The sequence below is a fragment of the Thunnus albacares genome, chromosome 15 (assembly GCF_914725855.1).
Source record: "Thunnus albacares chromosome 15, fThuAlb1.1, whole genome shotgun sequence".
Classification (NCBI taxonomy): domain Eukaryota; kingdom Metazoa; phylum Chordata; class Actinopteri; order Scombriformes; family Scombridae; genus Thunnus; species Thunnus albacares.
The window spans coordinates 19,534,380-19,606,468 of NC_058120.1; the positions used below are offsets into that span (position 1 = coordinate 19,534,380).

Consider the following 72,089-nt stretch of genomic DNA (forward strand, 5'->3'; position numbering starts at 1 on the left):
TAATATATATATATATTTATAAGTGACTTATTAACATTCATAATTGCAGATGACTTTCCAACTTTTTCTGATGTCTTATTAGAGAGTGAAAACTTAATAACGTCCCACATGCAGTGTTTACTGTTTAATGTATGTATCTATGGCCTTTCCCATTATTCTTGTTCAACTGTAACTGATTGTCGCTTCCTACCTCTTCTGCACAAGGATTTGTTCCCTTTGAATTCATGTGTAGCTGAGTATATTAAGGTAAAAGTGTGTTTTTATAATATATGGATATTCTTTTGTACAAATCAGATAAATTTTTTTCCTAAAAAACATGTATTTTTACATTTATTGATAAGTTATAAATATTTACAAATGCAGACTTGATGGTTCGTTAGAAATAGAGAAACTTGTTTATTAATGACTTGACTATCAATGACTCGCCAACCTGGCAACACAAAAGTTGCTCTTTTTAAAGGTTTATAACTTGTAATTTTTGCTGTTATTTGGTCATAAATTGGAGAAAAATATTGGACAAATTAAAAATTTGACCTGACGATTACACTAGAAAAGTGAAGAGATTACTAAAATTATTACAGTTCATCCTGAAGAAAACATGTATGAACTAAATTTCCTGGCAATCCATCCAATAGTTATTAAGAGATTTCACCCAAAGCTACAAATGTCAACCTCACAGTAGCACTTGAGTCAAAATTAGGGAATCCCAAAAAATCAATAGGATTCATCCTCTGTGGACCGTGAATGTCTGCACTAAATTTTAGGGCAATCCATCCAACAATTGTTGAGATATTTCTGTCTGGGACAAACTGGTGGGCTGTCTGACTAATAAACATTGCCATACATAGATAATGTAGCTAACTCTCACTTTGTAAAGAGAGGATGAACTTTCCAAAAACTTTTTTTTTTTTTTAAAACAAACCGTTAAACTAGTTTTAAAAAGCACAGAAGAAGCAGCTCATCCATACATCCTGTGCTGCTTTTGAGGAAAATTTGCTTTTCCTTATTGTCTGCCTGTGCAACAGGGAGCCATCAACACTTCTTTGGATCAGGAAGTCATAATTCAGCCTTCGGGGTATGTAACTTGTTTGACAAGTAGTATTGCCAGTAAATGAACTCAGCCTGCATTGTCAACAGTAACTGGTGGTCCCGCTATGAAAGGCTTTGTGACTTTGTCCCAGAGAGTTGTGCTCATGCTGTGTTCTACTGTCAGAAGCCATTCTGTCTCATTCGCTCTCTGTCTCCATCTCTTAGACTGAGTACATACTGTACACAAAGAGGAAATGTATCACAAATGCATGCAGACAAGCTCGCCCATGAATCAGAGAAGATTAGATTTGTTTAGCGCACACACACACACACACACATGCACGCGCACACGCATGCTCTCGACTTCACCCTGTGTAAACTTTCCACTGCTACACTCTGTGTCATTCTTGTTGTCATTCTAATTTCATCTGAGGAACCCTGCCAAGGCAATAATGAACTCAAGTCATGAGGCAGAGGCCATGCTGGGAGCTTGTGTGTCGTTGTGTGTGTGTACGTGTGTGAGTATGTGTGTTTGCGTGTACCTGAGAGAAGATGAAAGAGAAGGTAAATGGGGGGGAAAAGACGGTGTTAAAGAGAGGGGTTGGCCAGGTTTACGCTTGTTGTTTGTGTGCCTCGTGTGTGCATGTGTATAACATTGTGCTGGTTTTAAATTAATCAGTGCAGTGGGGTGTATCATCTAAGCTGCTGTAATGTGTCGACTCCTTTATTCAATTTGAGCAGTAATCTTAGAACTCCCCAATAGCCTGCCTTCATCAGCCCCCTGCTACAAAGCTAGCTTAACGTATCCAGAGACACACAGAGGCAGAGAAAGGCTAAAGAGATGAGCCATTTTTCTGGATCAAGATTATACTTAAACAAGTGTAGCCAGGCTAAATCTCCTCATTATATGGGTATTATAGTCAAGATGGACCTTGTTTGCTGAAGCGGTTTGAGATGGCTGGCTCCAGCTGGTTTAGGGAATTAGAAAGAGGAAGATATTGTAACAAAGATTTATGAAATGATCCTTTAGGTGCATGTGAAGTTTCATGTGAGGTAAAAAAAAAAAAAAAGAAAAGAAAAAAAAAAGATGATTACCCTTGTGTTTGCCCTTTTGTCATGGTGAACTTCAGCACCACGGACAGCACCTTGTGCTCACCCGAACTTTTACTGCTTGTCTACTTGTCTTGACAGCAGGAAGGGAGCTTGAAACATCTGAACAAACAATCTTGTTTTCTATGGGGTGCCACTTTCTCATAAAGTACCTTTAAAAATACTTTATAATTTATTAACACAATAATTAATGGCTTTATTAATGGTTAAATTCACTGATGCTTTAGTGAACATGCTAACACACTAAACTAAGATGGTGAATATGCTAAACTAAGATGGTGAATATGCTAACATATTAAACTAAGATGGTAAACATTAACACGCTAAATTAAAATGGTGAACATGCTAACACGCTAAACTAAGATAGTGAACATGCTAAACTAAGATGGTGAATATGCTAACATATTAAACTAAGATGGTAAACATTAACACGCTAAATTAAGATGGTGAACATGCTAACACACTATAAAATGGTGAACATGCTAAATTAAGATGGTGAAAATGGTAACATGCTAAACTAACATGGTGAACATGCTAAACATGCTAAACTAACATGGTGAACACGCTAAACTAAGATGGTGAACATGGTAAACATTATACCTGCGTGTTAGTATTGTCATTGTGTGCACTGTAGCATACTGACATTAGCATTTAGTACAGCTTCACCACTTGCATGGCTGTAGAGTCTTGGTCTTTTTTCTTTGTGAGATCAGGAAGGGCAATAATGTCAAGACCTTCTTACCAGAGCTAAAATTGAAGCGTTACTGTAGAAGTCCATATGTCTCACTGTAAGCTCAAGATAAACTACGGAAATATGAACTCCTTTATTGCCAGTGACAGGCAGAAATGGTCTGCTGAAGTACAGTGAGTTATGGCGACAAGGGGAATGAATACAGCTACAGTAAATCTTGTTATACCAGTAAAAACGCAAACTGATTTATTTCTCAATAAACTCCGTCTTCTACACGGTGCCTATACAGCAGGAGAACAAAACTAATGGGAACATCACATGAAAAAAGGTAAAGTAACTGTATTAACCAGAAAGTCAGGTAGCACCTACTTTAAAAGAGCTCTGCCTGTTCCAGAGGCCAAATAGTCTTCAGAAGTGTTTTCATAAACACCAAGATAAAGTCAAGTGCCTGTGGCCTCTGAGCTCACCAGATTGAAACATCACTAAAACTTTACGGTAAATCTTGGAGTGCAGAGAGTGAAAATAGATTTTCAAGTGCTTCAACCTTAAAAGAACCGCAGGCTTTTACCTCTTTAAGGATGTTCTTGGATTTTAATAGACACAGTTCAAGTGATGTATGACAGCAGTACAAGGACTGAAGGGTTCCTGAAGCTTACAACTGCCTCTATTAGTGTGTAGTACTTCATATTCACATAATTCCTTTTTCCTATCAGTGTCCAAGCTACATGTGGTTTGGTGTAATGTAGGACACGTAGCCTATCCTTAATATCCCGTATTCTCAACAGAGAAGATTAAAGCAGCTGATCAACTAGGGAGACACAGCTCAGATCACAACAAACTGAAAGCTAATTAGATCTGTTTGTCATGACAATGAATGTTATGTGGTGCTGTACAGTACAGCATGTTTCTACCATATACCCAAAACTTATCAGATGAATTCCACATTGTGTCATTAAGCAGTGTAGTAATAACACCATCTATCCCACAGGAATATTTTCACTTCTTTTTAGATGGCTTCCCTTTATTTTCTACTGTATTTCTATCAAAAGGCACACTGCTCTAGTCTATTCCTGCTCTTTTAAGTTTACTGTGCACTACAATTTTACTTTCCTATAGTATAAAGGAGTCATGATGATGAATTAAAAAATAATTTCCACTGACATTTAAGTTATTTCAAGATTTGATGTTTTGTAGCAGATGTCTTACCTGAAATGCAAATCAGTTTGTTTTGGGACTGCTCTTCATAGTTCCAATGGAGGCCACTATAATCAAATTTTTTATATTATAATGGAACACATATTGTACATGAAAGGGCTCAGATGCAGTGAATAGAGGAAGAGAAATGATTGACGCAGTTGCCCTCAGCTTTATACAATACAATGTAACATCTTTCAGCATATTGTTTGGTTTGGCCTAAACTTTACTGTTTTCATTTGTCCTTTTTGGCCACAACAGGCACTTTTCAGTGAGAAAGCTATAAAAATCAACTATACATCCAGTGGCAGACAAACAAAGTTTGCAACTAATTAACTAGCTACAATTATGCAGCATTTAAAAAGCTACCTAAAAGGCCAGATACTCTTCAGGAAGTTAGGGGAGACCACAAACAGAATTAAAATGAAAGTGAATAATGGAGTTCGTCAGATGGCCAGAAACACGACTCTAAAAGAATGTTAGCTAATGTTGCTCCATATCTTAATTAGGCAACTGTTATTTGCTAGCTAACAAGTTCATCATATTTTCTTAAATGGTGATGTCAGGAGTTGTGTTTCAAGCTTTTGCTGCCTCCAAGTGGCCAAAAACTTATTGCAGGTTTAAGAGATATATTCATACTCTACTGTGGTTTATTATGATATTTTAGACAATTGTGTTTTTAAAACCTTGCATCAATGGTTTGGGGGAGGCTCTTTGCTGTTTAAACAGCCCTTGTACAGAAAAAGGAATGTTTTCTGGTGTCTAAGAACTTGACAGGCTTGCACAGAGCCCTGACCTCAACTTTTTTCAACCCCTTTGGGATGGACTGGAACACAGACTCTGAGCCAAGCCTCATCACCCAACATCAATAACGTCATTGTGGCTAATTGGGAGAAAATCCCTGCAGCTAGGCTCCATGTTCTTGTCCTTTCTTTTTCCCAAAAGAGAGGACATTGTTATAGCAGTGTATTAATGGCCATGGTTTTGAATTAGGTGATGAACAATCACATACACGTGGATATTTGGGTGTACATACTTTTAGCCATACAGTGACCTTTCAATGCGGACAAAGCGTTTTGCCATCCATCTTTCAGGTAGTATCATTATACGATATGTGAGACTACTGCAGGTGAAGACTGCTACAGTATGAGACTTCCCTTTGGGCATATTAATTTTGTTAACACTGGTGTGCTGGGCTCTGGATTAATTTTTAATTACATTCAATAGTGCAGAGTGTCATCAGCCACAAGCCAGGCACAACACCTGAAGCAACAACCTTTTCCTTAGGGAGCAGGTAAGAGTCTGTGAGAATGATTTTCACATAAATGAAACCTGTGTAAATGAAACAGCTGACGCCATACTGAGTCACAAGCATGCAAACAATTTAAAGTGACCTCTCCGTTTGTCACTCGGTAGATCCAAGTAAATGTGTAGTTAAATGCTGTTGTATGGTTTGTATGTTAAGAAAATTGCAGGTGTGTCAGTTCAGACGGCATTTACAGAAAAGAAAAATAAACAAAATGTCAAAAATTATGTCATTGTAAATTCCTTCCACCTTCAGTATGAGCTGGTAGAGAAAATGCACTAAAATATGAGCAAAAATAAAACTGAATTTCAGTCTGAATATTTGAGTTTGAGTGTACTTTTTACTGTGAAGACAACTGAAGAGATTCATGTATGTTTTCTGTAGTCAGTACAGTACATTTTCCATACATTCACTCACCACTCATTGATTTATTTCTTCACCACAGCATGATCCAGGTCAAGCTAACAGCAGCAGCACACACCAGAGCTTGAAATCCAGCACACGATTACTCAAATTCACACATCTGGGGTTCAAAGGACTTGGCATTTCTGCAATCTCTGCACTTTTCACAGTTGATTAGTATTTTCAAATGGCATTAAATTCAGTCTGAGCTCTAACACAAACAGTGGGAAAGACAAGTATTCATGCTTGTATTAGCAGCAGAGCTCGGAGAACCAAATAAATGAGAATTTGATTCAAAGATTTTCAGTCAGTGTGGGATAGAGAAATAGATAGAGCGCTCCCACACTCTCGGTGTTTGAGGATATAAAATAATTGAGTGTGAGAAAGCAGAATAGATGATCACTTAGCTAAAAAAGACTCTATCATCACTTCCAGGCTTTTTGCTTATGCACACTGTGTTGGTAAAATCTAAAGCTGAGCCCCAGAAAAGAGAATCCAGTCCAGAGAGTAGCTGAAGCTGTTTCAACCTTCATTCACCTCCACGTATTAAGTGCCTGCACCTCTAATGAGGCAGAGTCCCCAAATGCGGCTCTGTAAGAGGCAAAGCACAACCATCTGTCTGTCTCACAGTCTGGGCAAGAGTTTATTCAAGTATCTTGTGGTAGGGGAAGAGGGGCAAGCCTTCAATGAAAGCAGGAATGTCCATGATAGCTACGGCAGCAGTCATCTTGGGGGAGGCTGGAAGGAAGGTGAGTTTTGACACCTCGCCATAGGTAGAGCCACTTAAATCGTCCTGTCTGCCCTCTTCTCCTTCTTGTTTTTTACTACCACCCTCCTCATCATTCTCTTCAGGACCAAATCCCACCACCTTAGGTAGACAGAGAGAGTTTTATTTAAATGCAGTGTTTACAGGTGCACAGAAAAGTAAAATAAAAAAGCTGCATATCCCTCTCTTGCTCTACTGAACATCCACAGGCATACAAACATGAAAGCATTGCTTACGTGCACGCTGAGTTTGCGGCTGTTCTGTCCTTGATGTTCGTGGAACCAGGAGACCAGCTCATCCCTGGTTATCTGCTTCAGAGCCTCGATCTGAACACACAGAGACACAAATGGTGTCATCAAATAAAAATGTAACACTCTGTGGTTTAAACTGTAGTTTCAAAGCAAACACTGATTCTGTTTTAAGAAAAATTAGAAACAAAGATTGTTCAACTTACACAATCTAAGAAGTTTGAATGTTGAATAGATTAGTGAAACTTCTTTAATAGTAAATGTTAACATTTGTAATGATAAATTGCTTTAATCTGAAGAGCAAAGATTAACAAGGGGACACTGTAAAATTAGGTCAAGTTTGAGCTGAGGCTCAGTACAAGTTACGTCCACCAGGACAGAGGTTTTACCTCTCTACAGAGCACACTGATAGGTATATGAGTTCCTTTATTACATCAGTTATATCCGTTTTAAACTAAGTGTAATATTCCTTTACCTGTTGTAAATGTGCATAAAATAACCTAAGTGGAAATAGCAAAAAAAAAAAGCAACGATGAAATGCTATGATGCATCAAGTTTAGTGGGGCGAGATCAATTATGTAAAATTATCTTGAGTATGATGGCATAAAGGTGTTACTGTGACAGTGGGCTGTCCCCTGGTTTACATGTATGTTGCTTTCTATAGGTTAATTTTGTGCATATTATATTATAATGTGTATCCATAAGCTGTTCTTCTTGACAACTCTACTAATCTACTCTAGTTGGCAGTATTAGGTTCAAGATTTTGACGTAAGCTGAAATAAGAGTTTATTTTATGTGAATTTGGTGTTCCATATTTGGCTAACCAAAGGTTGACAATAATTTGAGAATGTACTCCCATTGTAACAGAGATAGACTATCCCCATGTGGAAGTAAAAGAATGAATTGTGAGTCAAAACAAGCTTCCTGAGAGCATAAAGAGGAAATATGCATGTATGTATCCTCACCTCTCTATTAAGCCTGTCAAACACATACTGCTGTGTTACCACCTCGGCCCAGTTCCTGTCCACCTCCTCCCCGAGGTGTGTGTCCTCACACTCCTTCAGCTTCACTAAAGCAGTCACCTGTACAAAAACACACATACAGTACATTACAGTTTCTATACACTGCTGATTGTTTGATAAGTTGAAGTGTAACAGCAGATCTGAATGCGCACCTGGTTCTGATGTGTTATTAATCTATGTATATCAGTTATTATGACTTTTCTGTTTTTCTATATCTATGGGAAACTCACAAGCACACAAACGCACAAAATAATACACACAGACACAGACCTGAGTATTAAAGGCCTCCTCAGTAAGCTCATTGAGCGTCTCCCCGAAAGAAGTCAAGAACTCTTCAATCTTTAACTCCACCAGCTCGGTACTGAGAGAGAAAAGTTCAAGTGAGGTAAGAGATATTGTATATTATATATGGGCTATAGGCTGTGTTTGATTCTTTTCTTCATTTATCAGTTCTGCTGGCTTCTCTTTCTGGGGCCACATAGATAAATTGTAGCTTGGGTTTGGGTGAACAACAAGATAAATTATACTTTGGTTTTGGGAAAGCAGTTAAGATAAATCGTATCTTGCTTTTGAGCGAATGAAATGAAAGGTTACAATTGTATTGCAGACTCACTTGAACTTGGTGGCCTGTGTTTCCACGGTGACAGAGAAGCCAAGAATGCCTGAGGTGTTTCTGCAAGTGGGGTAGACATGGTACCTGCAGAAGAGACTTGATTTATTTACTGTGGATAAATGGAAAAACAATTTTCCAATGTAACTGGAGCGAGCTTATGAACATTACTAGCTTGCAAATTTTAGACATGCACAACAAAAATCCTCCAGTCTCCAAACAAGATCTGTTAGTTCTTCTGGAAAGCAAAAATAAAAATCCATATTAAAGACAGAGACATGTGGCGGAGACAGCAAGCACATTTACATAGATCTGTTTTTATACACATTCAAGTTTCAATTTTTGCATAAAATAACCGGAGTGGAATTCGCAAAACTAATTTAAATAAGTCAAACAAAGTCAAAAATAAGTGTTACAGAGTTGGAAAAGTTGGCATATTGGAAAGCAACAATGAAATGCCAGGATGTATCAGATTTAGTGGGACATGATCAGTTATGTAAACTTGATATAATACAAATAAATACAAAAAAGATGTAATACAATATGCTTCACAAAAGATGAATAACATTTACTGTAAATAAATAACAATTAATATTATAGGTGAGGTAAAATATAGTAAACATTTCTAGGTGAAAAGAAGTTTGAAAAGATGAGTTTTAAGGATTTTTCAAGTTTAATGGAAACATGATTCAAATTGTATTTTGCCAAACAAAAGTAAAAAAAAAGCAAACATAATTAGACACCCACCCCAGAGTCTCTTTGGTCCGGAGGAAGTCAAAACAAGGTTCCTCCATGTGCATCTGAAAGAAAATAACAGCTCAGTCAAAGATGGAGGGATAAACAAGTAGACAAACAGAACAAATGGAGAAAGGAGGTAAAACACTTCAGCACTCACCACCAACAGTTCCATCAGTGTGTGTTCCCTCAAGGCCTTGGGGCCAGACTAGATAAAAAAGTGTAGAGAAAGAAAAATAGGAGTGAAATAGCGTGCCTTTAAAAACAAAGGATGTTAAATTGGTAGATATTAAGATATTAAAGAAGTACTGTAGACGTGTTTTTGTGTATGTACCTGGTAGTAAACAGTGACCTCAGAGTTGGCGTCTCCCTTATTGAGTGATTTGACTTTACAAATGTGGTGCTTCAGAGGAAGCTCCACCACTCTGAACATCACCGGCACCTCCACTGGCAGCTTGGAAAACTGCAACTTGCTGCCGGAGGAGAAGAAAGGAGGAGAAAAGGGAGGATGGGAGAAGGGGTGAGAGAATGAAAGAAGTGAGGAGGGACAGAGGAAAGGAAGAAAAAAGAGAGATTAAAAAAAAAAAAACAACAGAGTGGAGCAAGTGAAAGGTGAATCATGGATTCAACAACTGAAGCTAATGCAAATTACTGTGTATGCCAGCTAACAAATCCATTTGATTGTATAGTATTGGTGTTCTCATTACGAAGTGCATTCAGAGTAATAGCTGACTTACTCTGTGACATATTGCAGGAACTCCACTGACTCCTGTGGAGGAAATATAATAAAGGATATTGAACAGGTACAACGTAAGAGAGAGAAAGAGAGAGGAGAAGAAGCGAGCAAAACATGAGGACAATGTCAAGTACACTCATAATCAATTGATGCAAGTACAGACATGAGCATTAACTAATTAGCTAATTTCATTTCATTGTTAATCAATCTACATGTCCATTTATTGACTGCCATCCACTCACAGCGCTGCTGAAATTGCCCTGCACCAGTCCTTCAGCGTACAGCTTAGCCCTGAAGCTCCGGATGAACTCCATCAGCTCATCGCTGGTCAGACCAGCTGTCAGAGCCTGATACTTCTCCACCATGGACCAGCGAGAGTGCTCCAAGATCAACAAACGCACGTCCCTGAGAGAGAGGGGAAAGGATGAGAGGAAGAGGAGGAGGAGGAGGAGTGAAAGAGAGAGAGAGAGAGAGAGAGAGAGAGAGAGAGAGAGAGAGAGAGAGAGAGAGAGAGAGAGAGAGAGAGGAAAAGAGGATAACAAGAGTAGGAGGTTTTTCTATTTAGGGCTGTCACACATTTCACCACTAGAAGGCATCATAGACTTGGAGATGACTTAAGCGGCAGGATGATATTATCTGGGGAAAATAAAGAGATAGAAGGTAAACAACTGACTTGCCGAGTTTCTCAGGTTTAATGAGGATGTTGAAATAGGTTTTCTTGAGCTGCTCCGCGAACATGCTGAAGACATCAGGCGAGACAGAAAAATCAGCCAGGTGATCAATGATGAGGTGGAACAGCAGCTACAGAGAGAAATGAGAGAGAAAGAAAAGCAGAAGAGATGGAAAATCATCATTATTATGTCTCCAAAATAAAAAACAAACCCCAACATACGTGTGTGTGTGTGTGTGTGTGTGTGATGTTTATGTGACAATGCATATACAGTATATGAGTAATTTTACTCAGATTAGCTGTTAAAGTTTCTATGTGTGGAATTTTTATGTGCATCATTCTAATTGATCTAAAGGTTTTTGTTTATAGAAAAAGAAATTTCTTGTGAAAATCCACTAAGTCTTGTAATAATAATTTTACCACTGGATGACTTTAAATATTCTTTAAACATTAAATACTATAAGAATATACTGTATATATCAATGGAGGCTTGTCCATAGACGCAGAGGAGGTTGATCCTCCTCTATTTTTTGAGAGGCAAAAGGGAGATCAAAATATAAAAAAGAATATTTGGTTGAAATAAACCATTACAAATCTCAGTGTTATTTATAAAAGTATTTTTTCTCTCTTCTTTAGAAAAAATCCATTACTGAAATTCTGTTTAAAATGCTTCAACAACGACACCTGCAGGGCGGGAGGATAAAGAGCAGTGTGTGTGAACGCAATTGGTGGAGGTGGAGTGGGGGACAGAGGAGGACGGGTGCCTGCTGTCCTCCGCATGGCGGGATCTCTTACATTGGACTCAATGTATTTCATTTTTTTTCATGCTAATCTGTGATTGGCCATGACACGTAAACCTCCAAAGGAGGCTGTCCTTCCTAACCAATCAACAACCAGAATGCAATATTGACATCGAGTTGGTCCAATGATAGTTTCCAGAATTCCGGTCTGGCTGTTTGCTTCTGACCGTTTCTTTAGTTTGTTTTTAAGCTGATCGTAGTTGATCTGTGATCTGTACGGATCGCTCCCCACTATATTTCTGTATACCAAGAAAATATATAGGAAACACATGTAAATCATGTGATATGTTGTCTGTTTTTGATGAGAACATAAATTTGTTGTCACAATAGAACAGTGCTATAAATTTGAATTTCACTTTGTTGGTAAAATGACACATTTGATCCACTCCATGGCTAAAATGAGCACTTCTTTGTTTAGATAAAATATGTATATGCTAAATGTATTTAAAGAAGCAGCCTTTTCACCACTCAAGCAAACTGTTTTATTGGCGTATAAAATTGCCCCCCACCCCTCCGATTTCATTAGGTGGGGGACAATGATATAGTTTGATGCGGTTTGTTGTAAGATTCCATGTTGGTTTTCCTCCTGTCCTCCCTAATTTTTTGAGTCACCAGTCGCCACTGATACATATATATAAATATAAATATAAATATATATATATATATATATATATATATATACCGTATATATATATAAATATATATAAATATATATAAATATATATAAATATATATATATATATATATATATATAAATATATAAATAAGATATAAATATAAATATATATATATATATATATATATATATATATATATAAATATAAATATAAATATATATATATATATATATATATATATATATATATATATATATATATATATATATATATATATATATATATATATATATATATATATATATATAAATTTAATAGTGGGAACTACTTTTTAATAAGGCATACTTATTAGAAACAAATTGTTTGTACGTTGTCTTGACTGGCTTTAATATTGATGAATGAATCTTGTACTGACCTATGTGACATTTAATAACTTGTCTTGTCTTGTCTTTTTATTACACTCCATTAAGAAATTATTTAGTACCCATTAACAAAGCTATTGGTAACAACTTATAGACTTTTTAAAAGTATTAATTTTTATAGAGCCATACCAAACAGTTATATACAACGTACAAAATGTGATCAATGGTTACTTAAAGAAATTATGACAATAAAGTGAAATGTAGTGTTATGGAGTAGATTTTAAGTAGGAAAGTAATTTAATAGCTTTTAATCAGTGTGAAAGGATTTTAAATTTGTCACTTTATTGCCTCAATTCTATTAAGTTCGGTCTACTCAATATCACGCCTCCTTGTTGGCTTGATATTTAAATATTGCAATTTTAATATAGCCAAGAGTCAAATTAAAGTCAGAGTGATGACAAGACAAAAACAAACTTTTACATACACTATGGACTTCTCTGATGCACATTTTGGATATGAAATGCCTTGAAATAACATTTACTACTTAGTGTGTGAGCCATATATTGTCAGAGAGATCCCGTATGTTGTTTGTGTGGATGTGTATGCTTATGTATCAATATCTGCATGTGTACCATCTTCCAGATGCATTTACTCACAGGTAGCTTGTGGTTAAAGCCTTTAACCTTGATGACCAAGCCATGCTCACCGGCCACTAGTTTATACTCCAGCTGGGCCACTTCAGCCTCATAGGCCGGCTCTGCCAGGTAGTGGCACAGGATATTGACCAGAAGGTCAAACAAGACCACACTGGGAGAGAGGGAAGAGAGGAGGAAGGATAAAGGGAGAGATAAAAGAGGTGGAAGAAAAGGAAAAAGGTGAGAAAGACGAGAAGGAAAACAGGAAGCAGGAAAGTGAACAAAGTGAAAGGATGGAGAGATGGAGGAAATGAGAGAGAGGGTGAAAGACATGAGGGAACAACAGAGAAAGACAAGAAACAAAGGAGAAAGCGATGAATAAGATAAAAAGTGAAGAGTAGAGGATGGAGGACGGATAGAGGAATGATGGCAAAAGAGGGAAAAAGGGAGGAAAATAGTGAAGAGGAGAAACCACACAAAAGGAAAAAGAGTGAGGGATGGCAGAAAAGCAAGAAATGTTAATGAATTTTAAAGCAGGAAAACAAACACTATTTTCTGAAGGTCATACTTGAGTCTGAACTCACTTCTTAGCAGATTGCTGGATTACAGGAGAGATTATGTGGAATCTGATGTAGGCTGCAACAGGAGAAAGGACAAACAGTGTCAACATCTCCCTGATGATATTTAATGTCCTTCTGGAAACATCTTGCATGCTCAATGATGCACACAGTAAAAGCAGTCACTGTCACACACACACACACACCTTTAGGGATTTTGAATTTGCTGTCCTTCTTGTACCACAGGCAGCCCATGTCGCTGTCGGCTATCCGGACAGGATAGTCTGTGTCCGGGCAGTCAGAGGGCTTCAGGGTGAAGTCAGTGGCTGAGCAAAATGCACATAAACAATAAAAAAATATCATTCCACTTGGTCCGATCTCATAAATAATGTGTGAGTTTCAAAAATTCAGTATGTCCAGTTTGGGAAAAACATACAACCACTTGTCAACACAGAGGAAGATGTCACCCGCTCCAAATAAATGATTCAGGAACTCTTGGGAAAATAAGTGAAGACGCATAGTTTCTCCACGTTTTTTCAAAATTGGCCATACCGTTCTGTCGCCTTCCAAAATGTATAGACGATCACGGTGCCAAAATGCATTAGCCCTGAAAGTTTGGTCAGAATTGCACCAGCATTGCAGAGATGTCTGAGATATGATTAAAAAATCCTCACATTTAATTGATGTAGCTCAATATACATTAAAATAGGTTTGGTTATACAAATGTAGACCAGCAAAGACAGAACCGTAATTACGTGAGGACCAGCGAGTTCACCAAAAAAAAAGTTGGTGAGTGCTGTAATCATTACTGTGGTGTTGGGAAGTGAAAAAATCACAGACATGTGTGCTCCTGATGGGATTAAAATCAGTGACCAGCGCAGTAATATAGAAATCACCCCACCTCCCCTTGAGAAATAAATCCCCTCTGAATGGGGCTTAAGATATAAAGGATAAGTTAACAATGAATAAGAACATCTCCATTAGATCAGTGACTTAACAATGAACTGCCAAATAGGCAACTGTTCCTCCGAGTTTGGTCGATATATCTGAGTACTGCATTTGTTGGACGGATGAATGGAGAGCAAAAGTACAAACTACTGGACCACGTCTTGTTCATGACCATTTCATTGGACACTTTTCAGATACTTGCAGCAGTTTTGGGCAACAACAACCAACTTTTTAAAAGTTTATTCACCCACCGATGAACTTGTTCTCAGCGGGAAGGTGGAGGTCACTGTTTAGCTCCACATTTCCTGTCCAACGCTCCATCCACTCCTGCTGGATGTCTGTGTGAAGGAGGAAAAAAACAGGACAGATACAATTAAATTTCCATTTAATTGTGAATATTTTAAGTTATATATTTTAAACCATGAGTAAAAGTCTAAAAGAGATTTGCGGTTTGCATTTATAATTTGAATGAGGAGCTTAAACCCTTCATTTTATTGAAAATGAAATATTTGTTTTGTAAATTTTTGCTTCAAATGCTGTTCCAACACTATTGTTTGCCATCTAAAAGACAGAGATAAATGCTGGCATTTATGCTGCTGGCTGCCTGCATTATATCAGGGTGAATATCACTGCACAAGGGGGGAAAAAAAAGACATTGTATTCACTGAATGCCTACATTGTGCGAAGGAGCTGTTACACTGAAAACAAGCACACACAGAAACACACCCTCCATGCTGTATTGTGTGCCAAACCACTTCTCCCTGAGGGGACACTGGCCCTCGTGTTCTGGTGACAACAGCATCAGGTTGGACTTCTCAGGGGTGAGGAGGGACAGAGCTGCACTGATCACCTACACACACACAAACACACAAACACACACGCACGCACATACATACAGGCAAATAAAGTCAACTTTTCAGCAAGTGAGGAGAGCAAATTTTGTTTTCTCAGTTGCTAAATTACTTGTTTATGTGAGAACGGTTTTAGCTGTCAATCACAGTAAGAGGCAGAAAATCTGAGCAGAAGATACTTTCATCACAGAAAATGCAAAGCCACAATTAGACTTAAATTTTTGATGCAAAGTAATATCCACCAATCAGAGACTATACCAACTCTAACAAATATATTTCTGACACCAAACTTCTACTAAGGTGTATAAATCATCAACATATCAGACAGGAAATACATCTATATTTTTCTTTTTTCAAGTGACCTAATTCATTAATACCCTTTTTCAATCTAAAAAAGGAAGTTTTAGAATAAAATCCTGAACTGGTTCACTCCCCTGAACCCTGAACGAATTAACTTACTTCTGGATTAAAGTCAAACATCAGCTGATCTCCTGTTAGGAAATCTTCTTTCGGGAACAGCTGCATGTTCTCACAAATGTCCTCCACGTACTCTATAGGGTCAATCTGAGAAAGAGGAAATCAAATATAGCTTTTAACCTCCCAGTTACACTTATAAAAACACAATATTGAATCACTTTTTTATCCAAAAAGCATCTAACACAGCAGCACATGAATATATAGATTCTTACCTGCTCCTGATAGTGAAACTCATTCGCTTCAATCTTCTGAATCTCTTCATATATTCTGAATGCATGACCAAACAGACAGAATAATTACCCTTATTCATCCAAGACAGAAGCTCATCAACGCTCAGATTAAGGAACACAACAAAAACATCAACAATAAAGCTATTAATATATAATTGAAGAAACAAATACCCATTAACCTATCAATAACCTGTGTAATGTCACAGTTATTACTTCCAATCTTACTGTGTACTAAAAAGCCACACAGACAGAATATAGAGGTTGTGTTTGATTATAAAAGCATTTTTTTTGTAGCTAATGTGCCTCTGTTGTGCCTTTTTATGAGACTGCGTGTGTGAGCGACAGCACCTTTGCTGTGGTCCGAGCGTCTGCAGCATCTTCAGGTACTGGAACACCAGGTGAGTCACCTGTGAAAAACCCACAGACGCACAGAGATTAGACAGTATGACATGAAAAAGCTTGAGCCTAAATGAGTCATTACCACATTCATTTGTTGGTAAAATCCCTCTTTGTTACTAGAAATGACAGAGTTTATGTGAAATGTATTGTTGATTTTGATAAACCATAACAATTACACTGATGTCAGAAAGAGGCAGCCAATCATGTTCACTAAGATTATTTGATTACAGTTATTACACTGAGCTATGACAATTCATTTGGAAAAGATGTTTTCATTAGAAAAACTGAAGAGACAGTAATGCGTGTCTTTATTCGCCCCCCGTTTAGAGATTCAAGCATGTAAATGAAAATGTCACCTCTGCTTTTGTGAATAAAGAGGAATAATCATTAACTGTGAACAAAGGAATCCTCAGTCCTGACCAATCTGTTTTTAAGAGAGAGAATACAGGCCAACACAGGCCTTTCATAATTGCTGTGCATGCAACAGAAAATAGGCAACTCTGAACAGTTCCCTGAGGTTATTCAACTCTAAAATGGTAAACCTTTGGTACTTTAGGGTACATTTAGTTGTTTTCTTATGGTTTTTTGTAATGATTAGTCATTTTTTATGTATTCTAATATGTTTAGGTTCTCTTGAATTGTAAACCTTTGGCAACTGGCTCTTTTGTATGCTGTGTTAAATGCTGTCCTTTCTGTCCTCTACTATGAGTGCACTTAAACAAGTTCCTAACAATGTTTGTTGTAACTGCAATTAAGTTAAGTAGCATTTTTCCGAGGTGCAAGTGCAGAGTTCTTTTGTTGTGTTTCCATCACCAGTTTCATATTGCAGAGACTTGCTGTGTGTCGAATGGGAGGAGATGACCGTCAATCTACCAGAACCTACTGGATTCTCTTTATAAGTGACATCATTTTATTCATAGGGTATATTTAAAAACACATTTTAACTGTATTAACTTATATATGACTTAATTGGAGCACTGTGTGCCACACTTGACTGCAGTTTGTGTCCTGCACTGTGTTTCAGAAAATTAGCACCCTGTGATCCAAACAACTCCAGGTTCATCCTCTCTGAGACGCAAGGGATGAAGTGCTCTAGATTACAAAAAACTATGTCCTCAAGGCCGCTGCGGCATTTATACAGTAGTTTTCAATTTGTTGACTGAAACATTTTCCATTAAAAACTTAAGATTAGAAAACAATCCTGTTGAATGATCACCAACTGCCTCCCTGGTTAACACAAGAGTTGTTATAGCAACTGATCACACAGATTGCTTTCTTGAAATTACCTGTTGTATTACTGAAAACAGAGACAAATAGGCCGGCTGGGTATATCTAAGTTACACTGCTACCAGGCTCTGCTGAACGAACAGTCAAGTATGTCAACATTCAACAACTGATGATATGAATGATATACCTATAAATCAGAGATGAATGTGTACACTGTTAAATATTTTTACATGTTTTTCTCTGCTTAGGCCTGAGTCTGTGTTTCACTATATCAAGAATACAATAAAAAAAAAAAGAAAAAGATACCTGATAGAAGTTTTGGAAACCTTCGTCAGTGAGGGTGATGGAGATGGAGAAGATGGAGTAGGTGGTGTTTTGGTCAAAGCCAGTTTCACTGTTGCCTCCAAACAAAGCCAGAGCCCAGCACCTACAATCACACACACACACACACACACACAAAAACACACAAACATAAATTAACATTGATTTAAAAACAGGACTGCTGGATGATTCACTTGCTGCAATAGGCTGGAAAAGAGAAAGCACATTAAGTGTTGAAATATGAGCAGGGCAGTAAGTAGAAAATGTGTCACTTCATGTTTCTAGATTGCAGACCATTTCACAAATGCTTTTGTGTTCCCGTTGGGACAGTCGGCTCAGCTTTAAAAACGCCAGAATGAATAAATAAGATGCGATTATTGTGTTCGTCCTGCCACGCAGCAGCCATCGCTTTTTATTCATTTAAAGAATGAAAAACAACTTGAAGACGTTTGAAACTTTCTTGAGTCGGGCAATCCATCACAGTGAACGTCGTATCTGCTTTTATCTGTATAAAGGCATGTTTCTGTTGTGTGTTGATGCCCTTTAAAACCTTTTCACTCAAGTAGAAATGATGTTCACTGTGATGGATCACATCAAGCAAGTTTTAAATATCTGAATGTTTTCATACTGGACTGAACTGAAAACCAGTAGTAGGAAAAGCATGACAAAAACAATGTATAGTATAATTTTTTTAAATGATATACAGATGTAGAGTATAATCTCTTGTATAGTAAATACACTGAAAAAACACCGATATGCTCCTTTAAACTTTGCGACAGCCAATTGGTGGCGTCCCAGACACATGTGCGGGCAGACCATTCCCAGATTTCAGTGATGGGGAAAATAATGGCCCAATTTGAAACCAGCCTCTCAGCCCCTGATGTTGAAATTGTCTGAACTCAATAAAAACAACCACTCTATTGCCTCAGCAGTTTGTTTCAAATGGGAATTGAGACTGAGTACACTCAAATCTCACTGTTGTCATTTATCAACACATGAAAATAGCAGACACAGTAAACAGGAATATTCTATCAAATGCTCAAAGTGGTGCTGATGGTAAAGGGACTGTTGGATGGGCTCTTGGTATTGTGGGACTATAGGGTTTGGTGAATCACTTTGCCACTTATCAACAAGAGGCTGAAATGCTCTTGTAAAACCACATCCAGGGATGAGAATGTATGAATCACATTGACAAGTGGGCTGGCAAAGTGTATAGTTTGAAGATTGGGCTCAAACACTCAGGGCTCCCTCTGAGCTTGAAAAAGCTCATGTATACCGAGCAAATTGAAGACCTTTTAATTGGGTTTTGGAGTACCCTCGAAACAGAAAAACAAACAGACAGAGGCAATAACACTCACTTCTTCCTGAGCACTGAGAGGATGCTTCCTGTGCCTTCATGGCCAATCAGCCACGAGATGTAGTGGAGAGGCTTCACTCTGAAAAGAGGAGGGATGAACATGAAAAGGAGAAACAAAAAAACATTGATGCAATCCCTCTACAATCATGCTATCTTTTGGCTTGTCTAATTCTATGTTTATATGAAGAGGCACCACTCTGGAGGAAGGAGACAGGGACATGGAAAAAAGAGAAAGAAACACATTTTATGCAATTTCTCTAAAGTCTGGTTCAGCCTGTTATGAACCATCTAAATCTGCCTGTATGTGCCTTGTGCCACGTGCTGTATATCTATTGCATTGTCATTAGCTCACCTGTAGTGTTTCTCCTGTGGGGGAAGAGCCCAGGTGATGTTCAAAGCGTGAACTTTCCTAACAGGAACGACTGCAAACACACAAACACAAAAGTTAGTGAGTGTTAGGATTCATACTGCTGCTGGATTCTATTTCCTCCTAACCTTTTTTTTTTTGCTTGTGATCCATTAAAACCAAGCTACATCTTATCAGTCTGCATATGTTTACAGATTGTGTGCATTTCAACCACAGGCTAACATTTCCTTCTCAGATTGTTTTATTTGAACACTTTTTAGAGCCCTGAGGGGACAAAATTATCCAGTAATTCATAAGAAAAAAAGCACAAATTAGATGAAAGCCTGAAAAAATAAACCTTTCTTTTCTGTTTTTACAATCCTTTAAACCATCATACAACCCCTATGATTTATTTTGTGACCCCCAGATTGGGAACCACTGTTCAGAGTACCCCAGATGTGTTCAATATTCAGAGATTCACAGTAAGATGGATACCTCTGTAGAGCTTGTTGAAAGCTGATGTATCAAAGGGATCCGGCATATCGGAGAAATCTGGCTTGGGGAGGCCACTGTAGACAAAAAAAAAACAGAATCATGAAAGGCAACAGTCATGATATTTTATTAATTAACACCAATTAAACAATAATATACCACAGAGAAAATAATATTTTTGTTGTAATTACACTGAAGGGATACATGAAAAGCTGCTAGCAGAAGTTTGCAGATGACTGTCTCCACTTATTGTTTACATTTCACAAAAACAGCATGTTGTTGCTGCTAGGTGTAACTCTAAAAATCTTGATTTTCACTTGATGAGAATAAATTAACTTAATCTAAAAGGAGCTGAAGGAGCCTGAGAAGATTTTATAAGCTCATAGATGGGAGAATTTTTTAATCAACCCATACAGGAGCGTGTAATCCTTTAATTGAAATCATTAAAACCTGGAGGTTAACTGTGATATGCATGTCGATGCTGTCGCAATGACTCATAACGCAAACAGAGGTGGATATCTGTAAGAAAACACGACTTCAGCTTGACTTTAGGGAGAAATGATCCCTTTCAGGTGTGCAGTGTTGAGAAAAAAAAAGGTTGAGATGAAGAGAGGTACAAAAAAAAAGCAGAAAAAGAAACAGAGGAAGGCTTGACATTTACATTTGAGCTCAATCTTGAAAGATATTCAGACTAAATCTATATCACAACGGCACCTCCTCTCAGTGAACGAGTGCCTCTTCTTCAATACTTACTTGTTAGGCACCTTGCTGAAGATCTCTCTCACCCACTCCTCCAGAGTGTCCAGTTTCTCTAAAGGACAGACCGAGTGAAGGAGGATAAATTAGAACTCAAGTGTGTCTCAATAATTCAAGCTGAAAACTCAGATTTACAGACTCCGAGGAGAATATTTGTTTCAGAGCACCTGTGGTGTTGAGTAAAACTTAAGTTTCGACTACAGTTTTACCCCTTGGAGGCCCAACTCATCAACTGTTTTAATATTATAGATTACAGTTGAATTCACATGTATGATTATGCAGTTAACATATAGCAGCACTTTCTTTCTAAACAAATGAACATGAATGTTGAAAATATACACCTGGTTTACTATTGTTTTCTCGTTACTAATGTAAACAAAACAATAAAAAAAAAAAAAACACTACAATGTCAATTAAGCTGTTGTATAGTGTGAGCCTGTGCATATATTTAAAAAAATGTTAGTCTACGTGGGTGTGATAGGAGGTTCCAGTTGTGTATTTACTTTGGTGATGCAGAAATCCTTTTTGTTTATTTGTATTTGCATAGATTTCTGGTACCATGTATGATTGGCATTTTGGCTCTACCAGCCATAGACGACAGCATTAAAACACGAGTCTTGCCGATAAAACATTAACTTATATATGACTCAAATGGGCTGTTATATCAGTTTAGCGTGGGGCAGCTGCTCCGCAGGTGTGCTTGATTTGACTGTAACTGCAGTAACCGGGCCGAGATGAGCCTCCTGAATTTGCACCCAAAATGCTATCAAAACTTTCATTTGCAGTTTCCACCACAGCGTCCATGGTCATCGACCGAGAAAGAGGCAGAAAAAAGGTGCATGCACAGCTAAAGCAACCCAAATAACAATCACTCTGACAAAACACTCAATGCAGAGTGAAAAACGAGAGACATCCGCAGATAGAAACAGATGAAAGAGCAGGAAGAATTAACAGATGTTTAGAAAACTTATAATTAGAATAAAAACAAGTTCTCTTTTAAATCAAACATAGAACAAACAAACAAAGATATGAGTGGAAAGTATTGTTATTGCAACTGTGTTTATAACCTTTTTTCTGACTCAAACGCACCATGTCATGTGATATGCTATTTCAGGACACTTTACCAGCAAATATTTCTGGGACCACTACAGAAAAATGCAGGTGAACATTTAATATCCAGGAATTCACATTATCGACACTATCACTGACTATAGCTATAACACAAACAAAAAAAACAACTTCACACATAGACCATACACAGTTTGTACAGCTTTATGCTAGGTTCTGACCCAGTCTTGTTTCTGCAATAAACATTCAGTAGTTCAGCATATTTACACTGTAATTCTATATAGTAGTTTAATTGTAAATGGTGGAGTCCTCCCTCCTCATGCAGGATTCAAATTACACACACACACACACACACACACACACACACACACAGAACTGCAACGATTAGTTGGTTAGTCCATTAGTCGATCGACAGAAAATTAGTCAGCAGTTTTGATAATCAAATAATCATTTAAGCAATGTTTTGTTGTTTTTTTTTAACAAATATTAACTGGTTCCAGCTTCCCAAATGTGGATATTATCTAATTTTCATACTCTTCTATGATAACAAACCTATTATCTTTACATCTTGAAGAGTAACCATGGGCTCTGGGAACTTGGGATGGACATTTTTCACAATTTACTGACATTTTATGAACCACACAAAGAATCAATTAATCAAGAAAATAATTGGTGGATTAATCGACAATGAAAATAATCGTTAGTTGCAGCCCGACACACAGGGGATTCACAGAAAATGCTGCATGCATGTTTTTCCACTCTTACTGTTCATCATTTTATCTCACTGATAAAAGCCTCTCTGTTTACTGAGCGCATACATTGATACTTATCAATACTATCAACACATAGTGGGCATCAATATGATCAGTAGCATCAACTGGATTGGCACAAAAAAATCTATGTATTACAGGATTCATCTCATGTCAGATCACACTTTGGAAACATAAACACTCCTCTTTGTGCTTGTATTCTTTGCCTGCGAAACTGTTCCTGATTCTGTCCTGCGTGCAGCGTGAGATCAGATCGTGTTTGCTCACAGCATGGTGGAAAAAGGCCAGTTATTGACTTTATTCTTTAACAAAACGTCACACAATGAATCCTCTCTGCAAGTTGTGTGGCTGTATTGTAACCAGATTCAGGAGTTTATTCTCTGCATTTCTGACAGAGTAGCTGGCTAAGGCGAGCGGTGGATACACATGTCATTTGGAGCAAAACTCTGGCATCTGGATTATTAAAAACATATACTGTTACTACCAGTAATGACAGCTTTAAAAGAATACAGTAAAACCTCCAGTCGGAAAACAAACATTGCTTTTATCAATATCGCTTTTAAAGCTTAAATGCCTCATTATTTTCCCACTAAAATGCGGGTTATATAAAATGTTTGTGTAAAATGTTAAACTTTCACAGTGGTTGATTTTCTAGGTGAAGACAGCGTTTATCAAAGGTGTCAACAGGAAGCAATTCAACTGTTTCATAAGGAGCTTTTTTTTTTCCTCAGCACAAATGTCAACACTAGTCATCATTTGACTTCTATGCAACAGTTAATTAGCTGTGTGATATTTTCTGTGAAACCTTGAAAAAACGTGTTACATAATTTGTATCTGGCTTTGTTTTGAGAAATATGGCAATTTGAGTTGATTCGTGAACGATTACAGCCGGCTGAGCATGGATGAAGTGAATCCTTATTAGAGCTGCGACTACTGATTGTTTTAATTGTTCATTAATCTACAGATTGCTTTTTCAATTAATCAATTCATTAGATGTATGAAATTAGTGAAATCAATTAAATTTCTGTCAATCTAGTTCTTGATATATAATAAATGGATATAGATTTTCCTGACCTTTTGACTGCACTGCCAGAGTCATATAGTGGGCAGAGTAGTGTTTCTTCCAGAAGGCACGCAGCCGCTTATAGACATTGATCTTCTTCTTCTTTGGCTCATGCTTCAGTGTCTCCGCATTCCCTGGTAATGTCACAATTCAACAGGAATATTAAACACTGCAGGTAATTTGTATACAAATGCCTGGATATCAGGAAGAAAGGAAACTTGCCGTCTGTCTCGGTGCTCCTGTTTACTATTGCTGAACATACCCCAAGGAGGCCCTATGTGTATTGTGTCCCAGCGGTTATGTTTACCAACTCACCCCAGCAGAACTTGCCCATAGGGTGTCCAGGTTTGGCCAGACTGCCAAACAGCATCTCTTTCCTGTGGGAGTCCGACGGCTTAGCCAGCTGGTACTCTGATAGACAGAAGGAGAGACAGAAAACCTTGAGACGATGAAAGAAAGACGGCGATCGATGATGTGCAAAAGGGATGCGTGAGGAGAACACAGCGATTGTGGCTGATGGAAAGTTTAACTCCGAGTACAATGGCTGAAATTTAACTTCACAGCACAGAGGCACCGAGACTCACCGCTGTCAACGGCCTCCACCTCCCTATCGATGGCGTCTCGGATCATCAGGGGGCAGATGAAGAACTGAGCCCACCTAAGAGGGGGACAAGAAAGAGAGGCCATAATCAGGGGCCACATACCAGCCAGAGAGAAAGAAAGAGAAAGGACACAGGTCAGACAGAAACAATCAGATGTAGACTGATACAGAACACAGACAAGAGCAGAATGGCAACTGATTGAGCGTGAAACGTTTGTCTGAGTCTCTCACACAACAGGAATCAGTTTCTCCAGTGGTTTGTTAGTTCAAACTTCATGGAAGTTATACTACAGCTTGTGATGCTACAGTGACTTCCTGTTTACATGGTTGACTGCTTTTGAGTGAACCACGCAACAGATTTTTCCCAGCAACCAATTTACACATTGCTTAACTAGCCGAGACATTTCTTAAGTTTTAATGGTACAAACCAATTTTGTTAATCACTAGTTTGATAACGAGCTAGTAGTTACTAAGAAAGACAATCTTGACCTTGTGTGTCAGTGACCAAAAGGGTAAAAGTTGAGGACATGAGTGTATTTCATCTGTACATAACACAATACCAGGACAAGGCTTTGTGTCCAAGTAGTTATCATCTCTCAGCTGGTATGTAATAACTGTTTTAATGTTTTATCACATTTATTTTCTCCTTTTCCCATTACTGTGTTTTTGTATTTATCTGTAAGTCATGATACTTTAGAAGTCCACTTCTTCAGAGCCGCTGCTCCGACAACAAAACCCTCTGATCCTTCCTCACCTGTCAAGAGCCTCTTTGAAGCTTTTCCTCTGGACGTCGAACTGGAAGACAGTTCTCTCGCAGTCGGTGGAGGCGTTGTCACTCCCCCCGTGCTTCTTGAGGAAAGCATCAAAGCCGTTTTCAGAGGGGTACTTCTCACTGCCCATAAACACCACTGGGACATTGCGAAAAAAAGAGTGGGGGAGTACAGAAAAGGAGGGGAGAGATTGTAAATCAAAATATAAAGATCCACAACTGCTACTTGGTGATGTACCTTGGCCAAACACAGATAGCATGGCAATATATTTCCAGCCAAGCAAGAATGGAATGGGATAGCTTTTTTTAGATATAGCCTTAAAGAAAAGCTCTAAATATCGTTGTAAAAATTTGGTGTCAGTTTTGATGACAGTCTGTAAAAATGAGCAAGTGCTTCTTTTCAGACCGGCTGTTCAGGAACTATGTTCCCACAATCACATCAGTAGAGGAGACGGATATAACAATTTCCCCACTGACAGTAGCATCAATAAAGCGGAATCCAATTCGGAAGATTTGTTGCATTTCAAGAGAAAGTCTTGCGTTTTTTTGGCTGGAGGAACCTCTTGCTGTCTTACACACACTGAATGCAACAAGTTCATGCCCATTCTCTGTTGCTTGGCGAAGGGTATTTTGTGGAAATGTCAGAAATTATTAAATGAAGTAGAAGTAGACAACACAGGCTAAAGAAAAGAGGGTACCCTCGATAATCAAAATAACAAAGTAACTACTGTAATATGTAAATTGGTTTGCTCGTCCTCAGGTTTCTCTCTTTTTTCCCCCACTTTAAAGAGTTTTTGTCTTGTTCAACTCAAGGGTCTGAGGATAGATGGAGGCTGTCATATGTTGACCAGATTATAAAGTCCTCTGAGACAATTTGTGATTTGGGGCTACATGAATCAAATGCACTTGACTTGACTGGTGATAGAAAACAATGTAAGTGAATCCAGGGGTTAATTAACCCTTGAACAAATAACGATGAGAAAAAATGACTTGAACCTCTTTGGTAAATTACTCACTGTGTTCCAGAAAGTGGGCGAGACCTGGGAGGTCACTGGGGTCACTGAAGCTGCCCACTCCAACACACAGGGCTGCTGCAGACTGGCACACACACAATAAAGTCACGTTCAAGTCTTGCAATGCACTCACAAGATTTTAGGTACAGTTTGTGTATTTTTAACTATGCTAGCAGCGTGGCGCTAGGGATGACAATGTTGGTCGATCTGTCCGTCCACCACCTCGGTTCAGACTGAAAATCTTAACAATCATTACATGGATTGCCATGACATTTACACAGACATTCATGGTCCCCAGAGCATTTAGTTCACACATTCATGTCCCCTTTAGGATGAATTATAACAAACTGATCATCCTGATTTTTCATTTAGTGCCATCATCAGGCCAGTTAGGATAGTGAACATGGTACACATGCTAGCATTGTCATTGTGAGCATGTTAGCATGCTGATGTGAGAGTTCAGCTCAAAGCGCTGCTGTCCCAAAGTACAGCCTCACAGAGCTGCTAGTATGGCTGTAGACTCTTAGTCTTGTCTAAAATATGTTTGGGTTATTTTTGCCTTTGATAATTTGACAGTATAGAGGAGACAGGACATAAAGGGATACAGGAGAGAGGACTTTTAACAAAAGTCCTCTCTCCTGAATCCCCTTACGGCAGGACTCGAATTGGGGATGTTGTAGTTACATGGTCAGCGTTTTTGCCAGCCGGACGCCCTGTGAAGTTTGTCTATTTAACAGTACAATAGTTTCCTGTTTAAATAGTGCTGTCAGTCCTAAATAAGTGTCATTTATTTCGACTGCCCAGATATTGGATTTCAGCTCATATTTCTTCAGTTTCAACATGACTTAACTTCTCTTCTTCCTCTCCTGTTACACTTAATAGACACAGGAGACCTCCACATTACACGTCACTGTGATACCTGTTTCTCTGCATTTCCCCTCTTCTTTTTCCCCTCCATGTCGTCGTCTTCATCATCATCATCACTGCCCTTCTCATCGTCGTCGTCCTCAGACTCGTCCTCCGATTCCTCTCCAGATTCATCTTCTTCCTCCTCTTCCTCTTCGCCTTCCTCCTCTGAGTCCTCATCATCTGATGCTGCTGCTGCTGGACCGCTGTAGTCTGAGATGAGCAGAGCTCGCAGCCCGTTGCCCAGCACGACGTACCTGAGGGGAGTCAAAGTCAAAGGTGAAACAGCACACGGAGGTTGAAGACACAGTGCTGCTCATTTCATTGTCTTATTTTGAACAAGCTGTTAACTCAAATGTCTCCTAGCAAACTGCATCTTATACCCTTTGAGACTTTCTTGTTTTGTGCTTCCTCGCAGCAATTTCTGTACGCCCCACAGAGGCCTGAGGCACTGGTGTGTGCTTATAGCATGAAATCGTCCCACCGAACTACAATACAGAACAATAATGTTGCACAGAGGTGGAACAGAGGCTCATTTTTGGATCTGGGTTAGTGGATCTGGGTCATTTCCTCAGCACTTTAATGCTCACAAATACAAGAAAAGAGTATCCTCAGATGTATTTCATTGCACATACAATCATATTAATAACAATGAGTGAGAATAACTGCAGAATAGAGGAAATTAATGATGTAACAGGAAAGCAATTCATAATTTAAATACTTGGGAGGATGGAAACATCTCAGGAATTGGAAAAGGATTTGTTTTCAAGTGTCTTAAAACATTAGTCAGGTGGCCATATGAACAGTGAAACAGTTTTACTTGCTGTAATCATTCTTCCAGATCATACTAATCCTACTAAATCATCCTTTTTGTGCTACCAAAGAGGAAATTATGTTCTAAAAAGACTGTAACTTAAGAAAGTGCCCTGTTTATATGCCTCATATCAACTTCAAATAAACTTTAAAATGTATTTTTGATACCTGTAGTTTTTGTCCCCTATCTCTTTTATTGGCAGTGATCTTTGTATGGACAGGAGGAATGATTACAGCAGGCAGAAATGTCAGTGCACATAAATGTATGTGAGTATTAATAAGACAGACTTGGAAAAAAAGTGAACCTCTCCTTTAACTTGGAAGTATGTTTTACCTGTATTGTTTGGGATCACTTGGTGACTTGATGATCTCGCTGTCTCCAGAATTGTCCTCTCCTCCTCCTGTGTCCCCTGCAGCCAGGCTCTCCTCCCGGCGCACCGGGTCTGGGTCCTCTGCTGAGGCCCCTGCTTGGACCGAGCCTAAAGAATCCGACGCCGGGGCGTTTCTGGATTTGTTCGTCTGCGGCATCCTTAGCAGAGATGATGAGACTTTGGCACTGCGGGCTGACAGCAAGGCGCGACCATAAACAACTGGACAGCTCGCTGTCACCGGTAATTTACTCCTCAGCACAGCAACACACCTTGTCAGCCTGCACACAGCTATGATGAAGACCCTAACTGACAGACGTGTATGGCAAAACTGAAAGCCCAAAAACCAGTAAAACCAACACGGATTTACCAAGACCTAGAGGCCTATAGGTTTGAACCTGAACTGTGACACACACCAGCCAGCGCCCACAATACAGCTATTCACACAGGCTGTCTGGTGGTTTCGCCCTATTCAGCTGGATGTCAGCTAAAATGTGACCCAGCCGGAGCACCACAACAAAACCTGAAGCTCTCGTCTACAAGCAAGACGACAACACATGAACCACAGAAGTCTATAAAAACAGCCAAGAAGAAATTAAACACTCTCCTTTACATACAGAGAAAGATAAACCCATATGAGTGCTACAGGCTACCAGAATTTTTTGTCAACATATTAAAATTATTCTTTAAAAAAAAAGCTTTAGCGGGTTCAGTTAGCTAATAGTTTCTTTCGAGGAAAAGCCAAAACGAAACTTTTACAAGTTGTTACTGAAGCCGGTGCATCAACAATGTATCCATACCTTCCTCCCTGCTGACAGCAGAAGGGGCCTCAGCATATGTGCATACGAGTGTCTGCCCAACAAACAGCGCTCTGATTCGCTGAGAAGTTTGGGCACTTCATTATAGCGCCCTCTGATTGGTTCCGGAGGCGAGGAGGCGTGGTTTGTGCTTTAACACGTGCGCTCTGTGCAGTCCAGTCAGGAGTGGTTACATTGTAATAAGCCGGAGGGACGAGACACCTGGATGCACCCAGCAGCTGCTGCCTGCCATCTGTTTATGATTATGACTGCTAGACTGAGAATGTTCAGCCGACCACTTGTCAAACTGGGTTTGTATCTCCTTAGCCAATAGGCCCACTAAATAACCGGTGTCAGCTCAAATGGATGTCAATTGTCTTGTCAGCTAGCCACATGACTGCCACTGCTCTCCGTGGAAGTTGAACCCCCACATCACTTAATGCACCTGTACACAAAGCTGCAAACTGGGATGATTGGTTTAGATGCCGCTAGGTGGCAGGCATAGGCCACGTGGGATGTAGGGCAAATTCTACACCTGATTTTTGAGACTTGTATAGCATGTAGATGCTCGATTAATACACCACCAATATTTGTTTTTCATTGAATTTCAAAGGCTTCCAAAAAAAAAACCCTGTAAAATCATTAATTCTCTCAACAGATTTACAAGCAGTCCACAGGGAAGAGAAAGCAAAGAAAAAAAATGTTTTTAAACAAGGAGAGCAAAGTAGAGCCAGAAATGGAAAAAAAAGAAGCAATTCAAAACATGAATTGAATAGACAAAGATTTTAAAGGACTAAAAACAGTGATATATTGTACTTTACACGTCTAATCACGGTCAAATGGTTAAAAACAGAATCTTATCATGAATAAGCCACATTGACATTTGTCCAGTGCCCTTCCTCAGCCTCCCCTCTGCAGCGTGTTGGCATTTCACCCCTCCGCTGTGCCAATATGTCCTCCCCCTCACTCACCAACTCTCTCTCTCTGTGTCTCTCTGTCTGAAGCCAATCTGATTTGCCCCTGGGCTTCTGTCGGCAGAAAGAGGTGATAAACACCGCAACCATGACAACCGGTGAGCCAGACACACGCCTGAGTTCCTGTATCCTAATGGCTTTACTTGGCATCCTCCTCCTCTCTTCCTTTAATTCATCAAGTCCAGCCTTCACCTGAGCTGATATTAAGACACTCAAGACTGATGAATGTGGCGCCGTTCCACTTATGGTTTGAGTTTCCCTCTCTGCGTCATTCAAGATGCTGATAGTACGTCTATCAGCGTGTGAGAGAAAGCATTGTTAACACTAAAACCTCCACATGGCTTAGAATAGCACTATATCAGCAACTGAATAAATGTTTCTCCGGTCTGATTAAAATTAATCTAAATGGCCAGCATATGGATGGTCTTGCTTAAAAGCAGTCAGACAGAAAGCGAAAGCCCTGAGCTGATTTTCACAAACATAGCCTATTGATCACTGTGAAAACACCATGAATGATGTTTTCAGAGTAAAGGTCTGTCACCAGGCATACAGTAGCAGTGCTGGTGTGAGCACAGAGCCATCGCTATGGGGCTGAAATTGCACAGCTGTGGTAATAGCGAGGATAAGCAGCCTATTAGAACTGTGCGAAAGTGCTTCTGCATGAGTCGCCATGTGAAAACTTTTGCCAGAAATGGCAGGCTTGCATTAGTGATCGATTGGATAGGCCTTTGCAAACCATGAGCCTTCCCCCTTTTATTGGCAACAGATATGGCCTTTTCCTGGTGAGATATGTTGTTTTAGCACAGCTGCAACGTGAGCCGTCATAATTTCACTTTTTTCCCACTTTTGTGGCCCTCTCTATGACTGAGCCCAAATTGATGTTCAGATCGGGCACCTAAGGCCTTCCCAGAAAAATGTGTCTGTGTGAAAACGCAATGTAGAACGCAGCCAGCTGAATCATTGTAGGTATTATGAATTTGTCCCCCTCAGTCAGCTTCCTGTAGAGTCATTGGAGGCAGCAGCAGCAGCAATGAGAGTCTTTACCTTAAGATTCCAAGGGGGCAAGGTTCCCATAGCAACTGATTTGAATCCTAATTAAAACAGGAGATTTGATTAATTAGTTCAACGATGTGTATGTGTGTGTGTGTGTGTGTGTGTGTGTGTTGGCTCTCTCTATGTGGCTGGCGTGTGTGTGTGGGAGTCGGCATGTTCTCGTGAGTCACGGTGTATCTAGTGTGTAGCTATGCTAAATGAGGAGGGGGTGTTATATGTCTATATGTGTGCATGGTTGTGTGTGTGTTCATGTGCCTGTGGGTAATCCTGTGAATCACTACTGTGTCTTCTGCATGTGTGCTTGTGTGTGTGTGTGTGTGTGTTTCATGTCTCCCGGGAGGCTTGTCCTTGCCTGCAGTACTACTGTGTGAATCAGAGGTGAGTCCTCTGGAGTTGCCCTCTGCTTTAATCTGGAGCTAATGACAGAAACACCTGCCTTCCTGGCCATCCTACCCTCCTCTCCTCGATCTATTCCTCTATCTGTTCACTTCTCTGCCTTCAAAACTCATCTCAGCCAACCCTCATGAACCCCCAAATTCCCACTGCTCATTGTCTCCCTTTCACTTTCTGCCACAACTGGCCTGTTTTTTTTTCTTTTGCTCCTTCCCACCCTCTCTTCTCTGCTCTCTTCCCCTCACTTTCTACTCCTTCCCACAGTGTGCAGGGCGCCCTTGCCTGCCTCTGAGTGCCTCATCCCACTGAGTAACAAGAGACTGGGGGCAGTGCAGGCCCCAAAGAGCCCAAACACGTGTTAAGGGACAGTGCAACGCTATGTGAACAACATGTAGCTGTGAGGAGATTTTCTGACCCGTGGACTGGCAGGGAGAGGACTTAACCATGCTCTTGTCAGTGTGTGTGCTTGTCTATGAGACTTGAGTGTGTGTGTGTGTGTGCATTCGTGCATGCAATGCCTGTCGACAAAAGCGTAATTGGAGAGAGAGCTATAAAATGGGATGACTACTTTCAGCTATATGTTCACAATAGAGGAGAAGAAATAGTGCGCAGGAAGACGAAAACAAAAGAGATGCAAACAAAGAAAGAGTGGCATGTAAACCAGTCTGAATTGACAAGTGCCCACAGGAGAATTAAAGTCAGAAAGTAAAGAGGGAAGACAGGGAAGGAAGAATGAATAGGACGTGAAATAGAGGGAATCTAAGTATTATCTGACAGAAATAATTCAGATGGGAGAAAGGAAAGGCTTTGGAGAAGGCGAAAGCGGAGGAGGAAGAAAGGAGAAGTGGCTGAAATGAAACAGCATGAGTCCCCATCCATTTCAGCACTGGACAGCTCCACAGACGGCACTAGGCCAGTATAAATAGATCCCCTACTTTAGAGGCCCCGTCAACGCTCCAAAAAAGTGCTTTATGCGCTCAGAGCGGCTTCTGCCCCTAGAGAACAGTCACGCAGGTATCTGATGGCGCCTGATAACCATCTTGTCTCAGTTCCTCTCCGTTTGTTTTCTTAATTTAGGGAGCCTCCACGGTTCAGCAACAACACTATAGTGAGGAAAGTGGATGTTTTTCCTCCCAGATTCTCCATCACGAACATTGTTACACTCTGAGGTAGATGATATAGCTTCAGGTCTGGGATCACATTACCCCTGCCACAGATCTGGCATCACCAAGCTGAAAATAATATCTCAACAAAAGCCTATATGCATTGTTGAAACTTATTTATACACATCAGCTGCAACACTGCATGTTAGAGGGGACTTTAATGTGTCTGTCTATGTGTGTGTGTGTGTGTGTGTGTGTGTGTGTGTGTGTGTAAGCAAGCAATCTCTTCAAATGCATGTGTTCATGTTGCTTCTGCATATATGCCAGCCTTTTTCCATTGCAAGCAGAGCGGTAAGTAGCCTTGTGGGGAAGCTGTAATACAGCCTAATGCACCTGAGAGCCCTGAAATCTATAACCATCATCTACATCTTCCTGATATTACTGGAACCGTCTCTGTTACTGTTTCTGATAGGAATCTCCAGGGAGAGCTCTCCTCTCCATTGCTGTAGGGAGAGGTACGGAGAGAGAGGAAGGAAAGAGACGTGCGAGGGAGAGATTCACCTCTCCATTTCCTCAAGGTGATTCACCTTAATGCACGCTGAAATCAATGTGAAATTGAACTGAAAATTGAACTTTCAGCTCAGTAATGTGGAAGACATGTTGTTATTAAATCTTTTCCTATAGCCATGAAACCGGCTGACTGATATTTGAATGCTTGTTTTCAACATCGTGGCACCGCGGTGTCCTTGGGGCCGTTGGTCCACCGGGGACCCAGGGCCTCACAAGGGGCCTATACCTGTTACTTAGAGGCATCATCGATGGAGCAGCCGCAACCTAGCAGACTGTACGGTGTTAGCCGGCGTGGGAAGCTAAATTCAGTGGTGGCGGTGGTGGTGGGGGCTTCATCGCGCTCAATCTTTGCGGCATCTGTTGCGCCCACCACCTCCATTTGGCAAGACAGGTGTTTTGATGTAGGCCATGCCAACTTCCAGGCCTCCCTGTAATCTCCGCTGTTCCCCTCAATAAAAGACACCCGAGTTTTCCCGACTGATGCTTGTGTGCGTGCTCGCGGGCGCGCGCGAGAGTGTGAATGTGCGCGACGAAGCCAGCTGGCACGAGTCGCCATGGTAACAACACACACCGTTTTCACGAAACCCGTCGGTGCTTAAGGGCAAGAGGAGAGATGAATAAACTAATGAGATTATAAATTATTGTCGGTATAGCTGAACAGTCGGGGTATTTTTACCAGACTGCAACGCGGGCAACGTGAGGAGAAAGTTTATGGGGCCCATTGTCTGTGACTCTGTTGTGTCTTCAGTAATCTGTTTATGATGAGGAACTGAATTGGCTTCTTTGGCGAGGAGAAACCCACCCTGCGCGCTTTATGCTTCATATACAAACTAACAGTTGCACGCCGCCTTATTGCATGATTAATTCCGGCGCCTCCGTTCCTCCTTTTTCTCCTCTATGAATTACTCAGTTGTGTTTGAGATGAAGAGAGGATTCTCCATCATTACGCAGGCTACAACTCCGCGCATTGCACGCCTGTCCAGCGGTCCAGTGCCGCAGCTCCCACGGGCTGCACTGTGGAGAAGCGGACCTGCATCCTAAAGCCAATCGGTTTTTTTTCCTCTTTCTCTCTCTCTCTTTCTCTCTCTCTCTCTCTCTCCCTCCGTTTTTTTTTATCCTCCACCTCATTGCAGTCTTATCACGTCCCCCCCCACCTCACCCCCCTCCCTTGCTCTGGTCCCCCCCTCCACCACCACCCCCCCACCACCCCCCTGCCTCCCTCCCCATCCGCCTCAGCCGCTACAGGAGAGGAGAGAGAGGGAGAAGAGTGCGGCTGAATGTGAACGACATGTCGACAGTCAGCCTCTAAAGTGTTTTCTCGGTCGTTCCCTAATTCTTTGGCGGCGGACTGAGTGAGTATTACCCGCATCCCTGCTCTGCTAAGCGTCGCTGTGTGGATCAGAGAGGCTGGTGGGGAGAGACAGACAATGGGGAATGCAATTGGATTGCGTTACTCTGCCAAGGATTTTCATACATAGCCTGGTAAATGTCTTAATAGGTTCTGTTAATGACTAGGCTGTTTAATTGGTCATGCTTTAATTCTGCTAACTATTACAATGTGTGTGCTGTAATGTTGGGGGCTAATTGATTTTCTTGGAGTGCTATGGGCTATCCAGGCTGATAGTCCCATACATTTGATCTGTGATGCTGCTGCTTGCCTGATAGTGCGGGTCTGTGCTGGGGAGCAGGGGCCCATGTAAAAGCCAGTGTGAAGCTTGGTGAGGCTCTCTGTAGTCTTGACGGACGGAGAGGACGGAGAGGTAGACACGGGAATTATGTGACATGAATAATATGGTGAAGAATAAGCAGTGACCGTCATCTCTAGTTTGCTTGCGTCAGTGTGCAGGTCTAGAGGAGAGAGAGGAGGGGGGGGGGGGGGAAACTTAGAGCCAGAAAGAATCAAGAAAGACAGGGAGGGAAGCCACACCTGTGTCAGGCCTGTTTTCAGATGGACTGGACGTGAAGAGAGATAGACAGATGGACAGATAGACAGATATATAGATAGATAGATAGTTAGATAGATGGATAGATAGATGGTCAGGCAGACAGAGTTTTAAATTCTGCTGTGCTGTCACCAGTCAACACATAAGTCCTTTCGTTTCTTGTTAACATAATGATGCAGAGCTATGCCGACTGCTGACTAGTCCACTCTGCTGATTGGAGGAAAGAGCTTGAGTGTTGACTGTGTTTCTTCTTATTAAGGAGAGATGGCCGTCCACCAAAGCAGAATCTAACAGGAGGGATCCCAGTGGTCTATCTGGACTCAGTATTGATCTCCTCTATACAGGGGGGCTTCGGGCCCAGTGATAAACAATGCATTTTCTTGGACGACTGCGTAACTCTCCACCAAAGACCTACTGGGACACTGAAAGGGTTGTATTCTGTATAGTATTCCAATTTGTCAAACACTATTGAGCATGCTGGCCTAGATTGTCCTGCGGGTTTTTATGTGAAGCATACATGCTCTGTAGAAAATCCAGTTGAATGGGTGAATTTTCCCCATCGTACGGGGGGAAAAAAACATGTTTTTTCACTTCTGTTCACGCTTTATAAGAATTGTAGGCTTGTCCAACAAGTGCTGCTGCATTACACTGGTTTGTTATGAAAGCACACACTCATCTACACGTGTCTAGCTACCTGTTTCTTTACTTGGCAGGCTATAAAAGCATTCTTTTTGGATATGGTTTGACCTTTCCTCACATTGTTTTCACGCATGTAACTTGGCTCCAGCGCTGTTTCTCTGCGAGGAAGGCGTACATTGTGTGCAGGGCGAGAGGAGGGCTTTGATGTAATCAATATCAGATTTCAGCTGTTTCACTGAGTGGCAGCCTTGACTGACTTCTTACCGCTTATGCAATCCCACTCCTCTCTCTCCCACCTCACCCGTTTCCTCTTCTTTTGTACCTACTCTCTGCCCATTACTCTTCCTTTATCTGTCTGTCGCTCCTTTACTCCATTCCTTCGCCTTGTTCCCATTTTCATCCTCCTCCTCCTCCTCCTCCTCCTCCTCCTCCTCCTCTCGTTTCCACCTCTCCCTTCATCTTCCCCGTCATAATCATCTCTGTGATTGCTCTTCCTCTCCCGGGCGGTGATGTTTTCACTTCTGCCTCCTTGTCTAACTCGCTGATGCTAGATTATTGCTGTATGATTACAGCTACCATACCATCATGATCATTATTGCATTTCGCATGGCAGTGTTCAACACTGTATGAGCAGATCGAGATGCTTTATCCAATTTAGATCTCATTAAGACTTGAGAGGAAATATCCCCATGCAAGACTCACATCTCAGCTGGTTTTTTTTTTATTTATTTTTTTGTTGGTTTTGTTTCCAGGACTACTGCAACTGTCAACGAACACCCTTCTCAATCTGTTGTTATTGCAGCGCCGTTCTCATCATCATCACCACCATCACTATCACCATCATTTCATGTTTCTGTCTGTCATTGCACTGCCTTCACATCAGCGCTTTTGAAAAATTTGAAGTTTTGATTTGCAGCGATGCTTTCACTCCACTGTCATTATCACAATAATGAGTATGACAGGACTCGATGGCTGTTGATAACCTCAGAATATTCTGCTGATTTATAATATGAGGTATTTCGTACTTCATCCTTCTGTTCTCTGATTGCCATTCATCTTATTAAATGGAGCAGTTCATTAGACAGAAGCATTATGAATCTGATTTGCATTTAGCCATATTCATATTGCATGCATTAAAACAACACATGCGTGACATTTCAGCTTCACCGGGCTTTTGAGAAAACAGATGAATATATTCATCAAAAGCCCCCCCCCCCCCCCTTTCACTATCCACTTGTCCAAAAAGCCACTCTGAAAATGATAAAATGTGATTCGCAGGTGAACTAGCCCCCCTGCTTACCTTTGTTTTGCATTTTCAATGTCAGTATTTGATTTTTTTTTTTTTAATTCAAAAGCAACATTGTAGCAGTTGAGAGATTATCCAGCTTGCTGTTTTTAAGTCAATATTTCAGGCTTTTGTAAACCCTGTAAATCCCAAGCTGTGTTTTCCTTTGCTGAGCACATCTTACATATGTTTACCATGATCCTAATCATATCACTGAATATTATAGCCTCCAGTTCCTAGCCTGTACATCATTATTCCGATATAATGTAATTCTGTCCCCATGGCACTCCAGTCTGTGTGATTTAACTTTTATTTTCTGTCTGTTTTAGTATGCTTGTGATGTATCATCAATCTGATTCATCCTGAACTTTTTCTGTTGCTTCCCTGGCTGTTTGCCCTCTTTTAACCGTGTGTGTGTCTGTGTGTGTGTGTGTGTGTGTGTGTGTGTGTGTGTGTGTGTGTGTGTGTGTGTGGCACACGTCTGTCTGAATGTATGCGTGCATGTGCTGTGTCTTTCCATGCAGTGCGGAGAAGGGCCAATGCTGGGCTGTAGCCCCAGGCTGCTGAGCTGAGAGGGAGAAGCAGGAGGATGCAGTGGGTCACTCTGGCAGTGGCCCTGGGGTGTGTGTGTCTGTCCCGGCCGTCGCACACCCCCACCCCTACCCCAACCTCCACACACACCCCTCTGGTGGACAACTCCGAGGAGGAAGTGGACGAGCCGTGCTTCGAGCCGTGCACGTGCGAGGTCAAAGAAGGCGTGCTGCACGTGCACTGCGATAGGCGGGGCTTCACTAATGTCAGCCAGGTATCATTCCTGTTCATTTATCTGGCTGTGCACGTGGAACTGCACTTTATTGCGCTGTCATGGCAGGTGATCTGTATCTCCAAGTCTAATATCCTGTCTCTAATGTGCCTTATGGGTGTTTCTAACTGTTAAATTCATGTAATTAATAAGATAACTAATCAGACCACTAATTAATCATTCAGGTGTCACAGTCGTGGGTCCGCCCTTTCAAACTCAACCTCCAGAGGAACTCTCTGAGGCGTCTCTATAGCAACGGGTTTCAGCACCTTGGCAACGCAGTGTCGATAAACCTTGGCAACAATGCACTCCAGGACATCCGAGTGGGAGCTTTCAACGGGCTGGCCAAACTGAGACGTCTGTACCTCCATGAGAACAAGCTGGAGGTCTTCAGAAATGATACCTTCACTGGCTTAGAGGCTCTGGAATACCTCCAGGTAGGATTAATCCATGCTGATTATCCCTGATTGACAGGATTATTGAGAAATTTGTTTAAGATTACAGTAGAAAGCTGTGACAAAAATAGTCAATGGCTAGCAGGCGGCCCCAGTGAGGGACCCTTCTCAAGATCTCTGTGTGTTTTCAAATGGAGTTGGCAAGTGCTGCAGTTTTCCTGCCGAGTTAAGTCTATTTTCCAATTGCAGCAATTATATGTTCATCAGATTTTCCCTTTCCTACCTGCAGGCTGACTACAATGTGATCAAACGAATAGACAGCGGTGCTCTGAGGTTCCTCTACAAGCTCCGAGTTCTCATCTTAAACGACAACCTGATCCCTGTCTTGCCTGCTCATCTGTTCAGGTTAGAATCTGATTATTGCACTGCAAAGCTTTTGAATTATGTTGGGGCTGATCTGCAGGAATATCAGTGTCAGACACAATTAACCAGTCTGAACTGTTGTCGAATTAATGTGTCTATGGCATACTATTTCATATCGTAAAAGACGGATTAATCATCAGATAAAAAAAAGCAGATTTCTCAGCAATGGAATGTGTGAAACTTTATTTTCGCTTACTATCACGTTGTCCTTCCATTTAACCTAGCTAACTATCTCCCCTTCTGTTTCTCCTGCTCCAGATCTGTTTCTCTGACTCATCTGGACCTGCGGGGAAACCGTCTGAAGAGCCTTGCATATGCTGGGACCCTGGAGTATGTTGGTCGCTCCCTGATGGAGCTACAGCTGGAGGAGAATCCCTGGAACTGTGGCTGCGAAGCAGTGCAGCTACAACAGTGGCTGGGTCAGATCCCCTACACCGCTGTAGTCGGGGATGTTACCTGTGAATATCCCTTCCACCTTCACGGCAAGGACCTGAGGGAAATCCCCCGCAAAGAGCTATGCGCTGACCTCCCAGATAAAGAGTTACAAGCAGAAGGAGGTGGCCCATCAGGGGGGTTACAGCCCCAACATTTGCCCCCTAACGCTAAACCCAATTCCCACCCTGGGCGTGTCAGGCCAACTAAACCCTCCTCCATGGTCCACGGCTCCCGCCAGAATACTCACACCTCCTCCACTTCATCCTCCTCTTCCTCTGCAGAGCGTAAAGACAGGGAGAGGCACCCGAGGCCGACAAAGAGACCTCGACCCTCCAGAACATCCCCCACATCTCGCAGTCTGATGCCCAACCAGAATCCCCCCGTGGCTGGTTACCAGACACGACCCCCCATTCCCATCATCTGTCCCCTGGGCTGCACTTGCAACCTGCACATCACAGACCTGGGCCTGACCGTCAACTGCAAGGAGAACGGCTTCTACAACGTGTCTCAGCTCACACCGCGGCCGCTCAATGGCCGTAAGCTGTACCTAAGTGGAAATTTAATCCAGAGGATCTACCGCACAGACTTCTGGAATTTCTCCAGCCTTGATCTGCTTCACCTGGGAAACAACCGCATCTCTTACCTGCAGGAGGGGGCTTTCTCCAGCCTGACAAGCCTGAGGAGCCTCTACCTGAACGGGAACAACCTGGAGAGGCTCAGCCCTGACATGTTCCTGGGGCTGCAGAATCTAAGGTAGAATATTTCGGATCATCTTGGATTTTTGGATCACTGACAGCATTTCAAGCACGTTGCTTTCGCTGCACTTCAAGCAAATTCATAAACTGAAACCACATGTCAGCTCGGGTATTTAGACATTCGTTTTTAAGTATGTGGAAATTAATTTCACCGTAATACTGGCGTAGCACAGAGCAGAACATTTTGATTACCATTTTGCTGGAGTTTGATTGAAATGAAAAGTGCCCATTCTCTTCCAGGAGTGTCATCTGTTAGTCACGCTGCCTGATGGCATGCTTCAGTTGAGGTGTGAGCCTGGTATGAGTGACAACGTGAAAATTAATGTTTTTTTGCATGTGCATACAGAGGTGTTGATAAGGCAGTGAGACATCTGCATGAAGCCAGAAATTTGCTTTTGGGCTTATTAAAGGCTTATTATGAAAAAAACAGTTGTCGCAATGATACATATGTATCATTGTCAGATTAAGCTTACACAGATAATTCTGCAAATAATGTATACAAATCTTAGCAAATATCTACAGTCAATAATTGTATTTATTCACTGAATTAAACATTGTGGTGTTTGATGAAGGCAGCGGCTCATCTTTCATGTTTCGCTGTATAGAGAATGAGAACAGAAAAGTGACAAAATCTGACACGTTGCCATCAAATTCAGAGTATAATTTTGCCCTTAGTTCTCAGGTCCACTGTCTGTATTTTGAGATAAGGCTCGGAAAATCCACAGACCCATTAATTTGACTATAAATCAATAATAAAGATTCTCTCAGGACATTCAAAAAAATCTTTCCTCTTAACCTCTCTTTAGCCTTTGTTAGTGACTCTAGGGCAAGTGAGTGTTAAGTAATTTAAACCAGACCTATTACTTATTTCAGCGATGGAAGCATATTGGATGACTTGGATGCAAGGAAAACTCTCGATTAATACTTTTCTTCCCTAAGTTCACACTGATTTCTATTATTGAAAAAAAAACCTTAAAAATTCAAAGCCTCTTAAATTTAACACGATGATCGGGCATGCCGTAGCAAGGGTAAGTAGTCATCTGAGTGAAATCACACAGTATCATCTGATACTGATCAACTAATCGGCTGTGAACAGCAAAAGTGCAGAGTAAATTAAATTTATGTCATGACGTCTTTACATATATATTAATTTATGTAATTATCGAGCTCGGATGCAGGAGAAATAAATTACCTACTTAATACTTCAAACTTAGTCATTTTTAAATGGGAAAATGCATGCTGGGTTCTAACCAAGAGGCAAGTCTTACTTATTTATACAAGATTAAAACAAAGACTGAATCGGCTTTTTTAATGTTGTATTTCATGTTTCTTTGCTGTCAAATGTCACGAAATACTAATAGTTTCCTTTAACACCTCTGTTTCCATAGCGCCCAATCAGTTTGCACGTGTACAAAGACACTGTAACACTGGCCTCTCCTCTCCTTTAGGTACCTTTACTTTGAATACAACGAGATCCGCGAGGTAGACCGTGGGACTTTTGACTCCATGCCGTCCCTCCAGCTGTTGTTCCTCAATGCCAATCTGCTGCGGAGCCTCCCTCTCGGTGTGTTTTCTGGAGTTAACCTGGCACGCCTCAATCTGAGAAACAACCACCTTCTGCATCTTCCTATGGAGGGCGTACTGGAGCACCTCACCGGACTGGTACAGGTCGGTGCAAACTGTGGACTGTATTCACTGAATGAATTGTGGTTGTTTCTATGCAGGTGGTGGATGCTCAAAAAAACTGTGATCTGATAACCTGCGTGTGTGTAAATGAGTCAGATACTTGGCAAGAAGCTTTTAGCAAATTTAGGCCAAATAACATGCATTTTGTTGAGTGACAGTGGCAGGGTGAAAAACAGGGATTATTGAATTGGATCACCCCCGTTGATTTACTAAACGAAAATGTGCATAATTACAGAGAATATATTTATTTCAAATGTCAGCCGAGGCTGAGATTAAAAGAACTAATAGATTGCCAAGACACATTATATTATCACAGCTTGATGAAATAAACAAAACAAGCCGAAATCTTGGATGAAACGATACCCGCAGTTAAAACTTCTGGCAGACCCTGATCTCCTGGCCTCTAGCACAGCTGCAGTTTTCCCCGTCATCTGCATCGTCTGTTGTTTTGAGAGCTCTGCTGTGGCATGTGGGACTATGGTTGCGCCTCAGGTATTCTAATTGGGAAATTGCAATTGACTCGATTTGCATAAGTGGTCTTAATAAATCAGGAGCTAAACTGGAGAAAGCTGAACCCCTCGAGTTTTTGGGCATGGTTGTAATCAGCAAACCGCTAGGTAAACAGACTGTATAAACTAAAGTATGTGTTGAATGCACAGTTAGCGTTAGACCTTACCTCACACATTTGACTGCAGCATTATGTGACTGGGTGCTGTACACAATGCACTGATACCCGAGGTATTACATTCCTCTATCCTGCCTCCTCTCACTTCAGCAAATTTAGAGTACCAGGCTTTTCTTAGACAGCCGGAGTAGAATGAGGTAAGGTGGGTGTGGATTAGCCCGAATGTCATTGTGAATTTCTGTTTTACTTTGCTCCATGGAAAATTCCTGATCCTAGGTAGTGTGGGTGAGGCTGGCAGTTCAGAGGCTGTTTCTAAATGTTTGCTCAGGGGGGAAGGACGACAGTGGTTTATGGAGCTGGAGGAACCATGTAGAAGTATATTATGTTTTTGTGCTGTTATACGCCTCTGATGTCCAAGAGCATTAAAGCATTCACCAAATGGAAGTACACTGTGGGCCATATTCATAAAGCCCAGCGGTATCACCATTGTAGTGCTCAAAATCTGTGGCACAGTAATTGAATTCATTCATTTACCAGGGCTGTTATTACTCTGACAAAGCCACATTAGTGCTGCCCATGGACTGCAGAAAATAATGTGACAATGATATCACCTGTTAACTTATTGCTGGCCTGTTTGAAGCCCAGGAAGTGTGATGTCTGGGCGCTGGCGTGTGTTTTCGGAGCCAGGGTTTGCACAGTAAAATCAAAGGGTAACACAGATGGAAGCAGGGTGAAGCTCGCAGCTGCTGTAAAAAGAAGTCCATTTTGATAATCATAAAGCAGCAGCATGTATAGCTTAGAGTCATTGTCACCATCAAGAACAGGATTATAGAGGTACACCCACTTACATGTACTGATACAGTATTTATGAAAAATAACTCCCTGTTATTTAAAAGGTAATAATTAGTGAGACATCAAACAAAAAAGTAAAATACTTATTGTCTCTATAATTTCTTAATAGCACCACAAGTACTAAAGAGTGGTCCAAATAAAAGCCACTGAAAAAAGAAATATTAAAGGGGACCTATTATGCTTTTTTTATATTTTCAGTCATATATATAATGTTATAATGTCGGATGTTCATATTAAACGTGACCAAAGTGTCAAATAATGAGGTTAATGTATGGAGACATAATCCCTGTGAGCAAAAAGCACTGGCATCAGACTGCTCTGAATGCTCGGTTTCCAACGTTTTTTTCTACTTTAAGCTAGGGATGCCACAGTGAGGAAATTTTCCCACTGGCTAAAAAACTTGTGACAACACTGGTGTTAGCGGTTACACTGGACATTTTACAAGTCAGTGACGCTGAATATCTGTAGAGCGCTTACTTTGATCTTTAACGTTAGATTTTTAGTCTAGATCTTCCCCTTACTTAAAAATTAGTGACAGTGGGCTTCAGGCTGCTGCCAGCGGGTTGTCCTCTCCATGTACAGCCGGTCTGAGCTGAAAACAGATGCGGGGACGAGCCAAAGGACGACCGCCGCTTAGAACCAGAACCGGAGCAACCCGCCTGCCATCTGGAGAGAGACACACCGAGAGCAGGCTGAGCAGGCAGAGAGCGGGAGAGTTTCTGCCAAAAACAAGCACCGAGACCCGGCGAGACATGAGAGCAGCTGCTCGCTAACAGCTACGTGTGTTTACAGCAGAGAGCAGGAGGGAGGACAGACATCTCACTCCACTACTCTGTGCTGCAAGGCTGCTGCTGCTGCTGTTGTGAACGGAGCAGAAACTTTCAGTTTATAATTGTAGCGTCCGTTGTCCGACTAAGTACTGATAACTCATATTTTACGAATTAGAGTTTTTTTATTTGGTGAATGTGGGCACTGATGAATGAATTAAATTAGTTTTATTTCTATAAAAAATAGCAAACCGACGGCATTGGCAGTGAGCAAGTAATGTAATCGGTGTATACCTGAACACTGTGTAACACTGGTAACACTGACTACCACGGCAAGCCTACTTTCAGCCTGAGCTGATGTCAGCTTGCGACGGATTTCTTTATATGGTCATCTGCACCACGCACAGTGCACAAATTCACTGCTCCACTCTGCTAACATTATGGCATTTTTCCCTTGTTTTGGGGGTAGTCTCGCTGAGCTATGACTTATGTCAAGCTGGCACGCTGTGAGCATTTTTCCATTACACAGTACAGTAAAGTAAAATACGTTGTTTACCTGTTGTAAGTGTTCTGTTCATCTGCAGCTCTTAATCAAACATCTCACTGTGACTGTGTCTGCTTGTACTATTCCTCGCTGCATTATTTCTAACTTATCCACTGAACAAATAGCTCCAAATATCTCCATATGTTGTGTTGACCGGTTTTTAGCACCGTTAATGGAAGCTGAGATCAGAGTTGGCTCATTGCGAGGTGGGCCTTAAAGAGACAGCAGCTAAGACTGCCTGTTAAGAGACAGAGGCTGAACTAAGGAGCTGCATAAAGGGCTACTGTAGGATTAATAAGGAGTTCCTTGAACTGTGTATCATGCAAAGCTACTCTAGTGGAGTCTCAGAATAAAAATATAGAGCTGGAAATGATAGGTCCCCTTTAAAAGAAATCATCTCAGGTGACTCAGCATCTGAGTAGATGCCAGAAATATGTACAGTTCAGGAATACATATGTCTTTCTCAGTAAACGCAAAGGAAATGTTGTGTAGTAGGGCAGCACTCTCTCATCGTTGCCAACTGCAATCAAGAAACTTGCCCACAGCCACGTCTCACCTTGTGCACTGTCAGATACAAAAACAACACAGCATTCTCAGGTGGCAGGTTTGACAAGAAAAAATTGCATTTAATGCCCAACATAGCTTGAATTGGTGTTAATACATCATCAACCTGTTACATATACACTTATGATAGAATCAGGGATATTGTGCATTACTGTAAACTGTATGTTATACTTGTTTGCTATTTAAGGAGGAGTTGTACTATTTAAGTAGTGTAAAGGGTAAATTATGGTATTTTCAACCTGGGTATTATTCTAATAATTGTGGTCATTCTGACTATACAGGTGCAAACTCTCCACCTTTTTATGCACTGAAAACAAGTTATATTTTCTTATGAGTATGAGCCAAGATTTCTCTTGAATTTGCACAGCACAGCAAAAACCACGACAGGTGTTTGAGACATAAATACAGTATCTCAATAAAACCACCTGGAAAATATCAGGCTTTTAGCAGTTTGAGCAGTCATCTGGCAAGCATACAAATGTGTTTTCTGTTTAAGGGCAGGAGATGGCCTTTAATCTCATCAACTGTCTCAGTATGATTTAGCATTAAATGCCATTAAAACCAGTTTACTGTGCTGTAATTAATCATTATTGGAAGAAAATAGTCATTTAGTATTGAGGTGCACAGAACAACCACTTGTATTCAATTATCCAAAGGGATGGATGGTATGTCCTGACATAATTAGTATCATTATTATATCATCATGTTATGGTATTTATTAGTATTCTCAATCACATAGTAAAAAGTTAATTGTTATCCAGCTGAGTCAAATGTTTTTTTCTGGTGTTATTCTGTTTTTAAAAGAACAAAATTATGTGAAATTTACACAAATTTATATCTTCAAGTATTTAAGATATAACACAGATTCTGGTCAGTTGTTAACATTTATTTAAACATGAAAACTTTGAATTTAAAATTAGAATTTTTCCATGGTATGATTATGTATAGAGAGGTAATAAACGATAATATTGGATTGTTGTTGAGTCCTAAATTATTAATAGCAATTGTGAAAAAGTAAGATTCTTTTTTGATGTTCTTTCCAGTGTGTACAGTCCATTAAAAATGACCAAACTATAAGAAAAAAAAGATACAGTAATTAAATTTCTGGATGTTTTGTTGTTTAGTAGTATACTTTCCTCCAGGTAACAGGCTAAACATAGTCCTCATGTCATGTCTACATACTTCCATAGCAGTTGCGGCACATTTTGAACACAAAAAATCCAGATATCTAAAAGAAATCTATTAAAAGTCAGTGTTTGTTTTCCCTCAGAATAAAAGATCAAGGGCTTCCTTCAAGACTCACCATGTTGCACTGATGTTCAGCAATCACACAGAGGCAGAGATGCCAATTTCTCCACTGACAGTAGCCTCAATGGACCAGAAACTCTTGCTCTTTGCTCTTTGCTATTACTATCGCTCTCTCTCTCCACCTACATGAAACACAAACTGCTGGATAGAACAAGTTCATGCCCCTTCTCAAGGGGTTGTTGAAGTCGCTCTGGGAAATATGGGAAATCACTATCTGAGGTAGAAGTCGACGAGGCAGGCAAGGAGAGTGTGAGTACACTATGAAAGTAAATTACAACACTTAAAAAAAAACTCTTCTGGAATGTACTCAACATCATAGACCAATGAAATCTAACAGTGAAAGAGTGAATTCCTTTGATGCATTTCTATGGCTCTATGTGTATAACATTTCACAATTCATAATGTAGCCAGTCTTCATGGCTACATTATATGTGATATAAGTATTTTTCAGGGAAAAAAACAACAGTGTAATTTGCATATGCTGCAGATTCTTCTTCAAATACACTTTTTTCTCTCTGTGTATTATTCAAAAGACCGATTCATCAGTATGGAGAATGCTCAGCAAGCTGAAGCTCAGGGGTGTCACGTCACCAGAGACTACAGCAAAATCCCTGCAATCAGAACTTCCAAAAACCTGCTTGTATTGACTATATTTCTGTGAACTAACTGGAGCTGTTCTGATGACTGACAGGATATTGCTGTTTGGGCAAAGTGATCAATTATTAGACTCTGTGACGATCCTCTCACACATAGCTCAGTGAGAACATCCTAAATTTCTCCCCTGATGTGATTTTTTTATAGCTCCCAAATAAAATCTGGACAATTATTGCTTGATCCTTGATCTCCATAATAGTGATAAAACCCACAAGAGCAAATTTACTCTTCTGCGGCTCAGGCATGGTAGTTTCCATCTAAAATTGATGCCATCATTTAAGTTAAGCTTAGTATATTTTCTGACAAAAGAGGTTTCTGTGCTTCTTACAGATTTCTTCCTGAGTCTGTTCACAAGTTGCATCGAAATAGTGAATATTACACTCAAAACTGTAACATTTAAACAAGATTCTGATTGTCGGTTTTGTCACTACTCCACTTTTCAACATTAACATCCTGTATGTGACTTTTCAAGTACAATGAATTTACTAAAAGCCTCCATGTTCCCAAAAAAATATATAATAGTTTCATGTGCTTGCATTTTCCCTGATACTAGCACCTGTCGGGCTAACTGAGGGTCTGTAATTTCCCCTCACAACAGAGCCTTGATAGACAAGTTGACAGCAAATCAAACACTTGGTGTCCAGGTGTATAAATTGTAAACGGTGTTAGACATGTTGGATAGATGCTCACAAAAGAGAAGGGGATAGAGCCCTTGGGATCTGTGTGAAAGCAAACAATAGCTGGGAATAAAATGCTTCAAGAATTTCAAGCAGATGTAAGATTGTAGCAATAAATGTTATGAAACTACAAAAACAAGCTGACATTGTGGCCACGCTGTGTTTATTTAAAATGTCACAAATCTCGAGTTTTAATGTTCAGCGTGGCTCAATCATGCTGAAACATAGAACACTAAATTTTAATACAGTGGAAATGCTCAAACTGAGTGTTGTTTCTACTCACCCTCCAGCTGCAATTATGTCATTATCAAAGCCACACAAAAAGCCCACAGTGGGCTAACTTCAGTAAAGTGAAGGAGCATCCTGTTGTTCAGTGTGAGACAGGGGGAAGTTGTCGTACTATGGCTCCCACAACAGCAATGCTGAATCATCTCTCTAAAAAAAAAAAAAAAAAAGCATCCATCTATTACTGCAGGCCAGGGAGATGGCCTAACCAAATTAGCATGACAACATTTGTGCAAGCTCCTTGGAAGTGTGACAGAGAGAATATCAGCTTTCATCACTGTACATCATCGCTAAAAATATGGAACAGATCAGTTCTGCAGACAATACAATGTGATATAAGTGATTCCTTTTGTGCATAATCAGCTTTAGCCTTTTTGAAGTTTGACAAACTGAATATTTTAGTTTGTTTTAGGACACGCAATCAATAGTTGGCAATGAGAAAATGGATTTATGCACCTACCTATTGGATTATAGCAGAAGGGAAAATTATATCACATCCCGTCTATTGTTAAAAACAAAGTGCTGTATTATTCTCACATGCTCGTCGCACAAACCTGCTGGTGAGTTTTGTGAATAACCACTTATGTAAACTCTGAGTGGTCTTTATTGTAAACTAAAATATTCCTATAACCTGCTGTAGTACATGTGTGAACAGGTTTTAAAGAGAGCACTTGTGGGTGGTGGAAGTTGAATTGGTCACTGCTCAGATCTTTAGCTACTATTGAGATGATATCGTGCTTTTTGCACAGCCATTCAGTTAATGTAAGCACTTCAGTATTTTGATCCTATAATTGCATTATTTACTGTAATCAGAGCTCTTCATCTCCTGCATATTTAAAAAAAAAATGTATAGTGACACTGGCCAGCGTGGAAAGCTATATTATATTATGCTAATGCTCAAAAACTCATTTTGCATATAATCTTGCTCATGAAAGGCAAAGTTAGCAGAGAAAACATCATTTTTCTTGTTGTCACCTTATTAGAGTGCTAGCTACTGGCTTATTCTTCAACACAAGAGACAAAGTTACTAATATACACCACAAGGATGTCAGAAAATTATCTATTTTGTGTTTACATTCCACAAAGTGATTCATGAATTTTTATTGCATGGCAGACCAGTAATTAGTGTACTATTACACGATGACAACGTGCTGTGGTGTTATGTATTTCTCCAGGTGGACCTGCAGCAGAACCCGTGGGAGTGCAACTGTGAAGCAGCTCCACTGAAGCGTTGGCTGGAGGGGCTCAGTGCGGTGGTGGTGGTGGGAGAGGTGGTCTGTCATTCCCCGGAAAAGACCAAAGGCGTAGATCTCCGCTCCCTCTCCATGGAGCTACTCTGCCCTGAGCTGGAGCCCCAGGAGGACCAGGAGCAGGAGGAACAGACGGCCACCTCCACAGCCCCAGACAGAGGCGTATCGGTTGGCTACCCCGACTCAGGCCTGGGCCCCGTGATCCCTCCGGGGAAGGATTCAATCCCTCTGTCTGTGTTAGTGCTCAGCCTGCTGGTGTTATTTGTCGCAGCATTCTTCGCAGCAGCGGCACTAATCGCCTACGCCCTGAGGAGGAGGGACAAGCTGCCGTTCCGTCGCCAGGGAGAGGTAGACTTGGCCGGCATCCAGATGGAGTGTGGAATCTTCACCGAGCAGACGCACCACCACCACCACCACCACCACCATCACCACGGCCTCCCAGAGACGCCGCCTCTACCTCCACCTGAACACAACCACGTCTATGACACCATCTCGCCCCCGGAGTCGGCGTCTAAAGGTCCCGACCCCGCTGCAACCTCGCACATGTGTAGCAACGCCATCTACAAAGAGGAGCAGGATGCAGCCGTGAAACAGCGACCACAGCAGCAGCAACAGCAGCAGCAGCAGCAGCAGCAAACATTTGCAGCTTCCAATGAGAGCGAGGCTGGATACTGCTCTGCAGCAGAGAAGGAGAGGGAATGGACTCTGGAGGTGACCTCGTCACCCATCAGCACTGTCACGGAGGCGATGGGACCGCTCGCTGGCCTGCACAGAAATGGCATCCTCTGCCCCACAGTGATCGACAGCCAGGGCCCCACGCCTAAGGTCGAACTGGTGGACTGCCTCTTCAGACTCCCTGCCCCTGAGTTCAGAGACCTGCCAGACAGGTATGCGAGGCCGCCGCCCCGCTACCCTCACCCCCAAGACTCCAAACAGGAAGCAAGACCAGACCAAACGCTCGTGGTCACCACTGCCAGCTCCACAGCAGGCAGTAGTAGCAGCCAGAGTGAGCAGGGAGCAGGAGAGCAGAGAGCCAGACTGAGGACCACACCAGACTACATGGAGGTGCTGGACCGCTCATACCAGTTTTAACACTCCTCTTCCTCCTTTCCATCCTCCTCCTCCTTCTGCTACCCCTCTTCTCTTGTCTCATCATCTCCCTCTCTGGTGATGAATCATACAGTAACAATGACTCCTGTACAGAGGCTGGCATGGCTTTGAGAGGAGCCTGTGGGGGAGCGGGACTACACTACACACTATGTTTATTCCTGGATAACGAGCTGAGGTCAGTTTTTGTATTTTCCCCACTACTGGCGTATAGGTTGGTATTTGGCAAGGGTTAGCTGATCCCAGATCTTTGCCTGGAGGCGAAACTTCAGCTGCAGCTACTACAGTACTTTTTCCTCCATTATGCCTCACAATCATAAAGCTCTGAGGCTATGGGCTCCGTTTTTCTACTCAGCGCCACAATGAGGGAGAGACGGCGTGTTGGTGTTGGTGGTGTTGGTGGTGGTGGTGGGTGGTGGTGGGCGTAAATGTTCATATTATCACTCTCAAAAGACCTGCGTGGAGGTGAAATACACCAGCTCTTTGCAACATCAAACACAGAGTCATAAACTGTGACAGCCGGAAGGCGTGGAACGAGCTGGGCGGACACGTAAGATGGAGAAACGACAGAGACAAAGCGAGAGGGAGAGAACGAGATGACTGAAAACAGCCAAGTGCCTTAGCAATGAACAGCCAGCAGTGTGGTCAATGCTTATTTTTCTATGAATACAGATCTATTTATCTAAACAAAGAGGTTTGACTACCAACGGATGGGACGCTGATGGACGACTGAGACTAAAACCAATCAAAGCCGCCGAATAATTGCATTCCCTGGATGAGCCAAAAATAATAATATACCCAGTCAATATTGGAGTTGTTTGTATGCAGTTCAGTTCATTTTCATCTCATCCAGTTAACTTAATTTGCTTACGTACATCAAGTTGTTTTTTTTACAGGGCTAGATGAAGGACATTTTCTGACTTGTTCAGGAATGGTTGGTGAGTTGTGTGAAATGAAAGAAAAAAAGGTTCTGCTTTTATGGAGGAAAGGATATAGAAATTATTTTTTTTGAATGCAAGACAAAACAAAGGAAGGCCAACATACAGAAGGACATAGTGGCAATGGATGCATTTTGGAATTCTTCACCCAGACTTAATGAGGCCACGAGGACCTCTGCTCCACGTTTTCTTTGATCGGACAAAGGCGCCGAGGTTATTGTATTGATTTTTAAGTATTTCTCAGAGGAAAATTGAATGGCAAAAAAAGAAAAAAAAAAAACAATGGACAAAAACCAGGACGAAGGCTTTTTTTTTTTTTTGTCAAAAAAAAAGAGACAGACACTTCTATCAACTATCGATTATTATCTTTTACAGAGGTACCTTTTTATGCTTTCATCTCCTACCAATAGTAGAGGCAGTTGTGAATATATTTATTCTTAGTTTTTGCGTGTTGAAGCTCTCCTGTAAGGGATCATGTTATATTAATGTATAGGATGATTCTGCATCTGGTTCAGCCTTCTTACCGCCGACCCACGAAATACAATAAAGGGTGCTACGTAAAAACCTTGCGATGGGAGCTACTGTGTGACAAATTCACGCACACATACACACACAAGCACATATGCCCTAACCCCCATAAATGCACACTCACTCTCTCTGTCACCATCACCATAATGGTGCATGAAAGCAACGGCTCGAGGTATACTAAGCCTGTAAGCTCGTCCACGCAGCATGTTGGAGAGATCAGATGAGAGTTGAGCAAAGCTGAGAGCCTCCAGGGTTCCTCACACTAAAGGATGACGATAGAAGCTAATAGTGTGAAATCTACCACATTAACGGTATAAAATCAATACAATCTATTTGTGAAATAAGGACATGTAACGCTGATGGCCCTGAGGCCAAGGTCGTGAATTGCTCCATCTCTCTCTCTCTCTCTGTCTGTTTCTTTCTAAATGATTTCCTCCATCTTCCCTCTCTGATCTCTTTTCATCTCTCCGTTTGATTTGCTCCCTCCTGTCTCTCCTCTTTTTTTTGCGGCGCTTTATTCCTCTCCTCCCCTCCTCACCTTTCTCTTTTGTTCTTTCTTCTCTCCTCTATTTCTCCTTCCCTCTTTCTCTCTCATTGCTCTGGCTGTCAGCTCAGCCTCACAGGACAGACACGGGGAGATGCTGTTCTATATGCTGCTCAACACACAGGTAGCTCACACTGAAGTGTGTGTGTGTGTGTGTGTGTGCGTGCGTGTGTGTACGTGTTTTGTTTTTTTCTGCTGTGCTCTTTCCATCCTTCGGTGATGAGTACAGTTCTTCAGACGCCTCCTCACTCACAGTGTTCAGAACTCTGTTGCACAGATAATCCCCCTGTGGGCGCGCTTGTGTGTGCGCACACACGGGACTGTGTGTGTATACAGAGGGGTGTGCCTTTGTTTGTAGGTGTGTGTGTTTAAGAAAAGTGTGTGAACCTAGGTGTTTGTGCAGCTCGATGAGTGTGCGTCTGTGTGTGTGTGTGTGTGTGTTGTCTGTGTGTGTGTGTGTGTGTGTGTGTGTGTGTGTGCGCGAGGCTGAGAGAGTGAGTGCGGCGCCACAGCCTCAGTCCAGCCTTAATCCTCTAAGCTGTGTAGTTCACTCGTGCCACATCAGCCCCATTGTGTCTCCAGACAAAGAAGCCCCGTTAAAACTAAATGCCAGTTAAAGCAACAAACGACTAATTATAGCATCATTCTCTCTGTCCTATTCTTTCTGTCTTTCTCACTTTTTAACGCTCACTTCTCACTCCCTCTCGCTGCCTGATTTTTGCAACACTTACAGTTCTGGACTTGTTCCAGCTGTATGTGTGTGTATGTGTTTTGCACTTGTGTTTCCCTGTATGCGCGTGAATGCGCGTGTGTTTGACTATCTGACAGTTTTGCCATGGTTCATGTGTTTGGGTCCTGTCAGAGCTGTCCTGTCACTGTGTGAAAAAAATCATTCATTTCCCAGAGTCGAGGATGAAAGAGTCTTTAGACTTCAAACGCCTGTGGGCCTCTGTGGCTTAGATTGCCTCTCGCTCTTCCTCCACCGCTGTGTCATTTATTCCTTTAAAAAAACAGTACGGCTGTGGCATCGGTTAAGTAGAGATGGCAGAGACATGGCGAGGAGCTGGACAATTAGCCTGATTAAAACACTGTCATTTTGCATAATAGATTTAGGCTGAGCTGCGATAGGCGGATCCTTTCTGAGCTTGTGTGTGTGTATGTTTGTGTGTGTGTGTGTGTGTGTGTGTGTGTGAAGGCATGAAACTATATTCTTCTCTGCATAAACATGCAGGGTATTAAAAATGCACAGTTGGGCATGGTTTGATGTCAGTGAAAAGAGATCTATTTAAAAGTCATGGTGCATAGCTGCAGAAGCTTTGGTGTTTGGGCATGACAAATAGTTGTGGTAGAGCTGGTCATCGCTTACAAACACACACACACGCAGACACACACGTAAACATTTACATTATTGTATCAGTGCTGCAAATGTGTGCACACTTTCTATATACAAATACGAATGCACAAGTAAGCAAAAGTCCACATAAATATGTACACAAACTGTACATACAAACGCACATGCAAACACACGGTGTCTGCTGCAGCGCCATGGTGTTGTTTGGTTGCTCTGCATTGCAGTAATCGGCTCCACTCTTCTCCTCTGCTCTCACCCACAGACAATCACTGGCTCTCAATGGACAACATCAGCAAGGGAAATACCTACAAAGAGAGCAAGAGACATGGAGAGAGAGTGAGAGAGAGAGAGAGAGGGAGGGAGACGGAGAAAGGGAGGGTTAGGAGGATGCTGGAAGGAAGAGGATGATGAGAAGGTAGGGAGGGAAAGAGGGACTAAAGAGGACAGAAGGAGATTTGAGGGAGGATGGGAGGAGATGAAAAGAAGGGGAGAAAGATCAGCGAGCGGGTGTTTCCAGGCTTAAGGCTGCTGGAAGACTTGTTAATTTGTGTGCGAGATGAGAGTTACTGTACTGTAGGTAGAGAGACAGAGAAGGAAAAAGCACTTACAGTACATGTGAAACAGAGACAGATACCATATTTGCCAGTGTGATTCCACACATTTCTTGCCGCCTTTCGCTTTGTGTCTGCTCTCCGGCATGCGACGCCACCCACATGATCTCTGAAAAGACTTCAGACTCAATTACGTGTCTGCCAAACAGTTACGGTCAGAGGATGAAGATTTCTGTGCCTCCTAGTGTAACATGACAATACTTATTTATAGTGTTTTGTAGCAAAATGGTGGATTATTCAGCGTGCTGGCTAGGTGTTATTATAGTAAGCTGATATGTGTCTGTTACTGTGTCATTCTGCTGTTGCAGTAAGCTGGTGTGGAGACACTAAGATGGCAGGGACCGGGCCAGGTTGACGTTGAAAACATCACATGAACATCACAGGCCTTGTGCGGCAGTATTCAGATAATGTGTGTGTGCGCGCTTTTATGTCTGTGTGCATGTTTCTGTGAATTTTAGGGTTTATGAGTGAAAGGAAAGAAACACAGAATAAGAAAAATGGATGAGAGAATGGCAAACAGGGTGTTTCTTTTTCAATTTTCACAGAAAAATAGCAACATTTTTTTTCGAAAGAGGGGATCCTTTCACCCGCATTTTAAGTCCCCACACATCCATAAAGGTGTCGTGTTTCCTGCTGCAAGATGACACTGTTCACCTCAGCTTTATTGCCACATTCAGAAAATATTCCCACTGATAGAAAGTGAAGAGAAAATCTGGAGGAAATGTGAACCTGCTGATCATACATCCCTGAAAGTAATAAAAAAACAATAAATAGTTAAACTACAGATGTTTTTGCTACAAATGTATTTTCAAAATGTGATTTTCACTCAGACATTGGTATTATTGTTTTTTTAAATCCAATTTTACCCTTTTTTAATATTCACTATATGCCGATTATTCACTGGATTTAGACCTACCAAAAAAAAAAACCAAAAAAAAAAACACAAAGACTGTGGATCAGTATCTCTCTGAAACAACTATAAGACCGCATTAATCGCTCCATAAATTCTGATTTAGGAACGTGTCTCCCTGCTGTTTCGACTTGTTTCCTCCCCTGTCAGGAGGGAGCCAGGAGCAGAGGATTAGAGCCTACCTCAGCATTGGAATGCCTGATGGCTGCTAACGCACAGCTCCCATCACCTTCTAAATACCCCAGCTGGTAGTTTTAGTATTGAGAAGCAGTGGGCCACACAACTGTCGACTTTGCACTTCATTTATGATAAACTTAAGTCGGCATTAATCTCCGCCCGTCGCCGTGTGTTGAACCAGTGTTTGGAACAACATGTTTATCTGGCGGGGAAGGCGAGTGGAGTGGGAGCCAGGGGAAGGCACTCGTTCACAGAGATAACCCAGAATATCTTTGCCTCTCTCCCTCCCAGTGCCGCTCTGAAACTGGGAGTGTGATTGTGTTTATGTGTCTGGGTGCAAGGGCGTAACAGTGATTTATGGGTCCTGTGCACATCAGACATCTAAAAGCACCCAGCCGCAATGCAAAATTCACATTTTGATTTACTGATCAGTTCTAGAAACTTCTTTGGTTTTGCTTGCTACCCTGTTAAGGTCATAGGGGGGGTGAAAACGATATAACATGCAGATCAGTACTATGTAATTTGATAATCCTGAAATGAATAGCAGTATAAACTTTATAAATATAAACTTTCGTGAAGCTTAATGTTTTCCTCAAACGGGTACAGACGGGTGCTGAAATTTTAACCCAAACCAACCAGGAAACCAGACGGAAAAACTGCGGAACAGAAAAAAAATGAAGGGTCCAAGGCTAGATTTGAACTCTTGAGGATGTTGTAGTTATGTGTTATGTATCATGGACCGCCCACTGTGATACTTTAAATGTAACCTTTTTAATGTCAAAAACTTTCTCTCTCATGCACACAAATGCTGGGTTCGCTTGTGATATATATGCATTCAGTGCAACAGTGCAATAAGAACATCTGCTGCTACTTTATCTATCTATCCATCATTATGAAATAACTAGTGAACTGGTTGTAAATATCTACATCAACATGATATATATATGCAGCCCTCACCAACCTTTTCTTGTAAACAGAAACATCACCCAACTCTGCAGTTCCTCTCAGCTCTACAGAGTGTTTTAGTGCCTTTCAGCTCATTGTTTTGGTTTGCTGGCTATGGCTTTACTGTTCTAGATCACTCTCACTGCTCTCATCAAGCTTGTTTCCAGCTACAGCAGGCAGCTAAAGAGCCAAGTGCTCTCTCCAAGTGGCCAAAAACCCCAATTACCACTTAATAATGGATTAAACATCATAGAGAAGGAACACCATAAAATAATCAATACAAGAAAATGGTAATCAGTTGTTTACTAATCAAAACTGACTCATGGATTAGCCTTGATGTGAGAAGATGATGAAAAGAAATGCTAGTTTGCATTATCCAAGTTTTCACCAAACAGAGAAATTCAGAAAGAACAAGATCTCCAAAACAAGTTTACCCTTATGTATTTTACAGAGTAGAGTGTGTGTGTGTGTGTGTGTGTGTGTGGTTGGTGTGTGTGTGTGTGTGTGTGTGTGTGTGTGTGTGTGTGTGTGTGTTTGTGCGTGTGAGATAAAGCAAGACAGCAACAAAACAGTACAAATCAGTATTCCTTGTACACATGGTTTAATTGCAATTTTAATACAACTGAAAGTAATAATTAATAGTAACACTTAATGTTTAATAGTAATATTTATATGTTAGACTCATACTCGGCCTAAACCTGCAGCATTCAGTAAATTCATTTCTATGGTAATTTCTGAAGCAATTTATTTGTGTTGTTGCTGCACTTGGTAGCATTACACGTCACAGGTGTCCATATTATTGTGTCCACCCCGCTGTATTTTTAACAGTTAGTCTTCAAAACCTGTTGATGGGGAGACAATTTTAAGGCTGTTCACAAAGAAAAAACCTTGCCTGATTTCACTCCTGGTGGTTCCACTTTGTCTCACACAACACAACACTTGCTGTGTCGTGCGTTTTATTTGTTTGCGCTTTCGATGATTTCCACCAATCCATGTTTCAAAAACCAGAGCAGTGTGAAATAGAAGTGTAAAATCTTCATAAATATACACTTGAGGATGACAAAAGGCATTTTAGTTCAGACAGTTTAGGAACCCTGGCTCATCCTGGGGAGCTTCTGTTTATATGAATGCGGGCGTAAGAAAAGGCGTGCATGTGTGTGTGCTTTACTGAATGAGAGCCGGTTGGTTCGTGCACGTGCCAGTTCTCCAGCCGTGGAATGAATCAGATCTGCTCTCAAGACTGCGTACCTCTCTCCAACGGGGACTCGTAAAAGAAAGCCCTACATGAAATCCATTATGCTTAATTCCCCAAATCCATAATACCCTCAGAGGTCTTAATCTCCATCCCATTCTTATATAAATTAGCTTCCTCGTCTCTGGCAGACGGAGCTTCCTGAGTCGACACCAAAGGCCTAGACCTCTCTCCGCTCTCAAATGGGTGGAATCGCTGCGACTACATGAAACAGCCGTGATCTTTTCTTCGGCCGATGCGCTTTAAACTGCAGAGGGACAACATCATCGACATCTCCGGGGCCTTTGTCCACCAGGAAAACAGAATGAACTTGTTATTTCGAGTTCATGCGCGGGGGGAGGGAGGGAAAGTGACGCTTTTTGTCAGGCTCTGATGTTTTTGTGGCCTCTAGTTTCCTCTTTTGTTTGGGGCATCTGTCAGAGGCTGTTTTCTCGAAAGTGGTTCTGGGACGAGGATGAGTGAAGCGCTCTAGTGTGTGTGTGTGTGTGTGTGTGTGTTTGTGTGTGTGTGTGTGTGGGAAAGAGAGACAGAGATGCAGGATAACCGGGGGCAATGCACCGCAGTTTCGAACCAGGAAATAAAAACAACATTCCAAAGAGAATAATGCAGCAGGAGGAGGAACCTAGTTCCACTGAGGTCCCCTGGCGTTGCTTGCTAGCTAGTGTGTGTTTGTGCACGTCTACCAGCTTTTGAGCATCTCTATGTGTGCTGGTTATGTACACATGCTTGTCCTGCAGCACTAGAATGAATCACACACACACACACAGAGTCATATAATTAGTGCTGGGTCCCCACAGTGGCATATTATAAAGGTTCTTCTCCACATTTCCAAAGAACACAATGTTTTGCTTCTCTCTTGCGCGACATTAATCAGGGGAAAAGACTTTACTGTTTTCCAGCACATTTTTTTAACTCCCCCTTTCCTCCCTCTTTACTTATTCTCCCTCCCTCTCTTCTTAATCGCTCCCACTTTCAAACACCTCCCTCTGTAATTATTTCCTTCCTCTTTCCCCCCCATCTTCACCCCCCCTCCCTCCCTGCCTTCCCCTCTTTTTATTATATCTGCCTCCCTCGCCGTCCATCCCCCTTTGTTACTTCTTATTTAATCTCACTTCGTTTTTACTACACCCCACCATCCCTTCACTCCATCCCATCCCTTTTCCTTTCTCTCTCCTCTGTCTGTCTCTGTTAAATGGGAGCAGTGACCCCATTACGGAGTGTTGGTGCTGCGGAACGGAGGAGGAAGAGGAGGAGAGGGAAGGAGGAGCAGGAGGAGGAGAGGATGGGAGGATGGATTGCATTCTGCGTGTTTGAATGTGATGATTAATGAGCGTCGCCTCCAGAGGGTGTTATCCCTGCTCCGGACCAGCAGGGACACCACTGGGTCACCTCTGGTCACACACACACGCACGCACACACACACTCTCTCTCTGCTCCGATACACACCGACACAGTGCACACAAAGGCTTGCACACTTTGCAAACACACTGTAAAGCACACACGCACACACACCTTGCACCCGTCACTGCTGACATTATCATTAACAATGGTGGGACAATGGGATCGGGGGCCACAATAGCAAACACAACCCAGAGGCTGGGAGTGTTCACAGTTCATGAGCTGAGTGTTTCGTGTTTTAGTGCTGCTGCTGCTGCTGCTGCAGATTTCCTCCTCAGGCTACCAATTCTTTCCTGCCAACACACTTGCAAAAATGCGATCAATTTAATTTGATGACTTGATTACACCCTCAATGTGACTATTGAAGTACTTTTTGTCCGTTTCTTGACAAGCGAGCAGCAAGGCTGCAACAAACGTTTTCATAATTGATTAATCTGTTAATTATTTTCTGTTTTTTATTTTTTCCAATGGTTGGTTTTTCTGTCACGCCCACCTTCTGGAAGCACCTCACCATCCCACCATACTAATTTAAGATTTATCAACCATTCATATTGTGGAAATTAGTATCAAAATGAGTAAAGATTAAGTTCAGTTTCTATTTCTGTTGTGCAAATGAAATAAGTTAAACCTTGCCCGTTTCAAGTTTTTCAAAAATAATCAGCTGATGCAGTTTTTAAAAAGCGAGTTTCAAGGACTGGGTTGCACTGCTCCATAACTAAGTTCTTGGTAACTACAAGCTAGTTTCAAACTAGTGATTTACTGAATCAGGTTAAAACTTAAGAAATGTCTTAGCTAGTAAACACTTTAGTAATGTGTAAATCGTCTGCTAGGAAACATCTTAAGCTCCATCCAATAAGAAGGAACCAAGTCACTGTAGCATCAAAACTTCCAAAAATCAGTTTTAGGGTCTAAAAGATAAAATAAACTTAACTTCCAATCCTTTGCAAATGTTGGTATGACTTTGTTTTATTTATATCTATATACCTGGGGAAATATGTTTTTTAGAGTAGTATTCATGCAGTTTACAGTGGGAGGGAACTATCCAATTATGCTAAGCTAACTGACATTATTTGGTCATTTAAGCTAGTCTGACATTACTGGTATAAGTCAGTAAGTAAGTGGACAGGACAGTGATATCAAACATATTCTTAACCTCTCTTACTCTTACTTTTACTCTTCAATGTAAACGGATCAATCTAACATTAGCAGACTAATGTTAGCTTTGTCAGTCGGTTTGTTCAGCGAGCTTGAGCAACAGTTCCACTTGGCAGTTAGTAGGTGTGAATATATATAACATAACAATTCATCTCTATGTCTGAACTGGTCTGTGTGGCGAACAGCTGGTGCAACTGGCTCCTGCTCACAGTATTATGAAGTTTTCTCTGCAAAAGCTTAAAGTCCCCTTCCACCCAAAAATGTGTTTTCCTCTTGTTTCTACAGTTGGATGTTTGATCTTTACTGTGCAGAATGATGTATGTGCAGAGTTTAACACTAGAAGGATGTTTTCACATTCATCTGCTGAAGAGGGAAAGTTTCTCATTGTAAATCGGATTTTAAGCAACGGGCCTTCAAGTATGATTTGTGATATCACAATTAGTTTTGAAGCCAGTCCTGGTCCAATATTCATCTTGTGTCCAGCTGCTTCTGAGAATAAATATATTTGTGGAGATTTTGGAATTTGTAATGAGGGAGAGGGAAAAGATGCCATTTTAACGTAGTAATTATACTTTTATTAAGGAAAAAACATATCAGATACACATTATTGTTCCAATTACTTTTGTATGTCTTAATACATGTCTGGAGGGGATCTTTAAGTGGCTTATTGGCTTAACTTGGGTGTAATGTGTTGTCATAGGAACCCGTTAGCAACATAGACTTCATCACAATTTCTTGACTTTGGTTTTGACCTTCTTACAGCATTTTTGCATGATGAGCGTCACCTGTTTCTCTTCTCTTCCTACTCACATAACATCATCTTGTACTTAACATGTCTTTGGGCTGTCTGAATGATGCTTGCTAATCCGAAAACTGCTTTGCTAGCGTTGAAGCGTGTGAAATGGATTCCTCCAACTTTAGTCCCACTACACGTCCTGGTTGTCATGGTTCCCCCGCAGTGCCTCTCCGCCTGACACGGGACACGGGGGATGCGCCTCACAGTTTGAGTTTAGTTTATACAGTGTCAGAAAGTATTGACAGAGCTCAACCTGCTTGTTTTGTCCAACAAACAGTCTAAAACCCAACAATATTGAGCTACAGTGATGAAACAGAAAATCTGCAAATCCCTAAATTTGAGAAACTGGAACCAGCAATTTTTACTGAATAAATGACATAATTAATTGATTGTCAAAATTATTAGCAATTAATGTTCTGTTGATTGACTAACTGATGTATTGACTAATTGTTTCAGCACTACAGACTTAAGAGTGTAACAGACTGTGTAAGTCTTGATTACAGTGGGTTTTTTTTTTTTTTAAATGAGTAAAGAGGAATTAAGAGTGGTGCCGTAGGTGTTTTTGGAAGGTGTAAAACCGCTGTTTGAAATGCTCTTCAGTGTCTGCTGTGTTTGCCCTCATTTTTATTTTCCTCTTTCATTCCGTCACTCCACAGGACATTCTTCTTCTGCCTCTCCCCCACTGTTTCTTCCTCAATAGAAACAGCTCTCGCATACTTCAGCCACATGTGGACAGTTGATGGCAAAATGAATTTCACTCATTCACACGATGATGAGAGACAGTGGGACACTGGGGCACTGCTGATGTTGACTGCAGCAGTTGAAGGTGCTGCGGTAAATCATTTCAATATATTAAGCCATCCAGATCTGAACTAAATGCACTATTCTGCATTTTTCAAGCTCGACAAAACTTCTTATGACAGTGAATTTGCAATTATAAGAAAGATTACCCTGCAACTTCGCAAGAGGTTAGAAGGCTGCGATACCCAATTGTTGAATTAAATAAATACGCAGCAAACTACCCGAAAACTGCACAGCTGAGCACACTCAGCAGAGCAGAATGTGCTGCTCTGTTCAAGTCATTCCAACCCAGAAGGGTTTTTTAAATGTTGCAATGCAAATGCAGCATTAGCACCTCCAGAGATCTGCATTTAGACCTTCTGTGTCTGTGCCTTCTGTTATTCAAATAATGGGCTAGTTATAAAACACACACACATACACATACAACACCTCTTTTTTACCAGTTGACATGTGCACATTGATCATTCTAGCAGCTTCCTTTGCTTCCAAGATCTCTCAGTTTTACCTGCTCAACTTGTACTTCTCTTCGCTCTGGTTTGATTATTGCTGTATTACACCTGACTGTTGTCAACCTCTTTTTCTCCTTCTCTCATTTCAGCCTCGTAGAAACACTGAATCATACATTCTCATTCTCCCTCTTTCGATCAGCCTCACTCTATTTACCTCACTCTCTTTCAAGGCGCACATTTGAAGTCGTTCTCTTACTCTCTTTCGCTCAAGATCAAACAGCGTATCAAAAACACTGGATTGGACACCGAGCACCTGTTTGCATTCGATCTCTGTGGCAAGCTCAGTTTCGCCTGCACCAGACTGGACTTTCATTTTCTTTAACTGACCGTGATAATCCACTTAGCGGCACAACTTCTGGTTTCCTCACAGTCCTTGGCTCAGTTTCCAGAAAGCATCTTAGTATTAAACATCATCTCAGTTCCACTGTGTACATTTTACGCACAGAAATTATGTCCATGCCAATATGCTATTTGGAAGCACTGAGTGAGGAGCAGAATGATGTGGCAACTGGAACATTTTCATTTTCCAGTATGAACTGTTTTGGCAAGACTCTTGTTGACCTCTGATGTTTGCTGTTGCTGGAATGTGTTTATATCCTCATTGGCATTAAAAGCGTTTTTTGTCTTGTCGCACAAATAGGGAATTACCTCTTCTAAAGGATCACATTGTAAGTGGATGAGTGTTTATAGCAGTTGCCCTGGTTTAGTTTCTGTGCAGTTTGTGTACAAAGCAGAGATCTAAGTCATGTCTTAAGTTTTCATAATGGTTTGGGCTTAACTGTGTGACTATCTCATGAAATTTCCCTGCAGAAAAATATATCCTTTTAATAATTAATCAGGCTTAATATGAAGCACAATTACAACCACTTTAAAGCGCAGTACAATTTTAAAATGGAACAAAAACACAATAAACAATGTTAAAATCTGAAGCACAGTAGTATTATTCCATGAGGTGCTGGCTGTGAAGAAAAATCAGAAATGAAGACCTGTAATTTGCTCTTCTAACTGACAAGCCAGCATTTAACAATATTTTTAATTTTTTGGTGTGCAGCTACCTTGTTATTTATTTTAAAATGTTTTTTAAAGCACTCATGATATTCAAAAATAAGATACTGAATATGTACAGGGCTAACAAAGACAGCCAAAATATGTGCCACTGTCTAATCTTTAGATGTAGCTATAAGTTGTAAATGTAAATGTAACCCCCCCCCCCCCCCCCCAAAAAAAAAAACTACAAAAAAAAACTTTTTCTGTTGTTGATCGCTGTGCAGCAGCTTGTTTTTGTTTTTTAGCTCTTCAATTCATCAATATGATGGATTTTTGTAAAAACTCTTTAAGAACTTATTTATGACATGTGTAATGGGTTATTATAAAGTGGGAAATCCATGATTTTTTTTTAACCAGCATTTGATTAGCAAAAACAAAGGACTAGCTTTTTTCATCTTGGTCATATCAAGACATAATAAAATCAGCAGAATCATCAGTCTCAGTAGATCTTCAGTAGATCTCAGCAGGCAATTTAAATACATTCAGGTGACCAATAATAAGCAGCAGCACTAATAATGTAAGCTAATCTGTATAACCTGTCTGACAACTTAAAGGGGACATATCATGCTTTTTGTGATTTTCTGTCATTTATATACTGTAATGTTGGATGTCTATGTTAAACATGATCAAAGTTCCAAAACTTAATATGAATGTGTGCAGGGTTCAAACTACACAGTGGCTTTTGGGGGAACCCTATTTTCTAGTGCGCTACTAACACATTCATGCACATACATGGACATGCGTGGTCAGTTGCAGGGTTACTGCAAAAAACACTACTGTTTTGGACAAAAAGGTGGAGCTAACCCTAATGCTAGCGCTAGTTAGCTAGCTTGGTTAGCAAGGTGCATCCGTAATTCACTATTAATTCAATATTCAATGTTAATTGGGATGCTAATTTTGGCTAGCGAAAAACTGGCTTAAAACAAAATGTACTTACCAGAAAAACTGAACAGCTGCCTTCTTAGAGGGTCTTTTATTACAACAGTTCATTTATTACAACACTGAACAAGACTTTTTTAGGCAACCAAAATGTTACAATTAACTTTCATGAACTGAAAACACACTGAAATAGCGACAGCTCTTAGAGTGCTATGCCTATACTCTGGGGTTACGATACATAACCAACATTGCCATGGTAGCAATCACAAGGTCAATCAATCACAAGGTAGCAACGCTCTAAAGCATACCCTGCTTTGTCGTCTATTTTACTCTGAATGGGACTATCATTTACAAAATTAACATCATGCTGTATTGAAGAAGACTTCAAGGAAACTGGGGATTGAGACTATAAACTCATTTGGAAAATGTTTACTGATGTAATAATCAAGTAGGGTCATTTTCTCATAGACTTCTATACTATTGGACTTCTTTTTGCAGCCAGTGGAGTCGCCCCCTGCTGGCCATTAGAAAGAATTCAGGTATAAGGCACTTCCGCATTGGCTCCACTTTTCAGACCTGGAGCTAGCTACTTGACAGCACTGCCACTGCATAGTGAAACATCCTGGAGGCAACGTCACTATTCACTACGTGGCAACGTAAAAGTAGTGATTTGAGTGCACTGCCACACATGGATGGCCACAGCATTGTGTTTTTTATAATGGAGACAAATGTTCGGAAATTGTAATGTAATGAGCTAATAACCACAACGTTGACATATTTTCACTATTATTATTTATTTCAAGAACCTTAATGTACAGAAAATCAAAATCTATAACCTGTGACACAGGTTATAGCTCCCTCTAAACTTCCTCATAGTAGGCCTTCAGGGTAGTTCATGTTCTTTTCACGGGAGCCAAGCTCCCCTTAGTTCCCCTGTGATTTAAACCCTGCATGTGTGGAAAAATGCAGTCTTCAAGTCAAAAGCCCAGGTTTCAGCCTGTTCTGAACACTGCAAAGTTACCTCTACTTCTTTATCGAACTGACATCAGATCGTTTACTCATGCCTGCAAATGGCCATCTGTTCCATAGTCTTTGCTGCTAAGGTTGTTCCACAGGCTGTTGGTGTTGTCCACTCTATTTTGGATTGGATTTGGGCTCAAACATACGGATGTATTGAGAAGTGTGTATTTCAAGTAAAGAATGGGAAAAAGAAGCAAAATACTGAGTCAGAGGAAGTCTGCCAAGTGGCTGCTTCCGGGAGCTGGCCAACACTAGACTTTCATTTTTCACTTTTCACTGAACAGAGTAGGCTCATCAGGAAGGGGGACTTAAGGCCAATTCATGCTTTCTTTGTTCCATGTCTGTGGACAACTGTGGACTTGCATGTAGACCATGGACCGCAGACGTGCACAAGGTTCCATTCATACTTCAATCAGGGGTCCGCCGACACAGACATGTTCCACATATGTGTAGTAGTAAACAGGGTTGCAGTGTGATAACTCCAGAGTTGTAAAATCCAGTCTGTGAGTATTACAAACCATTGTGCAGTGTTTTCCTGATCAGCCTTTAAACACAATAATCTGTTACTCTAAATGGACTTGCTGGATCGTATTTCATTGTCTCACCAGCACTTTAAACAACACGCCCACACCAACACAACCTCTTGTATTGTTTTACACAGGGCTTTTTTCAGTCTGAATGCAGCTGAGGAGTTCCTGTATGTTGCTGAACAACAAGAAAAAGTTGAAAAAAGAAAAGCGACAGCTTAATGAGAATAGGAATACAGCACAGTACGGATGTACAGTAGATGAGCAAGGCATTCCTGTTGGCTTTTCTAGCACATGCGCAGTTGGCATGCTTGCAATGTGTACAGTCCGCGCCGTCATAAATTTTGGGCTGTCTGCAGATGTCCACAGAGGGGTCTGCAAAGACCTTGCAGACATGGGCGGATGACAAAATTTCCATCACAGGGATCAATGCGGACCCTCACAGCCACGACGTAGAAAGCATGAATTGGCATTTAAAGAGACAGGAGTTAAAATGGCCTGTTTCAGACAGAGGCGGAACTGAGGGGCTGCATAAAGGGCCAGTATAAGTTAAATAAGTATTTTTTTAAACTGTAATCATGCAAACATATTCCATTAGAGCCCCAGAATGAAAATATAGACCTGGAAATGTGCATACATTCTCTTGAACATATCACTTACTGTCGGTGGTAAAACTTTTTTCAAAAAGTTAACAAGCAGCGGACACGTCTGACTTTACAGGAGGCATTAAAGGCAAGCCTTGGCATTAGCTCAAGGCTAGGTTAGTGCTAACAGCTGAAAGCACCAACCTGAGTGAATGTGTTTTTCAGAAGCCTTTTTAAAGTTGAATGTAGTCTGAGTCTTTTTTTCAACATTCTGTACATAACACTCTGTTTAGCCTAAGGTCTTTTAAGTCCCTGATCGCAAAAGTTATAACTTATACTTTGAATCCAGTGGAAGCTGCTGTGAGACTAACACAGCTTGTTGGGTTTTGATTCAGTGTCGAACACCTGTTGCTCACAGGCCTGCACAGTGATGTATTAAAGGGTTAGAAAATGTTTTTAAAAAATTGTTTCTTCAATTTAAACCAACAAAGCTTTGAAAGGCACAACGTGTGTAATGAATTTAATTCCCAACTGAGATACCCACTTAAAGAAACAGATCTGTTCCCATACACACTGACTCATCACTGGAGTAAAACTTATCATGGTTTACTATATAATGGTTATAAGTAATCTGATTCATAACTGCTAGGTTTTTTTTTATAGGATCATCTTTTTGTTACCTCCAACATGGACGGATATCTTAAAAAAATATGAAAGAATTTTCATTAAATATGGAGGTCAGGCCTTAGGTAAAGAAACTTTACTTACTTATTTATGCTCTTCACCCTCTATGGGGCATAAGGCATTGATAATGTTCTTCCACTTATCATGGTCTTCAGCAACTAGTTGTGCCTCGGCCCATGAGAGACCCATCTTCAGAAGCTCAGTCTCTACTGTCCTCTACCAGGTGATCTTTGGTTGGCCTTGTTTCCTTTTTCTTGGTGGTGTCCATTTGAAGGCCACTTTTGGGATCCACTCTGGGGGCATTCGTAGTATGTGTCCAAGCCATCTTAGATGACAGTGTTTAATCCCTTAACTCAAATTTCAGCAGTCAGTCTTTATGTAGAGTTCTTTATTTGATGTCCTTTTGGGCCAGAATATAGGGCAGATCTTTTGCAAACAGTGATTGTGGAATCAGTTGACTTTGTTCATGTCACATTTGGTGGTTTGCCAGCACTCAGCCCCATATTATAGAACCAGCTTGACCAAGGTATTATAGAAGTGGATCTTGGCTTTGAGGCTGTACGTGTTTGACTTCCAGATGTTATGGAGTCTTGCATAGGTGCTGCAAGCTTTCCCAAGTTTGCGCTGGATATCTTTTTGGGGGCAACTGTCCTGACTAATCAGACTTCCCAGGTACACAAAGTTGTCAACAACTTCAAGTGGCTCGTTATTTATAGTGACGCCTGCATGTGTGTTGGTGTTAATGGACATCACTTGGCTGGTGTTGATGATGAGGCTTGTTTGTTGAGCATACTTAGTGAGTCGATCAGTTTTTTCTTGCAAATGTTTTACATTTGTGGACAGCAAGATCATCATCAAAGTCAAAATCTTCGAGCCAACCCTTGATCCAGTCACTGGGAATATTTTCTCCATTCCAGATGTTTCTGAATAGGATAGTCAGGGCCCTTGTAGATATTAAGAGATCAGTGTTTAGCATCTCAGCATGGATGAGGTCAATACCTGCAGCTTTGCCGGTGTGCATGGCTTCAATGGACTTTATTACCTCCTCTGCAGTTTGAGCACTAACATCGATGTTCAGGATATCAGCTGCAGGGGAGGGGTTGGCTGGTTGAACAGGCTCTGGCCAATTAAGCACATCTCGGAAATGGTCAACACAGTGTGCTGCTTCCTAGTGTTCTGTTCTTATTTTCCTGCCAGATTTATTCAGTACAGGAGTTTAGGGCTTGGTGTTGTTTCTATTCAGGAGCTTGGTGATCTTATAAAGAGCACTTAGATTTCCCCTTATCGAGGCATTTTCACCCTCTTTCTCTAGATCATCCAAGAGCACTCGTTTGTCCCTCTGGCAGTCCGTTTTACCTCTTTGTTTTTGTCGCTGGGGGCTTTTTGGATCTGGATATGGAGTATATTTTGCACTCATCATCTTGGCTCTTAGGTGTTTCCGCTCAGAGATCTTTTGCCATGTCTGAGTTGTTATCCAGTCTTTCTGGTTCCTCTGCTGAAAGACTTTGGTTGCTGACTCAACATAAGCTGTTTTAAGTGAGTCCCACTGGGTGTTTATGTCATGAGTCTCATTTTCTAGTGAGTCAGCCAGTTTTGAAAAAAGGTTTCTTAATTCCAGGGCATACTGATTCCGGGTAGGAGGGGACTCTACTATCAAAATATCCAGGTATTTGCATTTCTGGCTGGTCTTGGAGAACTTGCAGAACTTGGGTAAAGAATATAGACTATTAGACTCTGGTGTTAAACGAAATCTAGGATTTCAACAATAAAATGCTTGTCTTTTTTTAAACTAGAAGACAATCAGAGATGAGACTTGAATCTAAATCATACAGTTGAGACACAATAAGTGGACAATTGACATGATTCTGTATGTTTGGTGTATTTGAATGTGACAGTGAGTTAAGTAGTCACTGTGCATAGTAGTTTTCAAAATTCAAGATCACTTTTCATGTTTACAAGACATTTGACTCTTTTGCATGAAATCTTTGATACAAGTGCCATGTCAGACTGGACAGAGCTGAACTAAACTGGGCACACAGAAGTGGTTTGGTGAAGGAAAACATGACCAAAGGACAAAGGCTAAAAGCAGTGAGCTTTAGATGTTACAATAATTTCTGTAGCAGTGATACTTTGGTTTGAGGCAGGAGAACACTGAAGTCTGGGTTTTTTGTTTTTTTTTTTGCATCAACTCCCTGCTCTCTGGTGTTGCGGGGCAGTTTGAACTCTGTTGGCATCAAGGTGGCTGCAGCAGGTGGGGGCGGGTTTGAGCTGTGGCTGTGAGGTGGAAAGAGACAAGGAGCAGCACCTGAACCTCATTAACCCTCTGTTTTTTTTTATATTCCCTCGGTCAGTGTCAGCCGTCAGAGGAGTCTGTTAAGAGCGAACACTATGAGCAGCGGGAACAACACCTACTGAAAAAAAAGCATGTGTCTATATTACTGCCAAAGTGTCTGTTTGTATTATATCTTACAAGTCAGTGTGGCTCCCAAAAGGCAAAGAGAAGTCTGTCCCTCGACTGCACTCTGCATTGCTAAAGAGAACACGCACCATTATAATAACTGTAAATATTATATTATACCTTTCAGAATACTATGAGTTCATGTTTTATTGAAGGCTTGAGCTGCTTGCAGCTTACATTAGGCCGATCCTCATTACAGTCTGTAGTAAAAATTCATAAATATCATAAATATTTGGAATAAAATTTGCAGAATATAGCTTTATTTTTATGTAACTCACCTCATTATAAAACTTTTCACAACAGTGTATAGCTGGAATTCATACCGCAAAGATCTACTTATAAAGGCAGGCATGCAGTTTCCTAACAAAGAGGATGGTTTTAACCACTTCACATACAATTCACCCCTTTTCTTGCCCCTTAAAGTTACAGTCTGTAGGTCTTTTCTTATATATTTTAGTTGAAATATACTCCAAAGCATATCTTTCTGTGACCCAGGCTCATTGAACAGCCTGGCAGCAGTACAGAGATAGTTCCTTCTCAAATTTTTAAGCAAACCTCACCCTTCTAACAATCAGAGGAGACCAAAGTCAGGGGTGGGAGCTCATGGCTGACCAATCAATATGTGAACGCACGTCTTGTCTAGTACTCTTCTTGTACCGAAGCTCCAAGCTAGCAGAGAACGTTGTTATGGCTATGACTAACAGGCCCCTGATACCTGTTAATTGAACTGAAGAGCTCCTTTACTTCCAGTTCCAGGGGAGATATCGAGTGTGCGTGATCAAGAGGATGCAGGTGAACGGCTGGCTTTGGGTTATTAACAGCTTCTTATTCCACACTGTCTGACAGTATTACACACAGCTCATTCTGCATAAAGTTTGTAATGGGAAATTGCTGATCACTCAATAAAGAATAGACATAGCACAGAGGAATTTAGAACATATGTGAAACACATACTAACACTAAACTGAACTTAAACACTATCTGAAACATGTATGATATATTCAAGAAATACATCAAATGATAACCTATTATTCAATTTTCTTTCACAGGTTGTTCCAACCTTTCAAAATATTCAAATCCAAGAGTTTTATTACATTTTAATCAAATGAAAATATTCTCTTGTTCATCATTTTATCCATATTTTCCCAAACTGAAGCCTTTCGAAATGTTGGAATCTCCACCAGAATTTAAAATTAAATTCCACACAATATGAGTCCGATAATGGCCCAAACCCAACAGATGGGGCAGGAATTAGGTACAAAAATGAGCACCGGGTGTGACAATTACACGTTTTATCCTAAAGACAGCTGACGCAGCATTTGGGAAGCCTCACAACATTCCGGGGGAAAAAATTACCCGTTCTATGATGCTGATCCTTGACAGCGCAAAGCACACTTCTACACAACTGCAAACTTCTCAAAGCAAAAGAGGATTGATGTGTTTTATTGAAATTTAGTAAACCTGTAAACCATCTCACCCTTGTCTCAAGAGCATTATACCAAATGAATCAGCGTCTATACACATACAGTATTTATGCTGCACACCCACACACTACCGACTGTCAAGGAAAACGACGGAGTCCACCTTCATCGTCGAGTGAAGATAAATGTCTTCAGTGTGACTTTAATTCATAAAACTGTGATAACATGAGCAAGCGTTCATTGTTAGTGCTGTCGGGTGGAACAGAGAAGTCTGATAACCTCTGTATGTCATACAAGTCATGAAATATGGTGAAAGATTATTGGTTTGTGACCACAGCAAGAATTTATGACCCATATGATCACTTCATTTGACACTGTGACCATTTCAAAAGATATAAACATTTTGTGTGTCTGAACCTGGCATATGGGGTTAAATATTTAGAATTTCTTTTCCTCATGCCTTTATGCTTTTAAGTGCCATCTAAATAAAATGTATTGATATTATTACTATTATAAACCCAGTTTGTCAGTGCGTCACTGACTATAGGATGGCTCATCTATAACTTTGCCTGAATTACCAGCTCTAATTAAATAGCGAGAGGATCTCCTCCATCCAGCTCCTTCATAAAATATTAGGTATTTTAATGACGGTCAGACACATCAATGTATGTCCATGTACACACACACACACACACACACACACATACACATGCATACACATACATAACCGTATGTACACTTTTAATGACAGCCAAGCACCAGCATTCCTTTTAATATTCATGCCTTTTACGTAACCTTTACGTAACTATGGGACATGTGTACACATTTCTACGTGCGTGTGCGTGCGCCATGCACGTGTGTTTGCATGCATGGGCATATGTGTGTGTAGTTTGGGTCTTTTCTCTGTAGTTTCCCTCATTATGAGAAAGCTCTTTAATGTTTGTCTCCCAGTGGAGAGGGGAAGGGAGTGTGAAACTGTTATTGCAGAGAGCGAGTGAGAAGAGAAAAAATCTAAGGGAGGGAGTCAGACAGACACTCCTGCTCATGCGGTATGATCTCTCAGATGATGACACCCATATTTGCCTCGCTAGCATCCGTGCAGGAACCTACGGCACTTGCTCGAGCACACACACATGGCTCGTCTGTCTATGTGTGTGACCTCGGCGATGTAGTTGCTGATGACGGGGGAAGAATGATTGGGGTGTTTTACTTAAGAGGATAACATGGATCAGGGGAGAAGGAGAGGTAGAGGAGGTAAAGGGGGAGGTGGGGTGAAGGGGGAGGTATGAGATACAATGTAGATGTGTGGATGAGGGGAAGAAAGAGGGGGCAAAGAGATACAAAAGGGTGGATAAAGGAGAGATGATGGCAGGCAAAGAAAAGGCAAAGTCTGCTCCCATCAG

General features: G+C 41.0%; 2 protein-coding genes across 7 annotated transcripts; one reads left to right on the plus strand and one right to left on the minus strand.

Annotated features, from left to right (window-relative positions):
• Positions 1–5,650: 5,650 nt before the first annotated feature.
• LOC122998256 (nardilysin-like) lies at positions 5,651–29,131 on the minus strand. Of its 3 annotated transcripts, none has more exons than XM_044375036.1 (32): positions 29,066–29,131; positions 28,232–28,426; positions 27,098–27,341; positions 26,182–26,263; positions 25,151–25,304; positions 24,380–24,453; positions 24,111–24,206; positions 23,807–23,929; positions 20,892–20,949; positions 20,142–20,215; positions 19,653–19,722; positions 19,302–19,379; positions 17,929–18,049; positions 16,345–16,403; positions 15,979–16,033; positions 15,749–15,853; positions 15,165–15,288; positions 14,690–14,776; positions 13,697–13,816; positions 13,518–13,569; positions 12,955–13,105; positions 10,523–10,650; positions 10,092–10,254; positions 9,851–9,882; positions 9,448–9,586; positions 9,274–9,321; positions 9,126–9,178; positions 8,382–8,465; positions 8,039–8,129; positions 7,712–7,828; positions 6,735–6,824; positions 5,651–6,600 (listed from the first exon to the last, which is right to left on the minus strand). In XM_044375036.1, the coding sequence occupies exons 2-32, from the start codon at positions 28,423–28,425 to the stop codon at positions 6,376–6,378; spliced, it is 3,291 nt and encodes a 1,096-aa protein (XP_044230971.1). In that variant the 5' UTR covers position 28,426; positions 29,066–29,131; the 3' UTR covers positions 5,651–6,375. The 3 variants fall into 3 exon arrangements, with proteins under 3 accessions (XP_044230971.1, XP_044230968.1, XP_044230970.1); XM_044375033.1 differs by having other exon boundaries at positions 28,232–28,460; positions 29,066–29,125; XM_044375035.1 differs by lacking the exon at positions 29,066–29,131 and adding an exon at positions 28,538–29,057 and having other exon boundaries at positions 28,232–28,460.
• Positions 29,132–29,225: 94 nt separating this feature from the next.
• Positions 29,226–51,671, plus strand: LOC122998257 (SLIT and NTRK-like protein 3). Of its 4 annotated transcripts, XM_044375037.1 has the most exons (9): positions 29,226–29,373; positions 30,067–30,134; positions 33,058–33,163; positions 37,547–37,827; positions 38,010–38,261; positions 38,509–38,624; positions 38,901–39,830; positions 41,281–41,500; positions 48,970–51,671. In XM_044375037.1, the coding sequence occupies exons 4-9, from the start codon at positions 37,612–37,614 to the stop codon at positions 50,134–50,136; spliced, it is 2,901 nt and encodes a 966-aa protein (XP_044230972.1). In that variant the 5' UTR covers positions 29,226–29,373; positions 30,067–30,134; positions 33,058–33,163; positions 37,547–37,611; the 3' UTR covers positions 50,137–51,671. The 4 variants fall into 4 exon arrangements, with proteins under 4 accessions (XP_044230972.1, XP_044230973.1, XP_044230974.1 ...); XM_044375038.1 differs by lacking the exon at positions 33,058–33,163; XM_044375039.1 differs by lacking the exons at positions 30,067–30,134; positions 33,058–33,163.
• The last annotated feature ends 20,418 nt before the right edge of the window (positions 51,672–72,089 follow it).

Excerpts from the sequence above, each read along its gene's own strand:
- LOC122998256 (XM_044375036.1), bottom strand. The coding sequence starts at position 28,425 with ATGCCGCAGACGAACAAATCCAGAAACGCCCCGGCGTCGGATTCTTTA. Across the intron at positions 26,264-27,097 it reads GGGGAAATGCAGAGAAACAG|TCTGCAGCAGCCCTGTGTGT; the intron begins GTATCACAGTGA and ends TGTGTGTGCCAG. Across the intron at positions 15,854-15,978 it reads AGTTTCACTATCAGGAGCAG|ATTGACCCTATAGAGTACGT; the intron begins GTAAGAATCTAT and ends CCTCTTTCTCAG.
- LOC122998257 (XM_044375037.1), top strand. The coding sequence starts at position 37,612 with ATGCAGTGGGTCACTCTGGCAGTGGCCCTGGGGTGTGTGTGTCTGTCC. Across the intron at positions 37,828-38,009 it reads GCTTCACTAATGTCAGCCAG|GTGTCACAGTCGTGGGTCCG; the intron begins GTATCATTCCTG and ends TTAATCATTCAG. Across the intron at positions 38,262-38,508 it reads AGGCTCTGGAATACCTCCAG|GCTGACTACAATGTGATCAA; the intron begins GTAGGATTAATC and ends TCCTACCTGCAG.